The sequence below is a fragment of the Trichosurus vulpecula genome, chromosome 4, assembly GCF_011100635.1.
Source record: "Trichosurus vulpecula isolate mTriVul1 chromosome 4, mTriVul1.pri, whole genome shotgun sequence".
In the NCBI taxonomy this organism is placed as follows: Eukaryota; Metazoa; Chordata; class Mammalia; order Diprotodontia; family Phalangeridae; genus Trichosurus; species Trichosurus vulpecula.
Window position 1 is genome coordinate 188,854,030 of NC_050576.1, and position 72,089 is coordinate 188,926,118.

The 72,089-nt window shown below is 40.9% G+C and overlaps 1 pseudogene; it reads left to right on the top strand.

Moving 5' to 3' along the window:
- Nucleotides 1–10,306: 10,306 nt before the first annotated feature.
- LOC118846973 lies at nucleotides 10,307–47,195 on the top strand (annotated as a pseudogene).
- The last annotated feature ends 24,894 nt before the right edge of the window (nucleotides 47,196–72,089 follow it).

Below are 72,089 nucleotides of genomic sequence, written 5' to 3' on the forward strand. Positions count from 1 at the left end.
ATCAAAGGGGAGAATAAGAAAGTTGATTCATTGAAGATCCCTACTGTATTCCAATCAGTATTAATCAATTTGATATGCTAGGACCAGTGATGATAAGTTATGTATATTTGGCTCCAGAGCTGTGAGTTGCAGATGGTAAGATCACTTGGGTAATCATAGGAATTTAGCTAGTAGCCCTCCGCCCTTGTTATTCCTTGTCATGGTGACCAAGCCCAGTGTGATGGAGGTGACTCAATTACATGGAAAGTCCCCCAATTATTTTTGTTCCCCTGGACCATTCTCTCTTGTCCAGCATGAGCAGGTGACCATCTCATGACCACTTAGTCAGTGAAGAATGCCCCATGCTTCACCTAACCTGTGACCTCCTTGCTGTAAATTTGTTTTGCTTATCTTAGCCTATGCATCATATGTCAACTGATGGAATTATTCTGTATTTGATATAGCTGTTCTTGAATGTCTAGATATAAAATAGGGTGCTAGAAGGAGTGGGCATCTCAGATTGTGAGGAAGATCTGAAGTCCACTTCATTAGAGGGGACTATGGACCTTTTGATAAAGTGCCATTGGCTCAGGGCTTTGTCTCAGGCTCTCCTATTGCAGGTTGATAATTTTTATCTCCACAGATCTTAGCTTAAAGAGGTCAAGGTCTCCCACTGCATCCAGGACCATCTCCAGTCATCCTGATCTATGTCTTGCCACTGGACCCAGATGGCTCTGGAGGAGAGAGTGAGGCTGCTGACTTTGTACAGCCCTGCCTCACTTAAATCCAATTCATTTGCAAGTCATGACATCACCTTCCTGCTGTCATGGTCCTCTTTGAGGATGTAGGACAAATAGCAATACCAACACCAACAGCTGGCCTGCCCCAGAGGTGGGGCCTTGCTGCTGTGTTGCCATGGTAACAGGGACTCTCTGATGTCAGGCCCTGGGGGAGTGGCCTTGCTGTTAGTTGGACCTAGGGGCATGCTCTCTTTGCTGGGCTGCCCTAGGGTCCTGGTCTCATTGCTGGCTGGACACAGGGTTGGGGTCTCAATGTTGGCTAGCCCTGGGGGTGGAGCATCACCAGCAATTGGGGCCAGGTCTGTGCTGGGGGTGGAGTCACTGGGATGGGGCCTTGCTATGCTGCACAGACTGCTAGCTTGCTTGGAGAGGGGGGTAGCTTGCAGGATGGCTGGGCCTCACTGCTAGATCACACCAGACTTTCAACCCTTCTGCGGGCCCCCTGGTGTGAGGCTGACTGCTGATGCCCTTGGACTTTGTTCTCCTTCCACCCCAGGGGCACAGACCTTTCCTGCTGTGCTGGTAAGCTGCTTGCCCCTGCTCCTAAATCAGTTCTGAGGTGGTTTTCAAGTTGTTTGGAAGGGAATTTGGGAAGGCTCCAGGGGATTCCTTCCTCATTCCACCATTTTGTCCCAACCCATGTCTTTTCAAATAGACAAATCCTTCCTGTTTGAATGTAAGTTATTATCAGTTCATCGTCCCATTGAGTCTTGGTTAAATATTTTTACTATTCAAGGTACTCTGACACCTCAAGTGATACCTATATCTTGGTCTTTTAAAAAATTTAATTTGCTTTATTTTTTCAATGAACAAGCATTTGTTTTCTCTCTCTCCTGCTTCCCTCCATTGAAACAACAGAAAAACAAAACCCTGCTTATTTCATCGTTGGTGTTCTAGAATCATGGTTGGGAATTGTGTTGATCAAGTTTTTAAGTCTTTCAAAGTTGTTTGCTTTTATAATGCTGTTACTGTATAAAATGTCCTCCTGGTTCTGCTGTCTTCATTCTGTATCAGTTCAAATCTTTCTCAGCTTCTCTGAAACCATCCCTTTCATTATTTCTTAGAGTACAAGAGTATACCATCATACCACATACCACAAGTTGGTCTTTGTAAACTGCAAGAGGGTAGGGCCAGTATTCTTTTTGTTCCTTTTGTATAACCAATGTCCATCATGGTATCACACCAAGACTTTTTGGAGATGGTGATGGTGAAAAATCATTTTTCAACAATTCTTTTATGTTTCTTCCAACAGTTGAAAAACCCAATGACAAATGGGCTATTCCAAGAAGAAGATGCAACTGATACCTCTTCTGTTGGCTTTCTTCCTCTTGCTCCACTGGGATATCTTGGACTTCCAGACTAAGTTAATACCATTCTTGGATACCCAGGATTTTACTCTCTCTGCCCTGAAGCTTCAGTCTTAAAAAGAACTCAGAGACATCTTTACATATGAAGGAATCTGATGAGGGTCTGCCACCCCCAATCTTTCTGGACTTTCTGGTTCCTTCTCCTTCCGTTGCCAGGGCTGTGCCACTCTGCTAATGGAAGCAATTTTACAGATGGAAGCTTATTGAATTGTCTCATGGAGAATATCTCTGTTTTGGGAGATACAGACTCTCCCTTCTGTAGGAGATAATATGACCCCTTCAGGACTTTAAGGGGATGTTGGACTGAAGCTATAATAGCAGGGATAGAGGTTAGAGACCCATCATTAAGAACTTACTCACTAGGTGACACCGAACTCAGTGATTTTGTGTGTGTGTGTGTGTGTGTGTGTGTGTGTGTTGTGTGTGTGTGACGGGGGAGGGGCGTGGAGAGAGACACAGAGAGAGAGACAGAGAGACACAGACAGAGGAAGGCAGAGACAGAGAGGGACAGAGACAGAAAGAGAGACAGAGAAAGGCACAGACAGACAGAGACAGAGAGAGAGAGAAAGGCAGAGAGAGACAGAGAGAAAGGTGGGGGGGGATGGGTAGAGACAGAGACAAAGACAGACAAACAGAAAGAGGAAGCAGAGACAGAGAAAGAGACACAGAATCAAAGAGAAAAGCAGAGACAGAGAGAGAAAGAGACACACACACATACACACAGAGACAGAGAGAGAAAGAGACAGTGACAGACTGAGACAGAGGCAAAAACTGAGAGTCATTGTCTTCTCTGGGGAATGTTAAGCATGGTGAATGTTAAAATTCTTGAGATCAGGGTATATGGTTACTTTAACTTTGCCTCTTTCTTAATGCCTAGCACAGAATTGTATAATAAATGTTTGTTGAATGGATGGATGAATCCTTATCCTGGGATGGAACATGATGTATGTGTGTGTTTTGGGGGGGGCACTACTTAGAGGCAGAGGTACAGATGAAATAGCCTTGTTAGGGACCTGGTGCTAGGCTTAAAGATGATGCTGCAGGTCCTGGGGAGTGCTGATGTCAGTACCAAGCTCTGGAGGTACTGGAGAATTTCAGAATAGGAGAGTTGCTTCTGCATAATGTCTGTTCCTCGTTTAATGTTTAAAATGGAGCTAGAGGCAGCTGAAAGAATGAATAATAGGATTGGGTAGAAATCCTGGCATTTGTATGTTTCTAGTAACAATATCTTTAGATGTGGGGTGAAGGACAGAGAGACGATGACAATTATTCAAAGTTCCCTACTAGAGCTGTCAGAAAATGGAACCAGGGACCTGGCTTCTAGGCCCAGCTCTTTCTCTTCATCTGTAATGCACGATGCTGGGGGACAGAACATTTGGAAGGGAGACTTCTGTTAAAGTAGAGGAGATGGGAGGCCCTCGAAGGGAAATTAATTAATAAATCTGGTGCCCAGGTGTTAATGCCTGGGACTGACTTAATATACTGCTCTTGGAAGGCTAGGCGTATTTGGATTTTAAAAGAGATCCAGAAGGGAAAGTCATTTGACTGAATAACCCAAAAGAAGGACTTTGAAGTATAGGTGGTAGCAGTTTGAATAGGGAAGACCTTCCTCAATGCCTATTTTGCCCAATGACTGGCCTTGCTCTCAGGTCATCTATTTAGATTATAGATTCTTAGAGGCAGATCAACCAATCTAATTCCTTTATCTTATGGTTGAGGACAGTGGGGACCTGAAAGGGAAAATGATCTGGCCAAAGTTTGTAGCAAGTTAGTAGAAAAATGGGATAAGAACCTATACCTTCTGACTCCCATTCTAGGGCATCCCCAATACTCTTATACTACTCTGCACGTACTATTCCTGATGCCTATGGTACAGCAAATGCTTCCCATGGATGTTTCAAGTCCCAACTCTATCAATGAGTATTTGTGTGTCTTAAGGCAAGCCATTTCACATCACTGACATCTCAATCTTCTCATGTAATACAGACAATTCTGGCAAATGTGAACATAGGCTATGACCATGCATGACTTGTAATGTGTTGATGTAGCTTCTATTTGTGCTTAGTGAAAGTTAAACCAATCAAGTCATTTTGAGGTGACTGATGATCATGTTGGGGACAGGTGATGGGAAGGTCTGGAGAGAGAGAGAGAGAGAGCATGCAATGACGCCAGGGCTATGTTATCACCTCTTTCTCCTACTAGGGCAGGGTTGGGGAGGCCCCATGTGGCCTTCTAGGTCCTTGGGTATGGCCTTTTGACTGAGTCCAAGTTTTACAGAACAAATCCTTTTATTAAGGGGATTTGTTCTGTGAAGTTTGGATTTAGTCAAAGGGCTGCACTTGAGGATTTAGAGGGCCACATGTGGCCTTGAGGCCATAAGTTCCCTACCCCTGTTAGGGTATCCCTTTGTTCCTTGGGTAGGGTGGTGACTGTTGCAGCAATATTTAGGATGTTTAAGGTGGAAGTAGGTCCACTTCAAACATTTGAAGATCCCCGTTTAGGGGGGGTCTACAACAGTTAATACATCCTTGTCCTGGAGTGGTCCTACAGAATCAACAGGAATGTTCGTGATAGGTAGTCCAGCACATCCTAAACTTTCTTCCAGAGTTTTTTGATATCTGAATCAATTCCAGGCCACCAGATGTAGTTTCCAGCCAACGCTTTCATGTGAACAATTCCCAGATGTGGTGTTTGTAATGTGGCCAAGATAATGTGACAATTGCCTTCAGAAATCACGATGGAATTGCCTCATAAAAGTCATCCTCCATGGGCAAATAACTCATGTGGACAGCTTGCAAATGGCTTGAATTCCTCAGGCACTTTATCTGTTGTGTCTCTCTCCCCCTGCCCCCCTTTTCCATTCAGTTTGTCAGCACCCATGCTGCTGATACAGCTATACAGTTGGGATCACGCATGGCTCAATGGTGAGAATACCCCCATTCTCACAACTTTGCCAAACACCTAGCTGCTGTAGGAGAGTGGGCCACTCATGAAGCACAGATGTTGGTTCTAGGCACCACTGAGGCATGGCTGCTGATAGGGAGACTATAACCACCTATCATAAAAGTCTTACAAGCCCATGAAGACCTGCAAGTGTGTCCCACCCGTTGTTGGTTATTGCCCCCTGGAACATTATTTCTCCCAATGGAGTGCTGTGGAACCAATTGAGTTTGCTAGAGAGATATGCTTATATGTGAGAATGGAATAGAGGGCTTGGGCCAGTTTGGGATTCTGTGCGATGAATTGCTTTTTTTGATCAACCTGAAGGGATAGGTCAAGGGAGATCTTAAACACCAAGATTCTGAGCCAAGGTAACTCTGGGATTGGCAGGGGCAGAAGCTGAAGTGATCAAGATCTCATGTTGCTTTCTCTTGCTTGTGAAAACACAAAGCAAAAAACTCCAATGATACATAAGTGGGGGTGGGGATGGTACAATTAATAGGCATAGGTTCTTTCTTTGGACAGAGTTCCATGACAGGTTTGTGTTACTTCAGGGTGTTTGTGGCTTCCTATATATATGGGTGTAAACTTTTTTTGAGGCAGATGGGGATTTCTCTAGGTCCCTTCCTGCTAGATGACTCCTGGCCAAGTACGTACTTCCGAGGATTCTCCTTTGAGGTTGCATCCAACACACCAGAGGCCTTCCTCTCCCTCTTTTAGTAATGTCAATATATCAGTGTACTTCTGTCATCTCATTCTCTATTCATGATGGGTTCATTTCCTACCTATATACTAGGTGAAGTCATGGGATCCTAGGTCTAGAGCTGGAAGGGTCAGAAGCCATCTATTCCAATCTTTCATTTTACAGATAAGAAAAATGACATCCAGAGAGCAACTCCTTAGGATTTCTCTACTAAGTCAGATTTCCAAACTCCCCTTCCCTTTTCTACTGTTAATTTTGTTTTAATACATTATACAAAACTCCAACATATCCACAGTTGAATAAATTCCTCCACAATATGTAATCCCCTAAACAGTTAAGCAAAGCAGCATGAGAGAGGCCACAAAAAGATCATCCAAAAGGTAGTCCACACAATGTCATGCCTTGTTTTTTGTTTGTTACAAAAAAGCAACTGGTGTGTGTTTTATGTTATGTGCCAGTATATTGGCCAAATGTTCTCTTTAAAAAAAGTTTTAATGAAAAGAAGAGTGGTTCGGCTGATTCAGAACTGACGCTTGAGTTAGAAAGACCCAAGTTCAAATCCTGCTTTTGATATGAGCTGTTTATACGACCTCTGGTCAAGTCACTTAACTTTTCAATGCCGTAAGCAACTCTGTAAGAGTAAGTTTCAGAGAAGGTGCTGTTAACAGGCAAAAGGCTGCTGTACTTGGAATCAGGACACCTATGTTCCAGCACTGCTTCTGATATTTATTAGCAGCTTAAACTTGGCTCTTAAAGGTCACTTCATCTTTTTGCACCTCAGCTTTCCCGTCTGTAAAATGGCAGAGCAGACCAGATAGCTTCTTATGGTAACACCTAGTTCTAAATCCTATGATTCTATGATTTCTTGAAGGCTTTTTGCTAGTGTAACACCCCATTCTGGGGCACTTACATTCACAAGTTGTGACAGCTGCTACTTCAGGTTCTAGGGGTAACCCTGTGAGGCTGTTCTTCTAATATAATAGCTCACAAGCCCCCACTGGTGTTTTTTCCATTAGCAACCAGCCAGTAGACATAATTACTCGTAGCAAAGGCTAAGATGGCATAATAAGAAGCATATCACTAAAAAATTCTCCCCCAATATATGAAGTATAGTCATACAAATACAGACAAGAGCCATGGGAAGGAGGGGTTGAAAATTAAGAGAACAATGGTTAGGGAGTACATATGTTAAGGTATGTGTGTTGCAAAGGCCACTCACAAAACCTGGTAGTGCAGGACCTGGTGTTTTTTTTTTTTAGTAGTCTTTACACAGCTCCCTTAGAAATGATAGTTTTGCTGGATGGATTGCTCACCTGGGGTTCCAGTGACTTCTTTTCTTCCTTCCTTCCTTTCTTTCTTTTGTTGTTGTTATTGTTATTTTTGGAGGCAAATCAGAGTTAAGTGACTTGCCCAGGGTCACACAGCTAGTAAGTGTCTGAAGCCCAATTTGAACTCAGGTCCTCCTGACTCCAGGGCCAGTGCTCTACACACTGCATCACCTATGGCCCCACTCTCCCCCACTGACTTCTTTTCATAGCTGACTCTCTTCTCTGTATAAGAGAAGGACAATATGAATAAATGTGCTCAAACATAGCCTAGTTGACTTGCTGGGGATTGCAAATGTACAACTGAGCCTATCAGGATAGAAGTTGTGTTGTTGAAAGTCCTCTGCACCTCCTTTTAGATCCCAAAGATATAATCCTATATCTGCTTTCTCTCCTTGAACTCTTCTTTCCTGTGAACCTGAAATCTTTTCCTCCAGACATGGGAAAGTCTGTTTCCTTTTGTTTCAAATGTTTACTTTGTCTTTAAGGTGTTGTTCAGTTTTAGTTGTGTTTGACTGGACCTTTCCCCATCATGATCCCATTTGGGATTTTCTTGGCAAAGATACTGCAGTAGTTTGCCATTTCCTTCTCCAGGGGGTCCATTTTGTCAGAAGTTAAGTGACTTGCCCTGGGTCACACAGTCTGAGGCTGAATTTGAACTCAAGTCTTCTTGCCTCCAGGCTATATCCACTGAGCCACCGGCTACCTCTATAGCTTTTTTCCTTCCACTAAGATATTTTAAAGTTCCCTTCTCTTCTTTCTATAGCCTCAATAGTCTTTCCCCTTACATTAAGATATCTTAAAGCTCTTTCTGATAGTTTGCCTTACGTCAATTCCATTATCAGGACACCATTGGAATAGGGTACCACATTTAGCATCCTAGAAAGCAGAGTTCCTATGAAGCACCGGCAAATTCAAAGGACATTAGAAATTCTGAGCTTATGATGCTCAACTTGGAATGCTCCTCAGTGAATATTGATTACTTGGGTATATGGCAGCATCATCACCAGCATGATAACTTTTGGGTAACTTGGGCAAGGTCAAGGTTTGCAAAGACTTTGCAGCAAGAACCACAAGGAGGTAAATGACAACAGGCAGTGAGCATGACTTGTTCTTCAGTGCCTTATTCATGGAGCACTCTCATCTCTGTAATCTCCCCTAAACATGAAGTACCAGGACAGGGAATGGAGCCCCACTGGTAGAACCAAAACAAAGTAGGCATGTACCTAAGGTACAACACACAGTGGGGGACAAGGCCCCAGATTCTTAAATTAACTATGCCCTCCCTCCCTCACACTAGAATTACCAACTCCCATTGACTATTCTTTCCGAAGGTAATTCCCATATCTAGATAATCTGATTTTTCTCCTCCAGTGAGAGCTCCAGTTTCACATCACCAGTGACCCATTGGGACATTTCAAACAGGATGTCCTATAGTCATCTCAAACTCAACCTATTCAAAACAGAACTTGTTGTCTTTCTCTTCCAAACTCATTGCTCTTCTGAACTTCCTTATTTTGGTTGATGGTACCACCATCTTTCCAGTCACCTAGCTACAAAATTTTGGAGTCATCCTTCCTTACTCTCCTGCACCCCACATAACCAATTAATTGCCAAATCTTGTCTACCTTTGCACCACAACATCTGTCCAATTCTCTCCATTCACATGGCCACCACTCTAATTTAGACCTTCATAACCTCTTAACTAGCTTATTGAAATAGCCTCTCTATCTCAGATCTCTCCATTATTCAATCCACCCTCCACATAGCTGCCAAAGTGATATTCCTAAGCCACAGATTGTACCATATCACACTTCAGCTCCGTAAGCTCCATTGACTTCCTCTTGCCTCTTCGTTCAAATGTGTACCCCTCGGTATGATACTTAAAGCCATTTACATACTGGCTCCAACCTATCTTTCCATTATGTTTTCACGTACTCTGCATTCTAGTCAGTGACCCTTTTTTTTTGCTTTTTCTCATACATAGTGTTCCATCTTCCATATTTGTCTCCATGTCTTTGCATAGGTTGTCTCTCGTTTCCCAAATATATTTCGTTTCTACCTCCCCCTGTTAGAACTCCTGACTTCCTTCAAACATCACCTCCTACTTGAGGTCTTTCCTGGTTCTTCTAGAGGCTAGTGACAGCGCTGCTCATATGAATGCTTGAACGAAGAGTTATTTACTCAGTAATTATTATGTGCAAAGAACAGTGCTAAGCCTGGGGATACAAATAGAAGAGTAAGACAGTTACCCATCTCAAAGAGCTCACATTCTAACAGGGGGAGACAAAATATATGAGAGAGCTCAACTACAGGGTAGATGGAAAAGCCAGTAGATGGTAATGCATTTTCTTTGGGTCGTTTCCATTGATAGGACCATATTTGTCTCTGATATTGAGCCATTTGACAAGGCCAAGGACTTTGATGATGAAAAGTGTCTGATACCAGATTTGAACTCAGGAAGATGAGTCTTCCTGACTCCAGGTTTGGCACTCTATCCACTGTGCCACCTAGCTGCCCTAATTGACTTGAGGGGCCACTGCTATTCCAGAGTCTTTGGGCCCAAGGTCCTGGGCTCCCTTTCACTCTGGTTTGAGGAAAGGTGATCCTCAGGATATTGACAGTGGTTTGGCCTGCCCATTGTATGCCACCTAGAGTCTTCCTCAGAGGGCCTTGCCTCTTTGGCTAGGCTCTCTTGCCTGCCCACTGGTGACAATTGGTTGTGATTAGTAGTGGTGATGGTTTTATTTGCAGTTCCAAATTCTCTCCCTACCTCCACCTTCTCCATCCATTGAGAAGGCAGGATATTTCCAATATTCTTTATACATATTCATGCAAAACAGATTTCCACATTGCCATGTTGCAAAAAAAAAAAGGCAAGAAAAATAAAGTGAAAAAAATGTGTTAATCTGCACTCAGAGTTCATCAGTTCTCTCTCTGGGGGTGGACAGCATTTTTCTTCATGAGTCCTTTGGAATTGTCATGGATCATTGTATTGATCAGAGTAGCTGAGTCTTTACATCATTACATATTAAGCACTTAATAAATGTTTATTGATTGATTGATTTTTTTCCCTTTTTATTCTTGAGCCTCACAGAGATATTTAATGAATGTTCATTGGTTGATTGGTTGATCTTGGGGATAAAGGACTAGGTGTGTTGGATTTTTCTACTTCTTTACTCTATCGTACCTATGTTTACAATCCAGCTTTTTCCTTCTTCAGTCTATTTCCCCAAAAGCAGTGCAAGTGGAGTGGAGTGGGTAAACAGTTACAATTATCAGGATGCCTACAGTTGGAGTGACCTCAATGAAGCAAAAGCAAGAAGACAGGTGGAGTTTAAACACTTCCAGAGGAGGTAATGTGGTTGGGATTCTCTGAAACATCATTCTGCCTATGTTCTAGGGGGAGGGGCTTACAAAGAAAACAAAGGAACTGACTAAGAAGTCAGAAACTGTGCTTCAGGCAGGGTAGAACCATCTTTGCCTTAGGCAGCACACATATTGTCCTAGGACTTCTGGAAGGTTCTCAAGAGGAGGAATTAATAGCTCTTCTTCTTTCCCCTTTCTCAGATTCTATACATGGGTTCTATCTCTGCTCTAAAATACTTGGTGAGGGAGGATCAGATTAATGAGAGAGCCAGAGGAGAAGAAGCAAAAAAGGAGAAAAAGAAACTTTGGGAGAGAGGAAAAACCCATTTGGAACTTAAATCCTATGTAGGTATAGATGGCTCGGTTCTCTCTCTCTCTCTCTCTCTCTCTCTCTCTCTCTCTCTCTCTCTCTCTCTCTCTTTCTCTCTGTGACTATGTACGTATATATATGGGTGTATATGTGTATGTGTGTATATATAATATATGTATATATATATATATACGCATGTGTGTATGTATTGTGAGAAACAAAAGAAGGAATTCTGTTTCCACAGGATTAAACTACTCCCAGCTTTGAGTGATAACTGAATGTAAGTCAGAGGTGACTGGTTCTAATCAGAGCTGTGATCTAGCAGAACAGGCTTCTGATCTGGTAAAAGAGCAGAAGCTTGTACGCATGCTTAACAAGCTGTTTGAGGGGGAACACATCAAGTAAGAGAACATGGAGTTGGCGGTTCAGGAGGTTGCACCTAGCCAATAGTGAGCAAGGGGGGAAATTCGAATCAGGATGGTTATAAAAAGAGTTTGTAATTGTCTTGAGGTATGTTTGTGCCTAGGAAGTGATCCTTTTCCATAAAGGGTTAAAGGCCAAGTCACTCGTTAGAAATAACATGAAATAAAAACGTTTTTTTTCTAAATTCACTCACGGCCAGGTGCAATTCTTGGTAAGAGGATTATTTCTCACAGTATGAACATGTGTGTGTGCATGTGTATGTATACGTGTGTGTGCTCACATATATACACACATATAAAGTAGTTAATATTTACAGATATGTGTGTGAGTTATATGTAAAAAATTTGTAAGAGAGCTCCTCAGCCACCAACACTGATTAATGCCCTTGTGAGCAGAGCTCTGCGGGGCAGGGAAGAGAATCTCAGGACAAAAGAAGTGGGACCCCTGTTCTCCATGATCTCTCAGGCTGATGAGAAGATAGCTGAATTGTAGAAATCTCTTTGAATTAGGGTCTCCCCAAGTTTGAGGACTGTTTCTTTATCACAGAATAACGGTAATAATAGCTAGCATTTATATAGCATTTTAAGGTTTGCGAAGTGCTTTACAAATATTATCTCCTTTTATTTTCAGAACAACCCTGGGAGGTGGGTGGGTGCTATTACCATCTACATTTTATGAATAAGGAAGCTGAGGCAGACAGAGAGATATGAAGTGACTTGTTTAGGGTCACACAGCTAGTTAGTGTCTGAAGCTGTATTTGAACTCAGGTCCAGGTCCAACACTGTTCCACCAGCTACTCAGGTCACTAAACTATATGGATCATTTACTCCAAACTTCTCGTTTTAGAGATAAGGAAACTGAGGCCCAGAGAGAGGAAATGACTTAGCCAGGGTTGCGCACTGAGTTAGTAACAGAGCCAGTCTAGAGCTCAAGTCTCCTGACTCTCAGGAAGGAAACAAGCATCTATTAAGCACCTACTGTGTGCCAGGCACAGTGTTAAATGTTTTATAAATATGACCTCATTTGTTCCTAAAACAACCCTTGGAGGTAGATGCTATTATGAATCCCATTCACAGTAGAGGAAACTGAAATAGACAGAGGTTAAATGACTTGCCTAGAGTGATACAGCCTGGTAAGTATATGAGGCTGAATTTGAACTCAGGTCTTCCAGACTCCAGACCCAGTCCTCTAGGCATTGTGCCACCTAGCTGCCATCCCACTGTTGCTTCTGGACAATAGAAATCTACCCCCACCCCATCAAAGGGGGAGGGACTGTATCCAGATTGAAGTTCCCTATAGTTAAGAAAGAGGCAGCTAGATGATGGATGCAGTGGAGAGAGTGCAGAATCAGGAAGACCTGAGTTCAAATCTGATCTCAGACACTTATTGGCTGTGTGATCTTGGGCAAGTCACTTAACCTCTATTTGCCTTAATCCTCTGGAGGAGGAAGTAGTAAACTACTCCTTATCCTTGCCAAGAAAACGCCATGGAGAGTATGGTCCATGGAGTCATGAAAAGTAGGACATGACTGAATGAATGAGCAGCAACAAGGGTGGTCCCTTTTCTGGTCTCTATTCTCTCAGACTGGGCCAGGGCTTTGTCCACAGAATCATTTAATAAACGCTTATTGTCAGGCAGATCACAGTATACTCTGTTGAGGTTTCTTTCTCTCAAGCAGAGGAGGGCTACCCCACCCTCCACCTGTGCTGACTCAGCCCGTCTTCCTTTTTGGGTTCCCAGTCCATGGAGTGGAGGTGATGCCATGTCACACGGTGGTAATCCTAGGTGGGTGTTGGCCCATCCACTTGGCTCCTTCATCTGCTTCTCTCTAATGCCCATGACTGCTTTTTAGCTTGAACAAGGGGCAATTTTATGTAGGGCTCTCTCACAGGAAGAAGACCCTAGTACAGGGGCGGGGAATCTGTGGCCTTGAGGTCACATGTGGCCCTCTAGGTCCTCAAGTACAGCCCTTTGACTAAATCCAAACTTCACAGAACAAATCCCTTTAATAAAAGGATTTATTCTGTAAAACTCGGGACTTAGTCGAAAGGCTGTACCTGAGGACCTAGAAGGCCACATGCGCCCTCAAGGCCAAAGGTTCCCCACCCCTGCCCTAGGATCTCTCTTCCCTAAAGATTTTAGATCACCCTATCTCTAGTTCTGGGTTGGAGGCAGGAAAAGAGATAGGATGACCTCTGAGCTGTGGTGTGTCACAGTTTTGAGGCTTTGGTATACTCCGTTATTCATTTTGTAATTTAATCATGGGAATTTTTTTTAGGATTTCATGGAGCATCTATTGTTTTCAACTTCTTAGCTGGTATTATCACTTTTTTGTTTACTTAATTCCTTCATTGACATGACCTGCAATAACCATCACTTTGCTTCTATTCTCATTATAGCCTAGTTGAAACTGGAGCATAAAGTCTTTGAAATGTAGACCCTACATTCCTTCACTTAAATATCATGTAATATGTGTGCTGTATGATGAATTTAGAGAAAGAAAAGGCAGTTCTTTTCAGGCCAATGGGTAATATTTTTTGCCCTTTGCAGCAAAAACTAGAATTGGAATTGGGATGAGGAAGCTGCCAGATGCTCCTGAATTAGACTCCAAAGACACTTCCCACTGATAACCACATTGGATGTAACTTCCAAATTAAATATCATTTTTTTCAATGAACAGTTATGTATTTTTCCCTCCCTATGCCACACCCTCATTGGAAAAAGAGAAGAAAAATAAAACTCCTTTAACAAATTCCCATATTGGATATGTCCCAAAAAGTGTGTGGGGCAGCTAGGTGGCACAATGGATAGAGTACTGGCCCCCGAGTCAAGAGGATTCTGAGTTCAAATCCAGCCTCAGACACTCACTAGCTGTGTGACCCTACACAAGTCACTTAATCCTCTTTGCCTCAGTTTTCTCGTATGTAAAATGAGCTGGAACAGGAAATGGTAAACCAGTCCAGTATCTTTGCCAAGAAAACCTCAAATGGGGTTGTGAAGAGCTGGACCCAACTGACTGACTAAACAACAACAAAAGATGCGAATCTCATTCTGTGTGTTAGTCCATCACCTCTCTGTCAGGAGATGAGTAGCATGTTTCAGCATCAGTCCTTTGGAATCAGGGTGGGTCATTGTGTTGATCAGAGTTCTTAAGTTCTTCAAAATGGATCATTTTTATAATGGTGTTGCATAAATGGTTCTTGTTGTGCTCACTTTAATCTGCATCAGTTCATACAAGTTTTTCAAGGTTTCTCTATATCTTTTATTATTTCTTACAGCAATCAGTACACAATAGGTATATACTTTTTTTAAAAAATAGATAACTCCTTTTCAGGAAACTTCCTTCACCAACCCAGATCCTAATCCATCTGTGATTTAATAATAGCTAACATTTATATAATACCTATTATGTGTGAGGAACTGTGCTAGGCACTTTACAATTGTTATTTTATTCGATCCCACGATAATCTTGGGAGGTGAGTGCTATTACCATCCTCGTTTTATTGATGAGAAAATTGAGGCAAAAAGGGGTTAAGTGACTTGCCCAGGGACATACAACTTAAGTAGAGAAATCCTAGAAGGTTATCTAAGGCACATGGAGGTTGAGTGACTTGCCCAGGGTAACTTATATAGAAAATATCAGAGGTAAGATTTGAACTCAGGTTTTCCTGACTCCAAGGCCAAAACTATTCTGTGCTGCCTATTCTGTTACATTATGTACCATTATCTACTACTTAATATTGGTACGGCTTTTACCAACTAGCACTGATGTCTGGTAACTGACTGTATTCCCATTTTATATTGGCCACTTTGGGCCCTCTGTGTACAATCTACTAGAAGGAGGGGCAATTTTTAAGAAGTCCCCTTCACTTCTTGTAGAAGGACCTATTACATCTTAGAGAGAGGGTGGAATGAGCTATGGGTTTCTCCTCTTCTTTGGTTGCAGCATGTTTGCCAGAAAAGTAAATTATCCCATCCATGTCTTGATACAGAAGTGTTGGACCTAAGACTCAGAAATGAATCCAGAGGTCAATTATCTTTGGATAGGGCCAATGTAGGAATCCATTTTCCTGGACTATGTATTTTTATTACAAGGGTTTTGTTTTATCTTGTTTTTCTTTTTTCACTGGTGGGGGAAAGAGGTGAGGAAGAACAAAAATATTTGTTAATTGGAAAAAAAATTTCAAGAAGAGTAAAGAAACCCCTGGTAGCTGCTCTGATTTCTTTCTTTGTCCTTTCCTCTGTTTTTCTCAAGGCCTCCAGTTTGATGGACCAGTTTCATTAGACTACAAGGTAGTAGTCGCTGTTGTCATAGTAATAGTAACAACCCACTCAAATTGCATCAGATTGTCCATTCTATGGGGGTAGGAGGAGGGCAAAATAAGGAAACTCCAACCAAAGTGATGGATAGCAAGGAACCTCATGCCTTGAGATAATAATGGTAGCTGTGGAGATCTGGCAGGCACCCTGAAATACTGGCCAGTTGGGCCTTGGGCATACCTCTGCTTGGGTCATCATGGCAGCCAGTATGATGAAACTGCTTCTCTAAATCTAAGACACAGACAGAGTGGCCTAATTTGGGGCCATTACAATGATGAACTTGACAAAGGGAAGAATGGAGTGCTTCCAGTATCCCACCTAGAAGAGCTTTGATGCAAATGGTGCTGACCACTAAGATGGGAAAACCATGAGTACATGAGAAATAGACTGGAGATATGAAAGCTTTAATTATGTGCCAGGAATATATCGTAATAAATTGGAAACATCTTAGAGAAGGACTTGGTACTAATTTTTGTCAACAGTATCTTCAAGGAGGACAGAGCCAAGATGGCAGAGTAAAAGCAGGGACCTGCTTGAGCTCTCTCCCAAATCCCTCCAAACCCCTGTAAAAAAATGACTCTAAACAAATTCTAGAGCTACAGAACCCATGAAATGACAGAGTGAAACAAGTTTCCAGCCCAAGAGGCTCTGGATGGTTGCTGGGAAGGGTCTATTGCACTGTGCTGGGAGTGGAGTACAGCCCAGCATGGACCTCAGGGCACTGAAACACTGAGTTGTGGCAGTTTCCAGACTTCTCAACCCACAAATGCCAAAGACAACTTAGCAGGTCAGTGGGAAAACTCTGGTGAACCTGGGTGACAGAAGGGTGCAGTCCAGCCTCTGGGTGGCAGAGGTAGCTGCAGCAGCTGCTTCTGGAACTCCAGACCCACAGAAGGTGGGGGAAATCAAGCATCTGATCAGAGCAGGAGTGCAGGGATCTCTTTGCTGGCACTGAGGGAGGATTCTCTTCCTTTGCCCTACTTGGATCTGGGTTGCAGTCCCAGTGGGCAGTTCTGGGGTGAGGAGGGGTGCTAGTGTGGCAGAGCTTGTGGTGGCTGTGGAGAGGGAGTCTTCCTAGCAGTTCCAAGGCAGAAAAGAGTGCTTGATGTCACTCACAGATGATAGCATAGGCCAATAGAGGAATAAACAACTCTCCTTGGATCATACCACCTCAGAAGAACTGAAAATTTACAAGTGCCTAGAAGTAGCTCTGAAAACAAGAAGGCAAAACCCCTGAAGCTTGGGACAGAGCACTCCCACTCTAGAAGCAGAGTCATATTTTGACAAAGAACTCAAAAGTCAAGTAATTGGCTGGGAAAATGAGCAGACAGCATAAAAAAACCTCCTACTATAGAAACTTACTTTGGTGACAAAGAAGATCAAAACATCCAGCCAGAAGAAGACAACAAAGTCAAAGATCCTTCATTAAAAGCCTCCAAGAAAAATATGAATTGGTCACAGGCCATAAAAGAGCCCAAAAAGGATTTTGAAAGCCAAGTAAAAGAAGTAGAGGAAAAATTGGGAAGAGAAATGAGAGGGAGGCAAGAAAATCATGAAAAATGAGTCAACAGTTTGCTAAAGGAGACCCAGAAAAATACAGAAGAAAATAACACCTTAAAAATAGATTAACCCAAATGGCAAAAGAGGTCAAAAAAGCCAATGAGGAGAAGAATGCCTTAAAAAAACAGAAATTGGCCAAATGGAAAAGGAAGTCCAAAAGCTCACTAAAGAAAATAATTCCTTAAAAATTAGAATGGAGCAAGTGGAAGCTAATGACTTTATGAGAAATCAAGAAATTATAAAACAGAACCAAAAGAATGAAAAAATAGAAGACAATGTAAAATATCTCTTTGGAAAAACCATTGACCTAGACAATAAATCTAGGAGAGATCACTTAAAAATTGTTGGACTACCTGAAATCCATGATCAAAAAAAGAGCCTAGACATCATCTTTCAAGAAATTATGAAGGAAAACTACCCTGATATTGTAGAAGCAGAAGGTAAAATAGAAATTGAAAGAATTTACCAATTGCCTCTTGAAAAAGATCCCAAAAGGAAAATTCCTAGGAATATCATAGACAAATTCCAAAGTTCCCAGGTCAAGGGGAAAATATTGCAAGCAGCCAGGAAGAAACAATTCCAGTATTGTGGAAACACAATAAGGATAACACAAGATTTAGCAGCTTCTACATTAAGAGATTGAAGGGCTTGGAATATGATATTCCAGAGGTCAAAGGAGCTAGGATTAAAACCAAGAATCACCTACCCAGCAAAACTGAGTATAATACTGCAGGGGAAAAAATGAATTTTCAATGAAATAGAGGACTTTCAAGCATTCTTGATGAAAAGACCAGAGCTGAATAGAAAATTTGACTTTCAAATACAAGAATCAAGAGAAGCATGAAAAGGTAAACAGGAAAGAGAAATCTTAAGGGACTTATTAAAGTTGAAGTTTTTATATTCCTACATGGAAAGATAATATTTTTAACTCAAGAGACCTTTCTCAGTATTAGGGTAGTTGAAGGGAATATACATACACACATACATACATGCATACATACATACATACATACATACATATATATAGACAGTGGGCACGGAGTAAGTTGAATATGAAGTGATGATATCTAAAAAAATAAAATTAAGGGGTGAGAGAGGAATACATTAGGAGGAGAAAGGGAGAGATAGAATGGGGTAAATTATCTCACATAAAAGAGGCAAGAAAAACCTGTTATAATGGATGGGAAGGGGGGAGGTGAAAGGGAATGAATGAACCTTACCTTCATGGGATTTGGCTTAAGGAAGGAATAACATATGCACTCAGTTGGGTATCTTACCCTCCAGGAAAGTAGGGGTGTAAGACCCAACAAGACCAACAACAAATGCTGCCAGAACAGGTTCTTTGATCTGCTTTACTAAGGAAAGTAACTTTAAGGGGTTAGCAATCTCACTTTAATCAAACATACAAATATCACTCACTTAGTTCAGGAGGAAAAGCCAGAACCTTGAACTTCAGAGCAAATACAAACAAATTACAAACAGAGACAACATAAACAGATCAAATAACAATTCAATTACCAGAGAAGAACCAATGGGTATGGGTTAGCAAAGCTGGGGGGCAGTTACAACAGCTTGCCCAGAGTCACATGCCACTCTTCCAATGAGTGAGAGCCCCCAAAGGAAAACCACCAACCTCTAAGTTTATATATCCTGTTCAGGGTCAAAGGGCATCACAACATGCAACTCAAATCCACGTGACCTAAAAGTATCACAAACATGCGACTCAAACCCACATGGCCTAAAAGCTTCTGGAGTCACAAACATGTGACTCAAACTCATGTAAACTAGGCTTTACCTTGAGGTAAAGAAGTCATCAAAGAAACAAAGGCCAGACTCATCAAGGGCACTTGATTAAGTAAGTGCTTCAAAAAAGAAAACAGTAAGAAAAAGGTCCCATCTTAATTACTGATACAAGGGGGGAAGGGGATAAGAGCAGGGGATGATAGAAGGGAGAACATATTGGGGGAGGGGGTAGTCAGAAGCAAACACTTTTGACAAGGGACAGGGTCAAAGGAGAAAATAGAATAAATGGGGGGGGAAGGATAGGATGGAGGGAAATACAGTTAGTCTTTTACAACATGACTATTATGGAAGTGTTTTGCATAATGATACATGTAAAACCTATACTGAATTGTTTGCCTTCTCAAGGAGGGAAGAAGGGAGAGAATTTGGACCTCAAAGTTCTAAAAACAAATGTTAAAATGTTAAAAATTGTTTTTACATGTAACTGGGAAATAAGATATACAGGCAATAGAGTATAGAAATCTATCTTGCCCTACAAGAAAGTAAGGGGAAGGAGGATGGGGGGGAAATAGGGTGATAAAAGGGAGGGCAAACTGGGGAAAGGGACAATCAGAACACATGCCATCTTGGGTTGGGGGGGGAGGGGAGAAATAGGGAGAAAATTTATAACTCAAAATCTTGTAAAAATGAATGTTGAAAACTAAAAATAGGGGCAGCTAGGTGGCACAGTGAGTAGAGCACTGGCCCTGGAGTCAGGAGGACCTGAGTTCAAATCTGGCCTCAGACACTTGACACCTGTACTAGCTGTGTGACCTTGGGCAAGTCACTTAACCCCAATTGCCCTGCCAAAAACCAATCCCCCCCCAAAAAACAAACTAAAAATAAATAAATTAATCTTGAAAAAAACCCCAATATCCTCAACTCCATTTTATACAACAGCATATTGCAAATCAGCAAAACACAATTATAAGAATTAACTTCATTCCTAAAACCATATGAGATGAAATAAGATCAGAAATTAAGGGGTTACTTAAATCTGAAGAAGGAAAAGCTGAAGAACCTGAAGGTATTGAAAATCTATACTTAATACAACTCCAGAAGTTCTACCTAATAATGTAATGGTTGGCAAAAATAATGGTGAGGTCTTGAATGATTTTGAAATGGAGATGGGTATACTGAGAACGGAATTTTTAAAAGCATTTTTTTGAATAATGAACCCAGTTAATAGATCAACTATGTCAAAACAATTTTTAAAAGCTGGCATTTATTAAAACAATCATGAATGAAGGCATTCTCCTGCAATATCTGACAACATGAAAACATTTTAGGACTTGCACTCAATGGTATATGTGGTGGTCGTTTCCACAGTAAGGAAAATAGAAAAAAGATACAGCTATTTAAGAATACTTCTAAGGAAAGGCATCAAATGTGACCAGGGAGAAAGTAGCTTGAAACAATTATTGAAGACTTGTGGAAGAACATTAGAGGATTACATCAATATATAGGTCAGTGGTGAGGAACCTGTGGCCTTGAGGCCACATGTGGCCTTCTAGGTCCTTGCATGTGGCCTTTTGACTGAGTCCAAGTTTTACAGAACAAATCCTTTTATTAAGGGGATTTGTTCTGTGAAGATTGGATTCAGTCAGAGGGCTTCACTTTGAGGACCTAGAGGGTCACATGTGCCCTTAAAGTCACAGGTTCCCTACCCCTGACCTAGGCAAAACATTGAAGTATAAAACTTGAGCAACGCATTACTTAAATGAAGGTTACAAAAAAGAAATAAATGGAATGGAATCTTGAAAACAAAAGCACATCCAGAATTCTTGATATCTTTAAACAATAATTGACACTGAAGGCTAAAAGGTTAAGAGAGCAAAGAGTCAAAGCAGGGCAAAAACCCCCAAATAGTCAGTCAGTTCAACATAATTGTGTGTGTGTGTGTGTGTGTGTGTGTGTGTGTGTGTTCTTTGTGTGTGTGTGTTTTAAAGATAATGTGGAAACTTGAGAAGTAAAGAAATTAAAGGAGAGAGAGAAACCCTAAAGAAGGAGGATCTGGAAACTATCTGATTGGCTATATGGAAGCAACAAGGTCTAATACAAAAATGTGCAAGTTGGATCAAACACAAAACACCTTGTGTAATATTAATATAATGAACAAAAAAACAGTCTTGTCAAGGGAGGTTACTGAGACTAGCTTCCCTACAAAATTGGAAAATGGTAGGGCCAGATAAGATCTATATTTATCAGCTCAAGTGTTTCCCCATGGTACATGAATTACTAGCAAAGTACTTTACCATTTTCCTCTTGGATGCAAGCTGGAGACCATCTTTCTTAACAGAAGACATCACTTTTTTTTTACCCAAAAGATGAAAACAACAGTGACCCTTCCAAAGTACATGTTTTTTTCACTTTCTACAAAATATCCAGAGCTTTTATCTCAAAAAATGAAAGCCCCTATAGATAATTTGAAGGAAACAACATATTGGCAAAGGAGCAAAAGGTATGTGCCAAAAGTCTCAAGGGTGTAAATTATTAATTTGATAATGGCTGAACAAGCCTCCAGAAAGCATCACAACATTAACATTGCCTTTATTCATCATTGCAGAACCTTTTATTGAGTTCCACAGTAATGGCTTAGTCATGTACTGTGCATATAAAATGGATTGAGGCACTGTGAGAATTTTTGAGTATTTGATATCCCCATGGAAAACTATTCTCTATTTAAAATCTGCCATCAATGCTATGTCAAGAACAATTGATACAAAAATGTGGAATCTTCCAGGAATACAGTTTTAATTCACTATGGTTCTGCCCACTATTGAAGGACATCAAAATGTCATTCGGTTGGAGGTAAGTGTAAAATCCTTAATATATACCAAGACAGAATAGAGACTGAAGGCTTTAACCTTGAATCTAGAGGTCAAATTGAATTAATGGATGCAGGTAAGATGCACAAACAACTTTGTCTCCTCTAGACAAGACAAAATGAATCTATGGTTATGAAGAAGCTGGAGCTGAATATGTTAAGAAATTAACTGGTGCCTTGAAGTCAAAGCTTATTGAGAGCAATTAACCTCTGCGCAATATTAGTTGTAACAGTATGTTTGCTGTAGTAAGATGTATTACAATATATCTAGAAGCTGTTTGAACAAAAATGTGACATTTAAAAAGTTCGAGAGACATAGTTTCTGGGTAATTAATCATTTTGTTAATAATGCTAAGATATTAATAATAAAATAGGTCAGTGACACTCTCGAATGACAACGATGAATCATGGTGGTAGGCTCAAAGTTTATATGCCTTTAGAAGAGTGGGTGTTCCTGAGGGTGGCGATCCTCTTTGATTGGTTAACAATTAATGAAAGAGAATGAATATTACAAAGAGAGGTAGGCCTATTCTAATGAAGGGCTAGGTCAGGGGCAGGGGTGGGGCAGGGGGAGAGGAGATGTAGCTTTGATTATGTCATTGACTTATTAATTGCCCAGTCTTGGGAAATCTAGTCAAAGAACCTGAGAAGAGCAAAATGGGCTTCCCCCTACTGGGTGGGATCTGAACTAGATTGAAGAGGAAGTTAAATCAGTCTCATTATCAACAAAGTCCTTCAGAGACTGAGCCTTGAAATGAGGACTTTAGAAAAAAGAAGGAACTCTGGATCCCCCTAAATCATTGGTTGTTAATAATCATTTCTCCCAAAAACCCATACAATGTTAATGAAACACAGCACTCATCACCCCAAAGCAATTAGAGAAAGAGTTCCTTCGTTAAAGGGAAGAAGACTGATAGAGATCCAGGAGACTGAGGCCCAGAGGGGTACTTCTGGAAACTCTCTAGAAAAGACTGATAGACCTAGGTTAAGAACATTTGCCCTCACTGCAGTTGCTTACTGGGATATTTTTTTTAATCCACTGTGTGTATGTTGGATGGGGGGCAGGGAGGGTAATGATACACTGTCCTATGCAGAAATACAGCATTTCTTCTCTACAACCTCAACTCCTGGCTACCATGAAGGCCTCTCTGGGGAGCCTAAACAGTCTTGCTGACACCCCAGACCAGGAGGTGTTGGGGTAGAGGTGAGAAGCAGCTGATCATTCAGACCTCTTCCCTGAAATTGTTAAATTTCATCCTTTAGCATGTTGATGGGTTCAACCCAATTCAACCCATTCGACCTAAGAATGTTGGGTTACCACCAGAAATGAAGGAGTATAGACATGTGGGTCCTAGTGTCTTGAAGGAATTCACTTTCCCTTAAACAGTCTCCAAGTTAAAGAAAGGCATTTATTGGGGTGACACACCCAATCGGGCCTGCTCCCCATAAGGCAGAGCCCCAACCAGTTCTACTCCACGTTGGGGGCAGAGCATAGGTGGTGAGCCCTGCTTCCCAAGGGAGGCAGCACAGTCCTGCTTCCCCCCTAGGAGGCAGAGCAATTATCGGGGTCTATACACAGCTCTGTGGGATAGGGGGAAGGGGAAGAGGGGCAAGCATAGCTCTGGAATACTTGAGATATCGAGTAATCTGGAGGTGCCTTTGTTGTACGGATAAGCAAAGGGAACAGGAAAGGGGGAGAAGGAGAGTTATTGTGGAATGTCAGATGGAAGAGTGCTTTGTGAAAGCACACAGGTAAGTCCACAGTGGGTGGTTTCAATGCATAGTCTTCCTTGGTCACTTTTCTGGTTAGTCATATCCTGCATCATATCTCATGTCCTGCATCTTGTTTGCTCCATCTTCCTGGAGCATTCCTGTCTGTTTCACCTCATCAATGAGACCTATACCAGTACCACTCCAACACTGTGGACATTGGTGAGATACCACTTTTAGATCTCAAGAAACATTGTTAGTGAGAAAAATCTCCATTGGTACACTCAAAAAGTGTCTCTTCCAGAAAGCTTCCCGAATTTAAGTTGGGGTGAGTAGAAGAGAGTGTTTCTTCACTTGCTCCAATCTCCAAGTATCCCCTCTCCCCCACCTCAGGACAATCTACTATGTGCTGTCTGGAGGGCGTATTCTATGCCAAGTCAGTGACTTGAGGTCAAACACTAAGGAAAAAGGTGAGATGTCTTAAATTACACTGTAAGTGCTGGAATGCTCCAGATTCCATGACTTCTTTGCATCTAACTTTTCAAAGTACTTGAATTCTTTGGAGGGGTGGGTGGCATAAGCCTGTCCATCACCAACCTATTATTGTGCATATTACCTGAGGTTCAGCAACCCAAACCAGATCTAGTCTTGGGGCAAACCCTAGGAAATCATAAATTTTTTGGTTCATTATAGCCCCAACCAGAGTTTCCTTTGGCGAAATCTCTTAATGCAGCTTGTATCTAGGTGTGTGTCAAAGGATCAGTCAGTTTCCAATCAAGGTAAAGACTTGTATGTTGAGTACAATACAGCCACTAATCCCACCCTATAGAATATACAGAAAATACCAAGAGCTCACAAAATTCCATTAAAAATGCAGAAAAGCATCAAAAGACCATAAACAATCAATTTAATTCTCCTTCCACTAATGTGAGGCCTATTCACTTTCCACAGTGTCCTTAAGTTCTTCATATTCATAGCACCACCCTGTGGTTTGAGCTTCTCTCATTTTAGGGAAAACAACTTAGGGTTGCCATGTTGGCAACTCCCTTCCCCAACATTTTATTGAATTCTACTTTTCACAGGAATGTATACAGTCTCTTGGACTGAGAAAGATGCCTTATGGTTTGTATTTCCTTTGGAAAAGAAATGTAGTTGGGGTTGCTAAACATGCAAATGCCTTCCTATTGACCTCCAGAGCAGAGTAGAAGTCCAGATTCCTTGTTTCCCCATATTTTGCCAGTGGTCTCTTGCTGTTGCTCCTCCCAGTCTTCGTGGCCACACATACAATATTCTTCTCTCACCAAGAGGTGGGCTGCTCAGGAATTTTACTTTCTTTCAATAGAAGGGTGGGATAGATACCCACAACCCAAGATCTTGCTGCCTAGAAAATCTTCTCCATGGCTGTCAGTTGGTTGGGAACTTGTGTGTCTCTGCTACTAATTTTTTAGGACTTCTTGATATTCCCTTGCTGCTGCTGACTCTGGGGCTGGGAGAGGTCTATAGACTCCTTTTAATAGGCCAATGCAAAGTAGAGGCTCCTCCCATAACAGCCTTCCCCACAATAGTTTAAGTCAATCAATTTCTCTTGGGGCATCCTTTATCACTCAAGGACCTGTCCAAACGCTGCCTAGGAGGATTCAATCCAAGCCTCAAGCAAAGGTTCATCAAGCTGATCGCTGTCCCTCCCTACCACTTCTAGGAAAAGCTCAGCTGATCAGGTCATTGTGATAGGTCTCAGGGAAGAAGAAAGGGAGGTACCCTAGGAGAAAAGGCGTAGATTGTTGGAGGAGACATTAAAAAATATATACATCAAATGTCTACTTGTGATAGTGTACTAAACTAGGCTCTGGTGTGTACAGAGACAAATAATACACATTTCCCTCCCCTAGGGAACTCATAGTCTGATAGGAGATACACAGTTTCTGCTCTCAAGAAGCTTCCAGTAAGGAAGCTTGCAGCCACATGATGGAGATAGACAGACAGACAGACAGACAGACACACACACACACACACACACATACAGGTATGGACATAGAGACAAGGATGGACTGTACACAGTTGGGTCAAAGAAAGATTTTCCATCTGTAACAGGTAAGAAAACTAGCAGAGAAATTAAGGAACTTCTCCAACTTCTCCATAGGATGTCAGAAGGAACATCACAATGGGTACCCATATTTTCATGATATTCCCTCCACTTTCTCCAGCTTTTTGAAGTTGAATCCAGATATGGAAATGCTCAGACTCTGACCCCTTACTCCCTCTCTTTCCAGTGAGTCTTGAGTTCAGCCACTCAGTAGCTAAATTTTTTTGAACTTTATCATTTTTATTTAATATTTTAGTTTTCAACATTGATTTCCACAAGATTTTGAGTTACAAATTTTCTCCCCATTTCTACTCTCCTCCCCATTCCAAAATGGCATATATTCTGATTGCCTCATTCCCCAGTCAGCCCTCCCTTCTGTCACCCCACTCCCCACCCCATCCCCTTTCCCCTTACTTTCTTGTAGGGCAGGACAGATTTCTATGCCCCATTCCCTATATATCTTGTTTCCCAGCTGCATACAAAAACAACTTTTTTTTGAGCATCTGCTTTTAAAACTTTGAGTTCCAAATTCTCTCACCTCTTTCCTTCCCACCCACCCTCCCTAGGAAGGCAAGCAATTCAACACAGGTCACATATGTATCATTATGTAAAACACTTCCACAATACTCATGTTGTGAAAGGCTAACTATATTTCCTTACATCCTATCCCGTCCCCCTTTATTCATTTTTCTCCTTTGACCCTATCCCTTTTCAAAAGTGTTTGCTTTTGATTACTTCCTCCCCCTATCTGCCCTCCCTTCTACCATCCCCCCTTTTTATCCCCTTCCCCTTACTTTCCTGTGGGGTAAGATACCCAATTGAGTGTGTATAGTATTCCCTCCTCAGGTCAAATCCGATGAGAGCAAGATTCACTCATTCCCCCTCACCTTCCCCCTCTTCCCTCCCAACAGAACTGCTTTTTCTTGCTATTTTTATGTGAGATAATTTACCCCATTCTATCTCTCCCTTTCTCCCTCTCTCACCCCTTAAATTTATTTCATTTTTTTTAGTTATCATCCCTTCATATTCAAATCACCCTGTGCCCTCTGTGTGTGTGTATGTATATATATATGTATATGTATATTCCCTTCAACTACCCTAATACTGAGAAATGTCTCATGAATTACACACATCATCTTTCCATGTAGGAATGTAAACAAAACAGTTCAACTTTAGTAAGTCCCTTATGATTTCTCTTTCTTGTTTACCTTTTCATGCTTCTCTTGATTCTTGTATTTGAAAGTCAAATTTTCTATTCAGCTCTGGTCTTTTCTTTGAGAAAGCTTGAAAGTCCTCTGTTTTATCGAAAGTCCATATTTTGCCTTGGAGCACTATATTCAATTTCGCTGGGTAGGTGATTCTTGGTTTTAATCCTAGCTCCTTTGACCTCTGGAATATCAATTCCAAGCCCTTCGATCCCTTAATGTAGAAGCTGCTAGATTTTGTGTTATTCTGATTGTGTTTCCACAATATTCAAATTGTTTCTTTCTGGCTGCTTGAAATATTTTCTCCTTGACCTGGAAATTCTGGAATTTGGCGACAATATTCTAGAAGTTTTCTTTTTGGGATCTTTTTCAGGAGGTGACCGGTACATTCTTTCAATTTCTATTTTACCCTCTGGTTCTAGAATATCAGGGCAGTTTTCCTTGATAATTTCCATTGGATTTTTGGAGCTCTTTTGACATTTGGGTTAGTCTATTCTTTAAGGTATTATTTTCTTCAGTATTTTTTTGGGTCTCCTTTAGCAAGTCGTTGGCTTGTTTTTCATAGTTTTCTTGCATCTCTCTCATTTCTCTTCCCAATTTTTCCTCTACTTCTCTTACTTGCTTTTCCAGATCCTTTTTGAGCTCTTCCATGGCCTGAGACCAATCATATTTTTCTTGGAGGCTTTTGATGCAGGCTCTTTGACTTTGTTGTCTCATTCTGGCTGTATGTTTTGATCTTCTTTGTTGCCAAAAACAGAATCTAGAGTTTGAGTTTGAGTCTGAGTTCGTTTTCACTGCCTGTTCATGTTCCCAGCTGACTATTTGACCCTTGAGCTTTTTATCAGGGTATGACTGCTTGTAGAGTAGAGAGTACTTTGTCCCAAGCTTTAGGGTCCAAGCACTGCTGTTTTCAGAGCTACTTCTACTCCACCATTACCCCAGGCTCTGTCACAGCAGTGCTCCTCCTCCCCCAAGAACTGCCAACCAGGACTGCAATCCAGATCCAAGCAGGGCACAGCAAGAGAACTTGCCTTTGTGCCCACAAAGCCCTCCTTGCACTCCCACTCTGATCTGCTGCTAGATTCCTCCCACCGTGTGAGCCAGGGACTCATGAAGCAGCTGACGCTGTAGCTCTGGAAGCAGCCTCAGGTGTTTCCTGCTGCTGCTACAGTTTCCCACTAATCTGCTCTTTGGCATATGTAGGTTGAGAGGTCTGGTAACTGCCACAGCTCAATGATTCATGGCTCTAAGGCCTGTCATGGCCAGCTGACTCCTGGTCTTGTCTGTCCTGGTGTGGCCCACACTGGGCTATGCTCAGCTCCCAGCACCATGCGATAGACCCTTCCTGGTGACCATCCAGACTCTCCTGGGCTGGAGACCTGTTTCCCTCTGCTATTTTGTGGGTTCCGCAGCTCTAGAATTTGTTCAGAGCCATTTTTACAGGTGTTTGGAGGGATTTTGGGGAGAACTTAAACAAGTCCCTGCTTTCCAGCCACCATCTTGGCTCTGCCCCCTTGAGTAGCTAAATTTACTGTGATCACCCACCAGCCAATCATCCCTAAGTTGTTTGACCATGGTCCAGGTAAGTCCCTTGTAGGTTTGCCTGACTCTATTGAAATGGTTTCTGGGTCTTGAAGAATTAAAAAAAAAAAACTTTAAGGGCATCTGATTTGGAGGGTAAGTAACATACAGGTTTTCCTTGGGAATTTTGCCCTGAAATCACCTCACCCTTTTTTATAATTGTTTTTTCTTTGTTATTCTGAAATGACCTTTAAAGCATTCTGAAATGTAGGCTGATGTGTCTCAATTCCTTTTTATTTATTTTTTATTCATCTGCTTTTCTTTCCTTTGCCAAACCTAACCAGAAAAGTCAACATGTTTTGTTTTCTTCTCTCTCTTACACTGAGATTTCAAGAGTGTTTGCTAATAGATTTTACTGCCTTGTTCTATTTTTAATTCAACAAGCATTGATTAAGCCTCTACTATATGTCAGGCACTGTGCCGGGCACAGGAGTTAAAAAGACAAAAGTGAAACAAATCTTGCCTTTCTCAAGGAATTGACATTCTATTGGGGATGGAATACAATGATTTCACAAATAAGGAATTACAAAATTTATTACATATGTACATATATTTATTATATATTATGTATTATTTATTACATATAAACATACCCACATAGTAATTTTTTGAGGAGTGCATTGATAATGGGGAGATCAGAATAGCCTCATGTAGCACTTGAGTGGAGTCTTGAAGAAAGATGGAGATTCCAAGAGTTGGAGTGAGGGAGAGCATTTCAGACTCTAGGCACAGCTTGAACAATAGTGTGGAGGTGGAGAAATGGAATGTCATATGGGAGGAACAGAAGTAGACCAGTGTGACTGGTACACAGAGCAGAGGAGAGCAAGTAATGTGGGATCAGTTTAAAACAGGGGCTATTCTTTTTTTTAATTTTTTTATATTTTTTTTTCCAATTACATGCAAAAAACAATTTTAAACATTTATTTTTTAAAATTTTGAGTTCTAAATTCTCTCCTTCCCTCCCAACCCTGCTCCCTCGATGAGAAGGTGATATAGATTATACATGTGCAGTCATGCAAAACATATTTCTGTATTAGCCATGTTTCAAAGGAAAACACAGAACGAAAAAAAAAACAAGCAAAACCAAAACAAAACTAAAAAATCAAACCAAAACCAACAACCACCTCAAGAAAAATAAAGTAAAAAAAAGTACGCTTTGATTTGCATTCAGACTCCATCAGTTCTTTCTCTGGAGGCAGATAGTATATTTCATCATGATCCCTTGGAATTGTCTTGGATCATTGTGCTGAGAATAACTAGATCATTCACAGTTGGTTGTTGTACAACATTGCTATTACTCTGTATAGTGTTCTCCTGGTTCTGCTCACTTCACTTTGCATCAGTTCATATAAGTCTTACCAGGTTTTTCTGCTCATCATTTCTTATAGCACAATAGTAGTCCATCACAATCATATACCACAAACTGTCCAGCCCTTCTGCAATTAATGAGCATTTCCTCAACGTCCAATTCTTTGCCACCACAAAAAGAGCTAATGTAAACATTTTTGTACCTAATTTTTATACACTTTTCTTTTTCTTTGAGCCCCTTGGACTATAGACCTAGTAGTGGTGTTGCTGAGTCAAAGGATATACACAGTTTTGTACCCCTTTGGGCACAACAGAACAGGAATAATTAACCTTGGGTGTGTGGTTAGATGTCCATGAACTTGAATGGAAAAAAAAATTACCCCTTTATTTTCATTAATCTCATACTAAAAGCTAGCATTCCTTCAACTGTGAATGTTGGCAACAGACATATTCTGAGAAGGGGTGTGTAGGTAGGTTTCATCAGATTGCCAAAGGGGTCCATGACACAAAAAAAGCATAGAACCCCTGGGGTAGATAAAGATATTGAAGCTAGGTTGTGAATGGTCCTGAATACCAAATAGAAGGGTTTGTATTTTATCCTAGAATCTTAGGGACACCCTACAGCTTCTGGAGCATAGGAGTGACCTGGTTACATCCATGCCTTAGGAATATCATTTTGGCAGCCATATGGAAGATGGATTGGAGAGGGGAGAGATGAAGCAGGGAGACCTCTTAGGAGGCAAGAAGTGATGAATGGCTGAACAAGTTGTAGTACATGATTATGATAGAATACTGCTGTACTCTGAGAGATGATAGCTCAATGATCTTAGAAAAAACATGGAAAGACTTGCATGTAATAATGAAGAATGAAATGAGCAGAACTAGGAGAATATCGTATACAATAACTTCAATATTGTTTGAAGAACAACTTTGAGTGGATAAGTTATTTTGACTATTATAAATATCCAAATTAATGATAAAGGACATCTGAAGAAAGATGCTATCTGCCTATAGAGAAAGAACTGATAAATAGAAAGATGTATAGAATAGTTTTACATATGTGTGTATATGTTTGTGTGTGTGTGTGTGTGTGTGTATACACACATCTATTTGTGTCTAATGGTAGCCATCTCTAGGGGTGGGGTCAGGGTAGGGAAGAAAAAAAGAAATTTACATGACAATTTTGTTGGATATTTGAAAGGAATGGCAAGTTATGCATAGTAGATTTATTGTACTATGTTATGGAAATGCTTGTTTTATTCCATAAACTAAAAATTGAATACATTTTAAAAATTTTTTAAAAAGAATATTGTAAGGGCAAGCAAAGTGGGACTTTTGCTGTTTTTCTTTTGGAGTGCTTCTCAGCACTAAGGAATCTAGTGCCTTTGCTTGAGTCTTGCCTTTGTTTGAATCAAGAGTCTTTGAGTGAAGAGTCATTGATTGGAAATAGTATGTATACTCTGAGGTGAGGTTTTGCTTTGGGGGCTCATTGATTGGAAGAGTGTTCATGTAATGTAGCCAGATGAGACTCTGGGTCGCCATTAAGGAGCCCCTCTGGCTTTGAAAACCCAGATGCTGATGCTTCTCTCTCTGGTAACTATGTATGTATTGTCTTGGTCAGACATTTAGAAGCCCTGTCTGTTGAATTGTGTTTATTTTCTCTGTTTATAATTTCTCCTTACAGTTTCTGTTTGCATTTTGTCTGAAGTTCAGGGTGCTGACTTTTTCCCCTGAACTAAGTGAATGATATACATATGTTTAATTAAAGTAAGATTGTTAATCTCTTAAAGTTATTTTCCTTTAGAAAAGCAGATCAAAGAGATTGTGCTAGCAGCCCTCCTGTGTGCTGGTGTTATTGACATTACACCCCCACAGCAGCTGCTAGTAATATTGTTGTTACAAATATATACCAGGTCAAGTAACCTGAGACAAAAAAAGAAAGAAGTAATGAGGGTCTCAAGTAGGGTGGTAGCTGTATGAGTGGAGAGAAGGGAACACATTCAAGAGATGTTGGAGGTAAAATCACATCACTTCATAAACTGGATTTGAATATGGGAAATGAAAGTGAAGAGTCAAGGATGATTCTGAGGTTGGGATCCTGGGTGAACCAGAAGAATGGGGTAGAGTCATTGGGAAGTGGGGAGGTGAGTTTTGAGAAGAGGAAAGATAACTTTTGAGGGGGAATGACATGTTGGTTTTAAGGTGCTTATGAGACATCAGGTGGAGATGTCCCAGAGGCAGTTGGTGATATGGGACTGGGGTTCAGGAGAGAGATGAGAACTGGACATGTAGATTTGGTAGTAATTTACATAGAGATGATGGTTGAACCCATGGAAATCACCTCTGACAGTAACGAAAGAGAGTCGTTCCTATAACAGGCCCCTGAGGTCCACCCAAGTAAAGGGAGCAGGACATGAATGATGATCTAGGAAAGGAAATTGAGAGGGAATAATCAGGTATGTAGGAACCCCAATTCCAAACAGTGTGGAAAACCCTGGGTAGAAAGAGTTTCCAGAATGATTGATTGACAGAGGTCAAGAAAGTTGAGGAATGAGAAAAAGCTTTTGGGTTGAGTAATTAAGAGTTTAAATATGACTTACTTTGTAGAGCAGTTGGGTGGCACACTAGATAGAGTGGCAAAACTGGGGTCGGGAAGACTCATCTTCCTGAATTCAAATCTAGCCTCAGACACTTACTACCTGTGGGACCCTGGGCAAGTCACTTCACCCTGTTTGCCTCAGTTTCCTCATCTATAAAAAGAGCCGGAGAAGGAAATAGCAAACCACTGCAGCATCTCTGCCAAGTGAACCCCAAATTGGGTCACAAAGAGTCAGACAAGACTGAACAACTTGTCTCTTAAATGGAAAAGACTTTTTAAAAACACGGACTTAGTTCTATAAATTCTTGGAAGTCTTTTGAGTATTCAAGTGTCTCTTTTACTTCCATACAGGATACTTCGACTCTACGGGAAGCTGATTAAAAGCGATAAAAATTACTTTAAAGCTTTCGAAACACATTCTGCATGTTCTCTCATTTGAGCCCATGACAGCCTTGTGAGTGTTGGTGCTACAAGTGTGATTATGCCTATTTCACAGATGAGTAGATTGAGACTCAGAGGGGGTCACTGATTCACATGTGGTCACACAGCTAGGGTTGGAGCTTAGATTGGAACCCATCTATGTTCAATGTATGTTTGGAAAGCACTAAGACACAGTTCATAATGCTCAGATGGATCTGGGATCCCCTAGACGTGAGAGTTCCCTCTAGTGATGCAAATCACAACCTATTCATGCTGTTCTGTCCTGTGCCATTCAGTCCCATCCTCTGTTCATGACCATGCCTTCCCCATAAGGAGAGTCTATCCGCTATCCTTCTGTGATTCAATAAGGAAGGTTCTCTTTCACAGGGTGCTATAAAGAGTTAAAATGCTACTTTCTGCCTGTCTGTGTAACAAAAGAGAAGTAGCCCCTTGCCATCCATAGGATTATAGCCTGCCTGGTGGGGGTGGGGGCTTGAGTGGGGGAGGGGAGTAAGTCTCATTGCTTCCTGAATCTAAGTTGTTTGATCTTTGTTCCTTTCAATGCTTTGATTTAAAAAAAAAAGATGATGTTTGCATGGATGCGGTTTACCTTGTGGTTTCCTTTTGCTGGTTATATGAAGTATTTTTTATTTTATTGTGGTTTTGAAGTTTGATGAGATGCCTGCATGAATTGTACTTTGAATTCTTCCTTGGAATTCTATACATTTTCCTTCTTATTTACAGAGTACTGCTTCTGGTGAGTACTGGGATGTCTTCTAGAGTAATTTTTTTTAGTCACTCCCATCTTCCTAGTTACCCAGGTTCATGCCCATCATCTGTTACTCTTCACTCTCCTTCATTCTGGGGCAGCTAGGTGGTGAAGTCGATAGAATATTGAACCTTGAGTTAGGAAGACCTGAGTTCGAATGATTTCAGAAAAGGAAGGACCTACATGAACTGATGCAAAGTGAAATGAGCAGAACCAGGAGAACATTGTATACAGTAACAGTAATATTGTATGATGATCAGCTATGAATGACTTAGCTATTCTCAGTGATACAATAATCCAAGACAATTCCAAAGGACTCATGATGAAAAATGGTATCCACCTCCAGAGAAAGAAATGATGGAGTCTGACTACAGATCAAAGCATACTATTTTTCATTTTCTGTATGGTTTTTTTTTGTATTTTTTGGTCTGTCTTTTCTTTCACAACATGACTAATATGGGAAATATGTTTTGCATGATTACACATGTATAACCAATATAAAAATATTTATTGTCTTGGGGGGGTGGAGGGAAGGGAAGGAGGGAAAGAATTTAGATTTAAATATCAAATTTTAAAAAAGAATGTTAAAATTGTTTTTACATGCAATTGGGTAAAATAAAATATTATTTAAAAAAAAGGAAGAGCTGAGTTCAAATCCTGCCTTAGCCACTAGCTATGTGACCCTGGCCAAGTCACTTAGCCTGTCTGCCTCAGTTTCCTTAACCCTTAAAACAGTGATAATAATAGTACCTACCTCCCAGAGTTATTGTGAGGATAAAATGAGAAAATATTCATAAAATTCTTTGCAGACCTTAACATGCCATAGAATTGCTAACCGTTACTCACATATCTAAATAGTTACCAGTCAATTCTATCTCCACAACTTCTATCACATCTGTCTCCTCCTCTCCACACGGGTTCAGGCTTTTATCATCTCTTGCCCAGTTTATTGAATAGACCTCTAATTGGTCTTCCCGCTGTAAGTCTTTCCCCTTCTCCAATCTTCCTTCAGAGTGGTCAAAGTGATGTTCCTAAAGCACAGGGTTGGATCATGTCAGTTCTCCACCCCACCCCCACCTCTAGAAGGTTTAATGGCACCCCATTCCCTCTAGAATCAAAGACAGACTTCTCTGTTGGCATTTAAAATCCTTCACAACCTGGAGCCTGGCTTTTTTTTAAACTGTTATCACATACAGCATTCCATCTGTCTCTGTGCCCAGTCTAACCTCCATGCCTGAGATGCATTTCCTTTTCACCCCTGCCTCTTAGAATTCCTAGCTTCTTTGAAAGTTCAGCTCAAGCTTCATTTCCTACACTAGTGTGCCTTTCTTGATTCATCCTCCCCTCCCCCAGCTGCTAGTACATAGCCCTGAAATTACTTTGTTTTTTCTTTGTATATACATTTTTAATAATTTTATACGTACTTACTATGTGCATGAGGGAATGTAAGTTCCTGGAGGAGTTCCTAGAGGCAGCTAAGTAGTGCCTTGGATAAAACTCTGGGTATGGAATCAGGAAGACTCACATTCAAATCTAACCTCACCCACTTACAAGCTATGTGGCCCTGGGTAAGTCATTTAATCTCTGCCTTTCTCAGCTATTATATGCCAAGCACTGTGGATACGAAGACAAAATGAAATAGTACCTGTTCTCAAGGAAGGAAAATTTATTAAACACCTGCACTGTGCTAAGCACTTTACATATAATATGTGATATAATATTTGATCCTCACAACAATCTTGGGAGGGGATGCTATTATTATTCTCATTTTAAAGTTGGGGAAACTGAGGCAGTCAAAGGTTAAGTGACTTGTCTAGGGCCACAGAGCTTTTAAGTGTCTGCACCTGGATTTGAACTCTGGTTCTATTGACTTACTAGAACCTAGCACTCTATCCACTTTACTGACTAGCTCCTTTGGAGAGCTCCAAACATGATAGGAAAAATAGACACACAGTCTCCATACACAATTCAGTAAAGGAATAGTGTGCATGCTGAATCCTCCAACACTGAGTAGCTATGGAGCACAGATGCCAAGAAAGACAGACAAAGCCACTTGTGGAAGGCTTCCTGGAGAAGAGAGCTTTGATTTTTCATCTGTTTCCTTTCTGAGAGAGGAAACTCAGTGCCCTGGTGACCCTCACAACCAAGACTTTCCTCCGACCCCACAAGCTTCAGACATTGATCTGGGGCATCCAAAAATGTTACCCAGATGTGACTGTCATTGTGGCTGATGAGAGTAAGAAGCCAGAGAAAATTGACAACTGTTATGTGGAACATTACATCATATCCTTTGCAAAGGTATGTATTTGTGAGGTCCTGTGGAAGAGGGGGTGGAGATCCAGTTGCTTCTATGGTGACGTGTGTTTGGAAACATGTATATGTGTATGGACCATGGGTTGGAAGGGTGGCAATGCCTTTGCTTGGCCCAGCACCCTTTGTTCTTCTTAGGAAAGATGCCACATTGAAATATCTACATTGATGATACAGATGATCTGGGAGTGATGTCACTTGGAATTTGAAATTTAGCATGGTCCTGACATGTGCCAACAACATGATGTAGTGGCTACAGAGCCAGCCTTAGAACCAGGAAGATCTGGAGTCAAGTCCTGTCTCTGACACATACTGGCTTGTGACCCTTGGCAAGTCACCTAACAGCTGTCTGCCTCAGTTCTCCAACTGTAAAATGGGGATAATAATAGTTGGGAGGATCAATTAATCAATAAACATTTATTAAGTGTCTACTATGTTCCAGACATTGCACTAAGTACTGGATCAAATAAGATATTTGTAAAGCACTTAACACAGTGCTCAGCACACAGTAGGTGTTATATATTATTATCCATGATTTATTTCATTATTATGCAACTTCTCAGTGCTCCAGGAAACTTTACAAAATTCTAAGTTGTGGAGAAGGTGTTGTTGATCTGAATTGCTAGACGTTGTTTCCTCACTCAAGTGCCTCCCTTCTGTTGATTATTTCCAATTTATCTGGTGTATAGCTTGTTTGTACATAGTTGCTTGCACGTTGTCTCCCTTGTTTGACTCTGAGCTCTTTGAGAGAAAGGACTGTCTTTTGCCTCATTTTGCATCCCCAACACTTAGCATAATGCCCAGTGCATAGTAGGCATCTAAGTTGAGCAGTAGAGAGAACAATGGGCATGGAATCTGGAAGATAGAAGTTCAAGATGTGGACTCAAATACTTTCTGGCTGTGTGACCATGAACAAGTCTCTTAAACTCTTGTCTTAATTTTCACAACTATAAAATGAGGCTAATAATAGAACCTACCTACCAAGGTTGTAAAGATAGAATGAAATAAATTTGTAATGCACCTAGCATAGCGCCTGGCATATAGTAGGTGGTTAATAAACACTTGTTCCTTTCCCCTTAATAAATACTTTTTGATTGGCTGACACCACACCAATGAATTCACAGATCTAGTTCCTATCACTGTCCCTTTGGTATGTGACCACTAAGAATGTGTGATATTGTAAGAATTCACAACATGTCAGATCCATCCTTTGGAGAATACTTGCCTCAAGAGAGCTGAAAGTTTAATTGGGTTCACCATCTTTTCTCCACCTTCATCCGTTCCTGTTTTCACCATGCTGAAGATGGCTAGCATTACCTTTTAGATAAAGATACACCACTGCCTGAGCAGAAGTGTCCTCTCTCTAAGCTTGTACTATCTTGGGGTGGGGTGGGCAAGCAGGCATTAACTTCTATGAACCGAATGAAGAAATAGAGGATCTATGTGCTAAATAAAGGCTTTTTCTTTCTATCTCTTACTGGGCTAAAGTGCTGGGGAGATGGAGTTCTGAGAGTCACTAAGAAATTAATAGTATCAACAAGGATAGAGTAGGCAAGAAAGAAGGAAAAATGTCCTTAGGGCTTCATTTCTCTTTCATGATACTTGGGGCACAGCAAGCGTTGATCACCGGGAGAAATTCCTTGGACTCCATTGATTATTTTTGAGTCATTTTATTTTAGTTTGTTTTTACACCCTAGTGACTTTAACTTAACCCATCTCCATATTGAATTGTCCTTTGCATCAAAGACAGGCACTTAAGCAACACCTCCAAACAGACAGCATATACCTTCAAGAATGGCTGCACAAGTTGTGGTATATGATTGGAATGGAATATTATTGGGCTATAAGAAACAAAGAGCAGGGTGATTTCAGAAAAAAAAAAGACTTATATGAACTGATACAGAGTGAAGTGAGCAGAACCAGGAGAGCATTATACACAGTAACAGCAATATTGTATGATGAACAATGGTGAATGACTTAGCTTCCAATGCCAAGTCCAAACCCAGCATGGGTGGGATGCCTTCAGGCTTTGGAAAGTTCCCCAATTTACTTTTGTATCCCTGGACCACTCTCTTTTGTCCATCATGAGCAGGTGACCATCTTATGACTACTTAGTCAGTAGAGATGCCCTGCGCTTTACCCAACCCTGCTAATATGTCATTTTTTGGCCCTCAAGAGCAAGGTCTATCGACAATGAGATCCTATATTTTACCATGCCTCTTTTGCATGTTTGGGTATCAAACCATATAAAAAAGAAGGTCTTGGGAACCATGGGCATATCAGATTGTGAGGAAGATCCGAGGTCTGCTTCATTAGAGGGGACCATGGACCCTTTAATAAAGTGCCATTGACTCACAGCTCTGCCTTAGCGGTTTTTCTTGCAAATTGGACAATTATAATCCCCATATGGACTGACAATAATCCACAGACATAATATTTTTTCTTTTAAATACATTTTATTGCTGCGTTTTGTCATCACATCATAGTTGTCTTTTTCCCCCTAGTCCAGATTAAAATTTCCTTCTCTTATAACAAAGAAGAATAAGCAAAAATCTGATATAGTAATTGTATCTAACAACATATATGCTATTTTGCCCACTTAGTTCCCTACCTCTCTGCTGGGAAAGGGGAGGTGTGTTTCCTGATCTATTCTCTAGGATCACCACTGTTTTTTCCAATTACTTAATTGAAATTAATTAATTCAGCTTCCTTTTACATGGACTCATTCTAACAAACACAAAGTTTGATGTTTTTGGCAGAGATGGGTAGCAGGACCGCTGCCAGACTGTGAGCTCAGCATACATCACCAGCCAAGGAAGACAAATATGGACACAGATGCTTTAGCTATCCCATAGGCAGGCACATCAGAAATATTGGTTATACTCATTGAAGGAAGGAAGGAAATTTGAAATATACAGGGAGCAAGGCTGCTTGTGTAAGAAAGCAAACCTGAGAAACTGTGACTTCCACTAGAGAATGTGCCAATATAGGGATTAAACATATCACTGGCCTAATCCTCCTTGCAGCAACTGAGATGTACAATTGGTAGCAAGTGAATCTATAAGATAAAGGTCTAGTAGAAGTGATACAGGTCAAGAATCAGGGGTCTTAAGAACGTCTGGAAGACACTCTGCAGTTGAGGGAGCAGCTCAATGGAAAAAATGATGAAGTTTGAATCAGATGCCCTGACCTTAAGTCCAAACACTGCCGGTTATTACCCATGACCTTGGGATGACTTTGTACAGCCCTGCCTCACATGCAAATCAAGACACCATCCTTGTGATATCATTGGTCCTCTTTGAGAACAAAGGATGAACAAGGCAAAACAACAATCGGGGGAACTAACTGAACCACTGCAGACCCCAGTTTCTTTATCTGTGAAATGAGGAGATTGAAAGAAGGTTTCTATTGTCCCTTCCAGTTCTAAGCCTAATGATCCTAGGCTGGAAGACTGAAGCTGACTTCTATCTACATGGACTAATCTCTACATAGGATCCAAGAAAGCAAACTGGTCAAACTATTGAAAGATAGATGCTCCATTGCTACAGAAGATGCCCACAGTGGAAATATGGGCCAAGAGAAAACTTTGCAGATGGTGTGAAACAAATTCTATTAGCTGATGGTGGGGGACGCATGTACAGCAGATGTGACGAGTGCTTATTACGTGCAAGGAAGGTACTAGTGACCTGAGGTTATTTACCTGGTAGTGCATAAGCTTCAAAAAGTCTTTGGAGTTAATATCCGTAGACTTCTTCTCTCTGGAAGGGAATAGGGATAATATAAGCATTATCCTAGGGGTGATGGACCACTTCACCTGATGGACCACACCTACCCAATTAGTAACCAGGAGGTTTCTCTAATAGTCAAGGTATTGTGGGAGAAGTATTTTTCTGTGTATGGATTTTCTGCCAGGATTCCTTCTGATCAGGGTCAAGATTTTGAAGCAAGCTATTCAAGCAGGCATCGGACTTGGCAGGAATTGAGATGTATAGAACTATACCATTCCATGCTCAAGTAGAAGTGCAACCAGAGAGTTTTAATTACATGTTCCTCAACATCCTGGTGACCCTGAGGCTTGATGAGAGGACTCAGTGGAGTTATCATATGACCTTTCTCATGCATGCACGTAATGTGATCTGCAATGACACTACAGGTTTCACTCCATCCTTACTGAGGTTGGGTGACAGTCACATCTGCCTAGAGAGAGCACTACTTGGGAGTGTAGGGTTGGTTGCTTAGCAGCATTTTGTAGGTCTGCTGTGTAGGTATGATTCCAGTCTGGTTGAGAAAGAAATTACTTACTGCTTGTGCTACTGATGTGTGCTTTGAAATCCAAAAAGATAGAGAAAATGTGAAGACTCAAATTGGGCTCTGAAATAAGTAAAAAGAGGCCCTACCATCTAGTTATGGAATTAGCTCAGAAGGACACAGAGTAAGAAAGGATGATATGATGTTACAGTTTGCTATCAGGAACTCTAACCAGGGAGTTGAGGTCAACCAAGAAATCTTGGTGTCCATTGAAAGGAAGGTGACAAATTAGGGGAAAGCTGGCATAGACAGCTATTCCATATCAAGTAGTAAAAGGATTGGGTTATGAAACAGTCCCAGGCTATGAAACAGTCGCACAGAAAGGTGAGTGCAAAGATGGTGCATCATAACTTCCTATGAGTGAGTTAGTTGCACTCTCTGGTAAGCAGGAGGACAAGAGCAATGGAGAGGAGTGAAAGGGATCGCTAAGGAGAACTTATTCACCAGCCGGAGATGAACAGTTGGTGCCAGATGAAGGCTCAATGGGAAGGATTTGGATCAAGATGCAGGTGAAAAGGAAACTGCATGTTAGCACCTTCTTGAGTATTTGGAAAGTTTTCCAAGATTCACCCAGAATGAGAGGAGACCTCTGCTCAGATAAGGAAGGGCAGTTTTATAGACCCAAAGGGAAATGTGGCTATTTACAGAGCCTGACAACCTAGGGACTGGACATGGTGGCATTCAATCTGGCAATTCAATCTACTATTCCAACACTGGATGTGTAGGCCAGTGGGCCTTAGGATAATAAAGGTACAGGACTAACAGTGAGGTGTCACAGAAGTTCCAGAGTTATCTGACCAGGGACTAGGTCAGTGGTGGAGAACCTGCGGCCTTGAGGCCGCATATGGCACTCTAGGTCCTCAAGTGCGGCCCTTTGATTGAATCCAAACTTTACAGAACAGATTTGCGGCCTCAAGGCCACAGATTCCCCACCCCTGGACTAGGCTGATCAATATGATATTCCTACAATAACGGGAGAGACTCATGCAGTCAGTCGATTCTTATTGATATATATATATGAAATGTATACCTGGCACAAAATCTCAACATATAAGCTATGTGTTATATGTTTACATATTACCTAGTTATTTGATTTACTGTATGCAACTCTGAAATGTGATGGTATCTAATATGTATTTGTTTTTTTTAAATAGTATTTTTTTCTCCCAATTCTATGTAAAAACAATTTTTAGCATTCATTTTTATATGATTTTGAGCTCCAAATTTTTCTCTCCTCCTCCCTCCCTTCTCCTTTTCCTAAAATGGTAAGCAATTTGATATAGGTTATATATGTGCAATCATTTAAAGCGTATTTCCATGTTAGTCACATTTGTGAGAAGATGAAACAGATTGAAAGAGAAAAAAACACAAAAAAATTAAGTGAAAAAAGTATGTTTTGCTCTGCATTCACAGTCTATCAGTTCTTTATCTGGATGTGGATAGCATTTTCCATCATGAGTCCTTTGTAATTGTCTTGGATCATTGTGTTACTGAGAAGAGGTAAGTCATTCATAGTTGATTGTCACACAATGTTGCTATTACTCTGAACAGTATTTTTCTGGTTCTGCTCATTTCACTTTTCATCAGTTCATGCAAGTCTTTCCAGTTTATTCTGAGAGCATCCTGCTCATTATTTCTTATAGCACAATGGTATTCCATTACATTCATATACCACAACCTGTTCAGCCATTCCCCAGTTGATGGGCATCCCCTCAATTTCAATATATTGCCATGTGGTATGTATTTGAATGTGACTGATACACAATGCTTTACAACATGCAACTTTGCCATATGACATTTTGTACTGTGTTCTTGCATGTGAGCTTTATGTTTGCTATCCTGTAAGCAATTCTAATTTGTGTGTTAGGCTGTTGTTTAGTCATTTTCATTGTGTCTGACTCTTTGTGACCCCATTTGGAGTTTTCTTCACAAAGATACTGGGGTAGTTTGCCATTTCCTTCTCCAGATCATTTTACAGATGAGGAAACTGAGGCCAACAGGGTTAAGTGACTTACCCCAGGTCACACTCTTAGTAAGTGTCTGAGCTAGATTTAGACTCAGGTCTTCCTGACTCTGGGCCTGGTGCTCTATCCACTGTGCCATCTAGCTGGAACTGAGTACCTAAGGCATGAGCCATCTGGGATGTTTGCCTGCAACTAAGTGGTAAACACAGTAATGCATGCTTCATATTGTGTATTTCCAGCATTATCTGTACACTTGAGGTGATTTGCAAGGACAACAAATTTTTTACTGAGGGGCCAAGGAGAAAAATCACCATGATTTCATTGTTATGATTATTGGTACCCAGAGAGATCATTCTTTGGAAATATAGAATGGGTTGCTTAGGAGCATGTGTCTGCTGCCACCTAGGCATGATTCTGGATTCCAGATAATTACTTACTGTCTGTGTTAGGACAAAGGGTACACATGGTTCAAGACTCTCTTCAGGGAGAGAGAGGTGGGGGAGGGAGGGAGGGAGAAGACTTTGGGAAGCAGCAGGCAGGAGCATGTCTTAACATAACCCTGATTTTCAGCTTGCTTTCTTAAAGAATTTAGGGAATTTCCCCTTGGGAAAGGTAAGGGGTTCACCCTCTCAGTTAGGTCAAAATGTGTTGCTTCCAGTGAAGGAGTTCATTTACTCTGTGTGTTTTCTGGTGTATTTTTATCTGTATAACTTTTCTGATTTTGTTTATGTGCTTAGAAAAATTCACAGTTCACTATTTGTGATGATCTTTTCTGTAACTAGCACTTAGTGATAAGGAATCAAGCCTGAAGGTGTGAGCTTGGAGGAACTCCTTCCTTTTTAAGCGATAATGACCAGAAATGAAACTTGAACCCAAGAAAAAAGTCATTTCCCTAGACCAGCAATATTTTGGGGGTGCAGATAAATATAATTCTAGTCTGATATTTTCTCTCTGAGGAGCACAGAGTGGCTAGCCTTGTAGTCCCTTCTCTGGCTCCCTAAGAAGCAGCAGTAAAAGTCTCCTTTGAAGAGGGATGGACAAGATTCTTTAGATATCTATCAAAGCCCCTAATTTTAGAGCTGGAAGGGACTTAGAGATTATCTGCCCTGTCTAATTTTTACAGATGAGAAAACTGAGGTCCAAAGATGTTAAGTGACTTGCCTAAGGTCACACAGGTAGGAAGTGATGGGGCAGATTTCGAACCCAGGTCCTTTGGCTCCAAAGCCAATGATCTTTTTTTTTCTTTTGAATTTTTTTGATTAAAAAATATTTATTTTCTTTCCTTCTCATCCTCACCCCATTGAAAAAGCAAAACATTTGTAATAAATATGCACAATTAAGCAAAACAAATTCCTGTATTGGCTATCTCCGAAAAGATCTCTTTCTGTATCTTGAGTCCTTTGCCTTTCTGTTGGGAAGTGGGTAGCATGCTTCATCATTGAGCCTCTGTAATCCTGGCTCTACATTGAGCAGAGTCCTTAAGTCTTTGCCAGTGGTCTTTCCACTTTACCACACTGCCTCTCAAATTGCTTGGGTTCTATCTGGTTGCAGAGTGGTGGAATCACAAGGCAAGGACTCATATTGGTGGGTAGCTTTCTGAGATAGGAGGTTTCAAAAAAAAGAAGTAGTTGGAGTGCTGGGGTCAGAAAAGGAAAGACCCCACTGGGGTGAGTCAGCGATGGCATACCCAAGCCCAGCAGTCCTGGCAAAAGCCTGATGACTCTGGAGCCAGCAAAGTGAATGGCTGCCCCTGAGAAGCATTAGCAACTCTGTAGGTTAGAGACTGAGCTGAAAGGAGACAAAGAATAAATGATCCCTCCCCCCCAACTCCCGCACTTGACTTGGTGGCAGAAGTAGTTTCTTCTCATCTTTGTGGCAAGGGGGGCTAAGAATGATTTTGTTGCTTAGTTTTCTCTTATTATTTACTCTGCTCTTCCCTTTGCCAGGGCTGGTTTGCTGGAAGAAACCTGGCCCTATCTTAGGTTACTACCAAGTACTTGCTGTGGGTGGATGATGACTTTCTTTTCACTAAAGAGGCAAAGAATGAGGTTCTGGTGGATGTTCTGGAAAAAAAAAACAGAGGTGGATATAGTAAGAAAAACTTTCTTCCTCCTTTCTTCCTACCCTGGCCTCCCAAACTTTCCTTTCTTCTTCCCTCCCTCTCTCACTCCTTTCCTTTTTCTTTTCCTTCCTTCCTCTTTTCCTTCTTTCCTCCCTCCTTTCCTTCTTCCTTCCTTCCTTCTCTCCCTCCTTCCTTCCTTCCTTTCTTCCTTCCTTCCTGATTTTTAACAAATATTTAGTGAGCACTTATTTGGCACACACTCTCCATTCAGTCAGATGGTGGTGTGACACAACATGGCATACAGTGGCTATGATCCTGACCTGGAGTCAGGTGATGTGGGTTTGAATCCTACCTCTAACACTAGCTGTATGCCCATGGGAAGATTGTTTCAACCTGTCTAAGCCTGTGTACTCCTCTGAAAATTGGGCTAATGAGATTTGTTCTACCAACCTCACAGGGTTACTGTGAGGAAAGTGCTTTTGTAGAGCTAAAAACACCATGTCAACAATTCACCGTCTTGTTGGGGAAGGGGAGGATGGAAAGCCTTCGTGGTGGAATTTGAGCTGAGTATTGAAAGATGGATAGAATTTCAGTCAGTGGGGAAAGGAGCAGAGAAAGCATTTTAATTTTATTTTATTGTTTTTTGCAGGGGGGAAGGCAGAGCAATTGGGGTTAAGTGACTTGCCCAAGGTCACACAGCTAGTAAATGTGTCAAGTGTCTGAGGATGGATTTGAACTCAGGTATTCCTGACTCCAGGGCCAGTGCTCTACTCACTATGCCACCTAGCTGCCCCAGAGAAGACATTTTAGATACGAGCTAAGAGACACAAGTAAAAACATGGACAGGAAACAGTTTGAGGAGTTTAATTCTTTTATGACTTCCATCTGAATCCACTTGGGCCAAGCTGTTTAAGACATGCCCCCTGCCCAGAAGGAGCTTACAGACTGGTTGGGAGATGACTGATCGAGACAAAACATCTAAGAAATAATACAAAAGAGAATGCAGGAGTTAGTCACTAGAGGTTTCCTTGTGTCCTTAAATAAAGGAATACATGATTATATGAATGTTAGGATGTTAGCTCATTGAGAGCTGGGATAGTTTTATTCTTTGTATTTGTATTTCCAGTACCTGGCACATAGTAGGTGCTTAATAAATGTGCAGGGTTGATGAATACTGATTTGTCCCCATAATAAAGAGGGAGGGGGAGAAGATTTTTTTAAAGGGGAGCCAAGGAGAGAATGGTGCTATGAAAAGTAGGAGGTGGGATGATTTCCTTCCAGCTGCAGATGGCAGATAGCAGGGACACATTTCATCTTTGTTCTGCATAGGATCATGGAGATGGAAAGGACCTTAGAGGTCGCTTAGTCCAACCTCCTTCTCATTTTATAGATGAGGAAATAACTTAAAAAGGTGCCCAAGGTCACATTGCTTACTACGCTGTCAGAATGAGGCTGAGCTAGGATTTTGAACCTGGGTTCCTTTAGCTCCAAGTTCAGCAGTCTTTCCATGGCATAACTCTGCTCTCTCTTCCCAACTCTTCCTCTTGAGCAGTGAATGGGTGGAACACCACTGAGCTGACCCAGAAGGGACAAAATGGAGTAACCCAGACAGAGAAGGCAGGGAAAAAATTGGTAAAGACCAAGTGCTGGTATTTTAGCATTGGCTCCAACAACCAACAAGAAGAGGTAGGAAAGGCACTAGGACTATGATCAAGTCTTGCAAAACATATCCATAATAGTCATGTTGTGAAAGAAAACATAGACCAAAAAAAACCCTCAAGAAAAATAAAGTTTAAAAAGTATGTTTCAATCTGTATTCAGACACCATCAGTTCTTTCTCTGGGGATAAACAGCATTTTACACCATAAGTCCTTCAGAGTGGTCTTTGATCATTGTATTGCTGAGCCTTGTTGGATAGAGAAAGTAGAGCATGGAAGGGAGGGAGGTGGGGGCCAGCTACTGTGGGATTTAAGAATCTGAGAGTCCTTGAGCTGAGTAGATGGATAGGCCAACAGAATCATCATGATAATCATTATATGAAATATTTCTGAAAGGCTTCCCAGGAGAGGCAAGATGTGTGCTGAGCCCATTGAGTTCATTAATGTCCATTTTTCTATTCTTCCCCCTCATGGGTAGGTAGGTGGCAGTGTGGCTGGGATTCATTCCTGTTCAAGCAGCTGTTGGCCCAAGGTGAAGATAGCCACTGCATTCGCAAGCTAGTAGAATCCTTTCGGGACTTGGATGGCTTCCCCAATTGTGTGATAACAACTGGAATTGTCAGTTTCTTCCTGGTCCATACAGAGAAACTCTGTGGGGTTGGTTTTCATCCCAGGCTGCAGAGAGTAGTACATTCAGGTAAGAATGCTAGGCTAAGGTTAAAAATTAGTGAGTATTTCAGAGAACACACTCTTTTTTCTTTTTCTTTTTTGCTTATTGGCAGGGCAATTGGGGTTAAGTGACTTACCCAAAGTCACACAGCTTGTACATGTGTCAAGTGTCTGAGGTTGGATTTGAACTCCGGTCCTCCTGACTCCAGGGTTGGTGCTCTACTCACTGCACCACCTACACACTCTTTTTTAAACCATGTTTCCAAACTTTCTCCATCTGAAACTGAAGAGCTCATTTGTTTCCTTATTCTGTCCCACTTTGAGAGTCTCCAGAAACTGTTTCCATGCTCTCCAACAGACCCTTTCCCAACCTTTAGTCCTGAATTTCTCTTTCACTTCTTAGCACTGAGATCTAGAGCTTTTAACCTGGAGAGTCTGCATTTTTCTCTCTTTCTGTGTCTGTGCACTGTTACGCCCATCAGACCAGGAAGCCCCGAAGTCAGGATTGCCTTATTCTTCATCTGGACCTCCTAACATAGGACTCTTGCCTGAAGGGGGTGGCAGTACTGGCTATTTCGACCTTTATCTCAAAGCTTATCAACTCTATTCTCTCTTTTTTCTCTTCTTTGTGGAATTTTTCATTGATAGTTTACAGAGTCTTCAAGTAGGATGTTGTTCAGATATGATGGTTCATCAGCAGCCCCAACACCTGGCACTTGGCCTAGAGAATTCTCCCTTGAAGAAATCCTTCAGCTGGTTCTGGCTCAATTCTAAGGCAGAGATCCAGTTCAAGCTGGCCCTTCACTTCTTCAAGAACCATCTCCATTGCTATACTGAGGGCTGAGGGTGTAAAGAAGGAGGAATAGGCTATAGGAATAGTAGGAGGAAAATACAGAGTAAATAAGCCAATCAGAAAGAGAAACAATAAAGAATGGCATGCATAAAAATGAGCCAGTTGATAGGAGGGTAGGCTAGAATAAATAATTTGGTAAAAAGGGCTTTGCATAGGGATTGATTAATCAGTGGGCAGGGCAATCTGATATCAACCAATGCTCAGGAAAATTTGGAAGAGACCAGTTATTAGCCAGAGAAATTTGGAATGGACACTGAGAAATGAGTAAGAGGATAATGTGGAACCCACCAATTTGTGGCTTATAGCAGGGTTAAACAGATCCATTTTTTGGATTTAAAAACTATAGGAAAAAGAAATCCATAGTTAGGTCTATGAAAAATTGATTAATTAATTAGCAGAACAATAGAGAAAGTTCCCATCAATGAAGTATTAAAATACATTCTTGGTCAATAAAGAAGGCAGATGAACTGAGAGGATACTGTGGGAATGGACAATAAGGTAGGCTAGTTTGCCAGGAAAGGGACCAAAAGTCAGGGGTTGTATGTAGAACCAAACGCTAAATTTCCTGTAATATGTGGGTACTGCCCATGTATATCTGCATGAATTGCCTAAATGAGGTTGGAAGGCATTGATAGATATCTCTGGAATCTTGCCTACTTCTCTCATAGTCTCTAGACTGTGATTCTTGTCTAGAGAAAAGGAGGGAAAGGTCACAAGACTGGCTGCTGGGCTCTCCAGTTTCTGAAAAGTTACTGAACTAGAATTATATCTCTCCCCCCCCCCCAACCCCCACCATATTGCTGACCTTATGGCATAATTCTGAGAACAAATATCACTTCCCTAGTTGCAAGCATTTCTTTAGCTTTTGCTTATCAGTTTGACTCCATCCTACCAAACTGTGTTAACTGTCTTTTACAAAAGACCATTGCATAGAGATTCACAAATAGCAAATAGTGACTAAACTCATTTATCCAATAAGATAACAAACTAGAAAAGTTACACAGATTAGAGAATATCAGAAAATGTAGAGTAAAGAAACTTTTGGTAGAAGCAAGATATTTCAGTTTAAAGAGGTCCTGATCTTACCCAAGAGACAATTCTTTGAAGTCTCTAAGGGAAGCAGGCTGGAAATCAGACACGTTGAGGAGTTAGCTTCTTCTGTATGTCTGCAGCTTCCAAAGTGTAGTGTAGTGTGTGTATCTCTCTCTCTCTCTTTCTCTGTCTCCCTCCTTCTCTCTCTCTCTCTCTCTCTCTCTCTCTCACACACACACACACACACACACACACACACACACACACACCTACCCCCTGCCAATGTGTGGAATTGGTCCTAGAGAGAGTCAGGTACCAGAGGTGTCACCTAGAAGACTGCCCGTCTTCTCCGAAATTTCTTGTATCAACACTAACCTTCAGGCAAGGACACAGCCTTGCATCAGCAATCCAACTTCATGCCTAAGCAACAGCACACAAAATGTTCCAGGCTTAAGGAAATCTGGCTTATATTCCTTTGGTTTCAAATGAGTTCCTGAGGAAAGGCAGCTTGGGACCGAGACAGAAGACATCTGACTTTTCTGGTTCTAGATCATGAAGATGACTGATTAAAATCTACCTTGGCAGGAGAGGGAGCAGGTGGCGACTTGTCATGAAAGACATTGGAAGCAACAAACAGGTTGGAGGGTTTGATAAGAGAGGCAGGAAAGGGAAGATATTGCTGCTCTCCATTGTCCACTTCTGTGTATTATCCATGGTCAAGAATGGTTACTCTATTTCCCTTTCCCTACCCTCTTTCTCCACTCTAGCACCCATGTAGGTTTTTTACCCCACCAGGTCTCTTTTTCTGAATGCAAACTCATTTTAGTAATTGCCAGAGCTTACCCATTGTGCCATATTGGTATGCCACTTCCTGAATAAACTGTAATTGATCCTAAGGATCCAGGCTGAACCTGAGCCCAATCAGACCTCATTGTCTCCCCTTGCATCTCTTGGCTTTATTCTTGTGATTGTTTCTCTAAGAACCATGGAATGATGCAATGGAAGGGATCCCGCCCTGCCCTACCGCTCCCTCCCCCCAAAAAAGAACCAACTCACAAAAAATCTTGGCAGGCATCTTGGGGAGGAAGTTGGTTCAAATGGATGAAATTAAGTTTGATTGTGGTTTTGAATTATCAACCATTATCCCAAGCCCTCCCCCTAGAGAATACAAAGCATACAAGGTATATCTTTATTCCAAGCAGGACAAGGAGATAGAAAGACTGAAATTAGGGTTGCTGAGGTGGAAAGAGTAGAGTAGGGAGACCATGGAGGGGCCAGTGACCTGGAATTTTGATTGACTGTTTCTTGGTTCATCCCCATTCCATGGAAAGGCAACAGAGTAAAACTTTACCAATAAGAGAATAAAAGGGGAGGGAAGGGAATAAGCATTTGCTTGTTTTTTTAAAGAATGTTTTTATCAATGTCTTCTTTTTTTAATATCATCATAGTTATCCCCAGTATCCTTCCCCCACTCCCTCCCAGAGAGTCATACCATAAAGTACTTTTTTTTAAGAAAAAAAATGAGCACAATTGATAAATACATTGAAAAAAATCTGAAAACATGCATGTTGAAGATCTGTGGACCTCCTACCTCCATGAAGCAGTATATTGGAGGTATCCTTTCATGTCTCTTTAATTCATGTTTGATCTTTGTAATTTTGTTACATTCATTTTTTATTTGTGTGTGTATGTGTATGGTTGTTCTTTCCATTTGCATTGTTGTATTCATTATGTATATTGATTTCTTGGTTCTGCTTACTTCACTCTGCATCAGTTCATGAAAATCTTTCAATGATTCTCTATAGTCATTACATACATCATTTCATACAGCAGCACAATATTCTATTACATTCATGTGACACAATTTGTTTAGCCATTCCCCAATCTATGAGCATCTATTTTGTTTCCAATTCTATGTTATCACAAAAAGTGTTGCTATAAATATTTTGGTATATGGGAACTTTCTTTTTATTGATGGTATGTTTTGGGTATTAGCCCAGTAATGGATTAATTGATTCAAAGGGAGTAGACATTTTAGTTACTTTATTTATATAATTTAAAATTGCTTTCCAAAATTGTTGCACCATTTCATGGCTTCACCAACAATGTGTTAATGTGCCAATTATACCATAACCTCTCCAACAGTGCTATTGCTATTTTTATCATCTTTGTCAATTTGCAATATGTGAAATAAAACCTCAGGGTCTTTTAATTTGCATTTCTCTTATTATTAGTAATTTGGAACATTCTTTCATGTGTTTGTGAATACTTTGTGATTTTTTTGAGACCTGTTGGCTTATGTTCTTTGACCACTTACCTTTTGAAGAATAGCTATTAGTTTTATACACACATATATGTATATGTATGTATTTCATATATGTGCATTATATACATAATTTATACATACATATATGTGTGGGTATATATATATATAATATATATATGTATTGATATATATGTGTTACCCTTAAAGACTGGAGTGGGTCAGAGAACAAATCATAGAAACAGTAAAGTTATTAAAGAAAATGAATAATGAGACAACAGACCAAAACTTATAGGAAGCAGCAAAAGCAGTAATCAGAGGAAAATTTATATCCCTACATGCTTATATCAATAAAATAGAGAAGGAGCAGACCAATGAAGTGGGTATGCAATTTTTAAAAACTAGAAAAAAACAAATTTAAAATCCCCAATTAAACACTAAATTAGAAATCTTGAAAATTAACAGTGAGATTAATAAAATTGAATATAGGAAAACCTTTGAATTAACAAATAAAACTAGGAGCTGAGTTTATGAGGGGAAAACCTCAATAAAATAGACAAACCATTGTTTATTAGCCATATTATGGTTAAAAGAGAAGAAAACTAAATTACTAGTATCAAAAATTATAAGGGTGAATACATCACTAATGAAGATGAAACTAAAGCAATCATTAGGTGTTATTTTACCCAATTATATGCCAATAAATTTGATAATTTAAGTGAAATGGAAGAATACTTACAAAAATATAAAATGCCCAGATTAGCAGAAGGGGAAAAAGAATATCTAAATAGACCTATTTTAGAAAAAGAAATTGAATAGTCCATAAGTGAACTTACTAAGAAAAAAAGTGTCAGGACCAAATGGGTTTACAAGTGAATTCTGCCAAACATTTAAAGATCAACTAATTCTAGCATTAAATAAATTATTTGGAGTAACAGGTAAAGAAGGAATCTTACCAAATTTCTTTTATGAAACAAATATGATACTGACACCTAAACCAGGAAGAACAAAAACAGAAAAAGAAAATTGTGGGCCAATTTCCTCTAATGAATATTGATGCAAAAATACTAAATAAAATACTAGCAATATAAGACAAAGATTATACATTATGACCAAGTGAGATTTATACCAGGAATGCATGGCTGGTTCAATATAAGGGAAACTATTAACATAATTGATTGAATCAATAACAAACCCAACAAAAATCATATGACTATATCAATAGATGCAGAAAAGGTTTTTTTTTTGACAAAATACAACACTTATTCCTATTTAAAAAAAAAACACTTAAAAGCATAGGTATAAGTAGATTTTTCCTTAAAATAATAAGAAGCATCTACCTAAAACCATTAGCAACCATTATCTATAATGTGGAATAAGCTAGAAAAGTCTTTCCAATAAGGTCAAGAGTGAAACAAGAATACCCATTACCACCAATATTATTCAATATTATACTAGAAATGCTAGCAATAACAATGAGGCAAAAAAAAAGAAATTGAAGGAATCAGAATGGGCAATGAGGAAATAAAACTTTTTGCTGACAATATGATGGCATACTTGGAAAATTCTAGAGATTCAACTAAAAAGTTACTTGAAACAATAATTTTAGCAAAGCAGCAGGATATAAAGTAAGCCCATATAAGTCAACAGCATTTCCATATATCACCAAAAAAGCCCTACAAGAAAAGAGAGTAAGAGATATTTCATTAAAAATAACCATAGACAGAGAGGATTCTGGGAAGATGGTGGAGTAGGTTAGAAAACTTTCAGTTCTCTAAATTTCCTCCAAAGAACAGCAACAACAACAAAAAGCAAACAAACAAACAAAAACCACAACAGAACATCACCTCAGAGGGAAGGTAGAGCAGCGGAAACAAACAAAAGTTAGGGTAAAGCAGTTGTTCTCCTAATACAATTTGAGAAGATCCCAGTAAAGACCTGACCTCCAGGGGTGAAGGTTTGACCTGCGTGAAGTGCGACACCTCCAGACTGACTCTACAGAATCAACAAACAACAAGCCCTGGGGGCAGCTGGGGTTTGAAGGCAGCCTCAGCCTTAGAAACTTTCATCTCCCAGACAGTATAGGAGTCTGACCACTGAGTAGGAGAAAATTGAAGGACCTTCCACTGTTGAAGGACACTAAGCACAGCTGTGTTGACCAGATGCATCCTGGGCTGCTGCTGTGGGGGAGAAGGAGCCAGCACATACCTGTGAGTACAGTAGCAGAGGAGCAAAGACCGAGCTGGCTGTGGGCATTTGCAGAAAAACAGAGTCCCTGGCTTCAGTTCCAGGGCATAGAGGACAGCTGTAGTTTACAGCCACTAGAGGGACCATAGGGAGCAACATCATTTGCTAGACAACGTGGTTAAGGGAGCTAGTTGTGGATTCAGAGTGGAGAGGAGAACCCAAGGTTGAGCTCCCAGAAAGACCTCAGAAAACAACAGTAAGAAGGACTTGAGGCTTGGGACATCATCCCAATATCTTGGGACTAGAACTTGATTATACTGACAGTTGCTAAAAATAAAAATAAAGACAAAAATAAATAAAAATGAATAAGCAAAGGAGAAAGAACCCAATCATAGATAACTACTATAGGATAGAGATGATCTGGGTTCATATTCAGAGGAAGATAATGGAGCTAAAAAAGTCACTCCTTTTTTATTTTTTTTTAAATTTATTTAATATATTTAGTTTTCAGCATTGATTTTCACAAAAGTTTGAATTACAAATTTTTTCCCCATTTCTACCCTCCCCCCACTCCAAGATGGCATATATTCTGGTTGCCCCGTTCCCCAGTCAGCCCTCCCATCTGTCACCCCACTCCCCTCCCATCCTCCTTTCCCTTCTTCTCTTGTAGGGAAAGATAAATTTCTATGCCCCATTGCCTGTGTATCTTATTTCCTAGTTGCATGCAAAGCCTTTTTGTTGTTGTTGTTTTTGAATGTCTGTTTTTAAAATGTTGAGTTCCAAATTCTCTCCCCTCTTCCCTGCCCACCTACCCTCCCTAAGAAGGCAAGCAATTCAACATAGGCCACATGTGTATCATTATGTAAAACCCTTCCACAATACTCATGTTGTGAAAGACTAACTATGTTTTGCTCCGTCCTAACCTATCCCCCTTTATTGAATTTTCTCCCTTGACCTTGTCCCTTTTCGAAAGTGTTTGTTTTTGATTACCTCCTCCCCCTGTCTGCCCTCCCTTCTATCGTCCCCCCTTTTTATCTTCTTCCTCCTTCTTTCCTGTGGGGTAAGATACCCAATTGAGTGTGTATGGTATTCCCTCCTCAGGTCAAATCCGATGAGAGCAAGATTTACTCATTCCCCCTCACCTGCCCCCTCTTCCCTTCCTACAGAAGCACTTTTTCTTGCCACTTTTATGTGAGATAATTCATCCCATTCTATCTCTCCCTTTCTCCCTCTCTCAATATATTCCTCTCTTATCCCTTAAATCGATTTTTTTTAGATATCATCCCTTCATATTCAACTCACCCTGTGCCCTTTGTGTGTGTGTGTATATATATATACACAGACATATATATATATATACACATACCTACGTATATACATATATAGACATACATATGTATATATATGTACACACACACACACACACACATATATATATATATAATATACATATGCATATTCCTTTCAGCTACTATGATATTGAGGTCTCATGAATCATACACATCATCTTTCTATGTAGGAATGTAAATAAAACAGTTCAACTTTAGTAAGTCCCTTATGATTTCTCTTTCTTGTTTACATTTTCATGCTTCTCTTGGTTCTTGTGTTTGAAAGTTAAATTTTCTGTTCGGCTCTGCTCTTTCCACTGAGAAAGCTTGAAAGTCCTCTATTTTATTGAAAATCCATACTTTGCCTTGGAGCATGATACTCAGTTTTGCTGGGTAGGTGATTCTTGGTTTTAATCCTAGCTCCACTGACCTCCAGAATACTGTATTCCAAGCCTTTTGGTCCCTTAATGTGGAAACTGCCAGATCCTGTGTTATCCTGATTGTTTTTCCACAATATTCAAATTGTTTCTTTTTGGCTGCTTGCCGTATTTTCTCCTTGACCTGGGAGCTCTGGAATTTGGTGACAGTGTTCCTAGGAGTTTTCTTTTTGGGATATATTTGAGGAGGTGATCTGTGGATTCTTTCAATTTCTATTTTACCCTCTGGCTCTAGAATATCAGGGCAATTCTCCTTTATAATTTCTTGAAAGATACTATCTAGGCTCTTTTTTTGATCATGGCTTTCAGGTAGTTCAATAATTTTTAAATTATCTCTCCTGGATCTATTTTCCAGGTCAGTGGTTTTTCCAATGAGATATTTGACATTGTCTTCCATTTTTTCATTCCTTTGGTTCTGTTTTATAATATCTTGATTTCTCATCAAGTCACTAGCTTCCACTTGCTCCAATCTCATTTTTAAGGTAGTATTTTCTTCAGTGGTCTTTTGGACCTCCTTTTCCATTTGGCTAATTCTACCTTTCAAGGCATTCTTCTCCTCATTGGGTTTTTGGAGCTCTTTTGCTATTTGAGTTAGTCTATTTTTTAAAGTGTTGTTTTCTTCAATATTTTTTTCAGTATTTTTTTGGGTCTCCTTTAGCAAGTCATTGACTTGTTTTTCATGGTTTTCTCACATCCTTCTCATTTGTCTTCCCAATTTTTCCTCTACTTCTCTAACTTGCTTTTCCAACTCCTTTTTGAGCTCTTCCATGGCCTTAGACTAGTTCATGTTTTTCTTGGAGGCTTTTGGTGTAGGCTCTTGGACTTTGTTGACTTCTTCAGGCTATATGTTTTGGTCTTCTTTGTCACCAAAGAAAGATTCCAAAGTCTGAGACTGAATCTGGGTGCATTTTCACTGCCTGGCCATGTTACCAGCCAACTTACTTGACCCTTGAGTTTTTTGTCGGGGTATGACTGCTTGTAGAGCAAAGAGTACTTTGTTCCAAGCTTGAGGGGATGCGCTGTTGATTTCAGAGGTATTTCTATACAGCCAGCTCTGCCACCCCAGCACTCCTCCCTCCTCAAGAACCACCAACCCGGACCTGACGCAAATCTTCAGCAGGCTCTGCACTCCTGCTCTGATCCACCACTTATTTCCTCCCACCACGTAGTTCTGTAGCTGCACCTCCCCCACTGCCCCTAGGGCAGTGGCTGAACTGCGAACTCTGTCCCCCTGCAGCCTTTCCCACTAATCTTCTCTGTTGTCTTTGGCGTTTGTGGGTTGAGAAGTCTGGTAACTGCCACAGCTCACTGATTCAGGGTGCTAGGGCCTGTTCTGCCCGGCTCCTAGTCTGGCTGGTCCTGCTGCCTCCCACACTGAGCTCCACTCCACTCCACTCTGTGTGCGATAGACCTCATCCAGTGACCATCCAGGCTGTCCTGGACTGGATCCTTGCTTCCCTCTGCTATTTTGTGGGTTCTGCAGTTCTAGAATTTGTTCAGAGCCATTTTTTATAGGTTTTTGGAGGGATGTGGTGAGGAGCTCACGCAAGTCCCTGCTTTCCAGCTGCCATCTTGGCTCCACCCCCAGAAGTCCCCACTCCTTTTTTTAATGAGAAATGCCAAATGGTCTCTAGCACAAAAAAAGTTCTTGGAAGAACTTATAAAGGAAGTTAAAAATCAAATGAGAGCTCGAGGAAAAATTAGGGAAAAAATAAGAGTAATCCAAGAAAATCAAGAAAATTATGAAAAATTCAACCAACTTGGAAAAAGAGAATCAAAAACTAAAGGAAGAATATAATTTCTTGAAAACTAGAATTGGGCAAAGGGAAGCCAATGATGTTCTAAGACACCAAGAAATAACAAAACAAAATCAAAAGAATGAAAAAATAGAAGAGAAATGTGTAATATCTCATCAGAAAAAAACTAATCTAGACAACAGATTGAGAAGAAATAATGTAAGACTAGTTGGACAACCTGAAAATTACAATAAAAAAGAGTTTTGATGCAATATTACAAGGAATTATCAAGGAAAATGGCCCTGAAGTTCTAGAACAAGAAAGCAAAGCAGGAATAGAAAAAAAAATCCACTTGATCATCACCTGAAACAAGTCCCAGGAGGAAAACTTACAGGAATATCATAGCCAAGTTTCAAAACTCTCAGGTTAAGGAGAAAATATTGAAAGCAACAAGAAAAAAAACAATTTAAATATTATGGATCTACAATAAGGATTACACAATACTTAGCAGCTACTATGTTGAAGGACCATAGATCTTGGAATACTGTATTTTGTAGAGAAAAAGAGCTGTGGTTATGGACCAAAAGTAACTTACCCCAAATGAAAAAAAAATGGACACTTAACCAACTGAAAGACTTTCAGTATTTGTGATAAAAACAGCTGAACTTAACATCAAGGAGAAGTACAAGGTAAACATTTAAGACCAACTATAAGGGACTCAAAAGGTCAAATTGTTTACTTTTTATATGTGAAATATTATCAGTATCCTTATGATGATCATTATTACTTGAATAGTTTGAAAGAAAAGCTTGGTCTGAGCTGAGTATGATGTGGCAATTCTTTATAAAAATACTGTGTAGGGAGAGAGAAAAAGGAGCAATCATCTCACACAAATGAGGCATAAAAGGAAAAATTGATATAGAAGAAGCTAGTAGGTGGGAGGGCAGGTAGTGTGGGAACCTTACTCTAATTGGGAATAGGTTAAAGAGGAAACAGCGTATATATCTAGAAGGGTATAAAAGTCTTCTAAATTCAGAAAGAAATAAGAGGGCAAGGGGATAGGGTGGGGAATAGGAGAATAGACAGCCTCTTGAGATCTGTTATGTTATATACAAAAAGAGCAGTTGCTATTATGGTAAAGTGTGTCAAAAGACCTAGTACTGTGCCTGGCACATAGTTGGTATTATATAAATGAATAATCATCCCCTTCCATCAACTGGGGAATGGTTGAACAAATCATGACATATGAATGGAATATTACCATGCCACAAGAAATTCTGACTACAAAGGATTCAGAGAAACTTGGGAAAATTTGTGCAAAATGATAGGGAATAAAATGAGTAGAAACAGGAGAATTTACAGTTTGATTACAACAACAGTAAAACAATTTTGAAAGACTTTAGAGCTCTGATTGAAGCAATGACCAGTCATGACTTTAGAAGACTGATAATGAAGCATGCTTTTTGACAAGGGTTGGAGGGTGGTGTATGATGGACTACAGACATATATTTTCAAACAGACCCAATGTGTTGATTCATTTTGATTTACTACACTTGTGTTGCAAGGGGGATTTCTGGGGCAGCTAGGTGGTGTAGTGAGTAGAGCACCGGCTCTGGAGGACCTGAGTTCAAATCCGACCTCAGACACTTGATACACTTACTAGCTGTGTGACCTTGGGCAAGTCACTTAACCCCAATTGCCCTGCCTTCCCCCATCAAAAAAAAACCAAACAAACAAGGGGGACTTGTTTTGGGGGTGGGTGAGTTAGTGAATAGTAATGGAGATGACAAAAAAAAGGAAGAGCATTGTAAAACATTTAAAATATTGTGTTAAGTGCTGGAAGAAGTAATTAACAATGCCAAAGACCACAAGGAGTTCAACAAGGATAAAGATTGAGAAAGGGTCATTAGAGATGAATGATGACTTTGAAGAGAACACTTTCAGTTAAATAATAAAGTGAGAAGCCAGACTGTAGAAGGTTTAAAATTGAATGAGAAAATGGGAAGTAAAGACCATGAGTGTAGAGGACTTTCTCAAGGAACTTAGAGGGTGAAAGGAAGGTGAGAAGTGAAAGGGAGGTGAGATAGGATGATAGCTAAGCCGTGATGATATCGTCAAGTGACAATGTTTTAAGGATACGTGACAAGTTAACAGCCAGGGAATAGCCAGTAGATAGGGAGAGATTGTAGATCAGATACAGCGGAGATGATGGAGGTAGCAATTTGCTGGAGAAGTTAAGAAAGGACAGGATCAAGCATGCATTTAGAGGAGTTTGATTTGGTAAGAAGGGTCACTTGGTGAGAGGTAGGGATTAAAGAGGAGTTAATGGAGGAAGATATCTGAATCTCCAGATTTTTCTGTAAAATCTGTTATGGCTCAGCAACCAATTAAAAGCCTTTATCACCACACAATAAGCTAACAGGGAACAGAGAATCCTTGCTCTTGTTCTGAAGTGGGAAGGTAAAGGATCATTCCAATATGCACCTGGAAGCAAGCTAACCAAGACTCCATATGGGTTGGTACCAGGCAAAACAGAATGCACATTGTCTCAAAACTGGCTGCTTTTTGGTCAATCTCCTGTTATAAAGGCAACAGCAACTCTCTGAAGTTTTTTGAGGAAGTGAATGATTTGATTGGTTCTCAAACGGGACTGTTACTATGACAGCAGTGTGAAGGATAGACTGCAGAGAGGAAAAGACTGGAGTCAGGGATTTTTGAAGGCTATTCTGAAGGCTACTAAAAAGCAGTCCAGGTGAAAGTGGAGAGGTAAGAGCAGATGCAAGGAATGCTGTGGAGGTAGAATTGACTGTACTTGGCAAATAATTGAATGGAGGGGTAAGGCTTGAGGAAATGGGAAGAATCAAAGACAGCTCCAAAATTTTAAGTCTTGGTGACTGGTAGGATGCCATCAACAACAATAGAGAGGAGGGGCAGGTTTGGGGGAAGTTCACATTTGGACACATTAAGATAGAAATGTTAATGGGACATCCCATTAGAGGTGCCCAGTCAGCAATTAGATTTGGAATACTCTTCTTAGAGACGATAATTAAACACATGAGATTAGCAAAAGACAAAATGAAACCTCAGTGGGATGTGGGACAACCAGCTGGAGATGTCTAGAAGGCAACTGAAGATAAGATTATTTTAATAATAATAGTTAACATTTATATAATGCTTAAAGTTTAGCAAAACATTTTACATATTTTATCTCACTTGATCATCACAAAAACCCTGTGAGGTAGGTGTTAGTGTTGTTTTTGTTATTATTTTGATTTTACAGATGGAGAAACTGAGGTTAGGGCAGACTAAATGACTTACCCAGGCTAGTAAGTACGTAAGGTAGGATTTAAACTCAGGCATTACTGATTCAGAAATCCAGAACTCTACCCACTTTGCCACCTAGCTGCCTCATTAATGCCAAATAACTCAATTCTCCACAATCCAAAACTATTTGCTTTGTGATATCAAATTGTATGTGTTAAAGTGCCAACTAACTCAAAATGCCTGGTAAACAGAAACACATTTCCTTGAGGGTAACTTGTACCCAGAACCCCAGCTCTGGACAGGGCTCAGTCCCAGGGGTCTATTCACATATCGTATTCTTTTTGGCTTGTGCCCCCACGGAGTAGTTCCCCCTGAGATCATCAGGATGTAGCTAATATCTAAGTCTCTACAAAAACTACAACAATAAACAACAAACAAAAAAATTAAAGGGCCCTTAGGTCCCATATAAGTACTCAGGCTACCAATGTGAAATACAAAATAAGAAAGCTTTTGTTTTACCCAACAGAATATGAGAAAGAGAAAGAGTTCTTACCCAAATTCGGTAGTCAACAACTCTCCATGCCTTTCCAGTGAACTCCACCTCCTTCAAGGACCTATATAAGTCCTATAGACTTACAGTAATGCTCTGTAGTTGAGAATAATTTGTTAGCTAGGTGGTGCAGTGGATAGAGCCCTGGACCTGGAGTCGGAAAGACTTGAGTTCGAATCTAGCCTCAGATGCTAAGCAGTGTGACTTTGGGCAAGTCACTTAACCTCTGCCTCAGTTTTCTCAACTGTAAAATGGGGATAATAAGAGACCCTACTTTCCAGGGTTGTCATCAGGATCAAATGACATAATATTTATAAAGTGCTTAGCCCACAGTAGGTGCTATATAAATGTTACCTATTGCTATTCTTCTTCCTCCTGAAGAGGGAAAGAACTGGGATTTGCTGGAGTCATATCACCTCTAAACTCAACACAAACAAAAGGGGAGGTTTAGTTTGCTTCTCCACAATGTTGCTTTTGTCATTCCCTACTCCTTGCCTTCTCCTCTGGCATCTACTCAGTCACATTAATCAGTGTTGTCCAGGAACTCCTTCCCTTGGGTGCAGAATGCTTGGTCTGGGGATTTCTTCCCTTTTCTTCCAGGAACCCCACAGTCATTTTACTTCTGCCGTTCAGGGCTGCCAGGTGTCATTTCTGAAGCTAATGGACTGACCTGGCCATTCTCCCAGCTCTTCCATAGCCTCTGGTTGGCCATTTCTGGGGTCACATGATTGCCTTCTCTCCTAGGCACATATTATTCTCTGGAGGGACATTGGGAATGTATAGGCTTCCCCTCCAGGAATATAAGAGATTCTCTCAATAACTTTTCCTCCTATCTATGGAGCTACTTTTCTTTCTATCTTTCTAAATCTGTATTTGCTTTCCTCTCTAAAGGCTGAGTCCATGATTGGGCTCAGATATGTAAACAATCATTTCCAAATGCCAAGACTCAAGCAGTTATGGGTGTGAATGGGCCAACAGAACCCAAGGCAAATCGTTTGTTTTCTCATAAAAGAGATATCAGAGAAGTCCCACATAGGGCATCGATGCGGAAGTTTATTTGGGGGTGGAGGGAAAGTAGAAATGACTTCATTATTTTTATAAGCATTTCTTTTTTCCTTCCTACTTTCCCTCCACCCCCAAATAAACAATAAAAAAGGAAAGAACTGTCTTAACAAATATGCACAGTCTATTGGTCATACCCAAGTAACTGAACATTTAAAAAAGGAGGTTTACTTTGCAGTAACACTGTAAAGATATACAAGGATATAATGGCACTTGTTTTCCCTGGACCCAATCCCTCTTATTTCCATCTGGAAAGTGTGTCTGGTTAGTAAGTCATCAGAGTATGATACTTGTGGGGTCTCACCTCTTATGCCCCCAGATCAAGCCAATCGGGTATGGGGTGGGCAGGAAGGAAGTGGTATCTGGGAAGTCAGAGAATCAGGAAAATGCTAGTCTTTTCGCACCCCCAAAAGACATTTAGTCTACCTCCCTTCTGGGTCAACATGACTAAAGGCTACACATAAGCTTAAACTCACTAATACCTTGCAGCCTGATCATCCCTTTAGGTCAGCAGGCTTGAGCAAATAAATAACAAAGAAATTCTACCTCGGGTTCTCAGTCCTGTTGTAGCCACACCAAGATCCAGATCCTGTTTTATGCCTAACACTGATAAATTAGACCCTTTTTCTAAGTATTAGCAAATGGAAACACCCACGGGGGAAAGTAATTACTGTTAGTAATTACTAAGAGGGAATAAGTGCACTCCCCAAAAAGGAAAAAAAAAATCATAGAATCCATTACAACCTCCCAAAGTCAGAATGACTATAGTGCCATCAAACTAGAAACTGGTCAGAACATCACAATGCAGTAGCAGATCAAATGAATATACCATCAGGCTGACAGTAACCAGGAACAGAAAACTAGCTAGTAAAATCAGAGAGACTTGAAAGGCTTCTGTGCTGTAAAACAGCGCCCAAAAATAATACTTAGAAGTAGGAGCTAAGGGTTAAAAAAAAATCTCCTTGATTGCCGCTAGTCCTTGGATCTGTAATATTGAAATAGTATTAGTGAATCCATTTTGCCTTTGTCCACCATTTCCTGAAGTTAAGCTTCAAAGTCACCTGAGTTTGGAGACGTCACAAGATTACTATCTTTCCCCCACCAAAAGTTACCCGACTTGAAGAACGTGACAAAGCTACTACCTTTCCTTTTCTCCTCAGTATCTCCTAATTGTCTCCCCTTCCCCTCCAGTCAACTTTCACCCTCATTTCATTGTCTCCAGATCTCCAATAAAAAACCAGGAGTCTTAACCCTTTCATCCTGTTTTTCATTCCCTCCAAACTCTTTATTAACTGGGTACAAAACAAAGTTCAGGGTTCTTGGTTACAGAGAGCCCTGAACCTGGTTTGTTTTATAACCATATGCACTGCTAATAAATCAGTTATCTTATGATATGCAGGCTTATTATTTAACTCTAATGGGTTTGGTGAGTTTTGCAGCCAGGAGGGAGACGATATGAACAGCCACAGGATGACAGAACCATTGCTGCAGAAACCCCCTAAAGAGCACTCTGGTAACATGTTCTACCAAGGACTTGAGAGGTGAAAGAACACTTGTCCTCTGACCTCCATGCTCCCCAACTAAATCTAGAGAAGGTGAGGAGTAGAGCCTGATGAGGGTACCATGGGGGCCAGCTCTAGTAAGCTAATGGATACCCCTTGGGGAACTTCTTATTAGTCTGGGAAGAGGGAAAATTTCCCATTCACAGTTGTCGTCCTTAAGTGATTTTTCAGTTGTGTCTGACTCTGTGACACCATTTAGGGTTTTCTTGGCTGAGATACCAGAATGGTTTAACATTTCCTTCTCCAGCTCATTTTACAGATGAGGAAACTGAGGCAAACAGGGTTTAGTGACTTGCCCAGATAGTATCTGAGACCAGATTTGAACTTGGGAAGATGAGTCTTCCTGACTCCAGATTTGGCACTCTATCAATTCTACCACTTTGCTCCCCCATTCACAAGGGGATGGCTGAAAATAGAGCTCTCAAATTATGCAAAGATTGGTCTAAAATATATAAAGATCCAAATGGGTTCCTGATCTGGCCCAAAGAAAGGGCTTTTATCATTGCCAGTTAAAAGAATTAAAAGTTCTTGAGATCTATGCGCTTAAGCAATTAAAATACTGGGTTGCCATACTGTTCTTTCAGATAGGTTCTGTCTCCCTCTTTCTTGCCTGCCTCTTCCTCCTCTGCCTCCTCCATCTCAAGCTGCTCTTTATGATGGGTCTGTCTCCCTCACCCTTCTCCCTTTCTCTCTCTCCCTCGCTTCCCCACTCTCTCTCCTGCATTACCTCCTCCCACTTATACCCTACCCATTACTAACATACCTCCCAATTCTAACTTCACTCCAGTGTCTCTTCTTCCTCTTCAAGAACAAATTATTCCAAACCCTCAGAGTAGGGGAATGGTCCGAATCAGAATCCACTAGCCCTTCAGGCCTTCTGATCTAGCCACCTGACAGGCTAAGATACCCCAGTTAAGTAAGGATCCAGGGTTGTAATTAGGCAGTGTCAGGAAATAATATGAGTTCATTAGCCAATTTGGGAGGATATGACTGACTTATTGGGCATCTTTTTCTCAGGGGAAAGAATAGCTATCACTAGGGCTGCTAACCATTTACCTCCTCCTGGAGCCCAACAAGGAATCAATGAAATTCCCTTCCTCCCTCCCCCAGGATCCTCAAGGGAATCCAAATGATCCTGTCAACTATACTAAGTTGAAAGCAGACTAGAGAATGTTTAATTAAAGGAATGGAAGAGTGTGCTAAGAGGCCTGAAAATTGGAGTAAGTTCCAAGATACCACCCAAAATAAAGTTATTGTTGTTCAGTTGTCTCAGTAGTATCTGACTCTTTGCAACACCCATTTAGCATTTTCTTGGCAAAGATACTGGAGTGGTTTGCCATTCCCTTCTCCGGCTCACTTTACAGATGAGGAAACAAGGTTAAGTGACTTGCCCACGGTCACACAGCTAGTAAGTGGTCAAATTTGAACTCAGGTCTTCCTGACTCTAGGCCCCATGCTTTATCCACTGTACCACCTAGTTGCCTGCCTAAAATAAGGGTGCATCTCCAAATCAGCTTTTTGAAAGGCTATATGAGAATACTAGATGCTTTGTGGATCTAAATCCTTTAAATCCAAGAGATGCTTACATAATCCATTATGGATTATGCCTTTCTAAACCAGTCTTCCCAGATATTAGGGACTACTTCTTAAAGCAATGCCTCAGGTGGAACAGGAAGGATATCTGTGAATTACAGAGAATTGCCACTTATCTTTTTAAAAGGCAAGCAAAAGCTAATGAATCAAACCCCATTGTAGTGGTTTCTGCTATTGCCCATGGCACTTAGAAACCAAGAAGAGAAGGAAATGTTTTTACTGTGGAAAGAGAAGGCACTTTGCCCAAAATTGTAGAAAAGAAGAAGCAGGATTTGAAGCAGGGGGCTGCACGGTCTCAATCAGCATGAGGGTGTGGAGGGGAGAAGGATGAGTGGCAGTGGGGGCAGTGGGTGGGTGGGGGTAGACAAGAGTTCTTTGGGCCCAGCCACCCACTGATCCTTATGTTCCTGCATACTCAGTGCCACTGACCCACTCTCACCACACATATGAGCCTCACATCACTATTGTGGTAGGAGAATATTATGGCTGCTTAATAGATATTGGCTCCTCCACCTCTGTCCTGATCCACCCTCTACACAAACTTAAGAGTTAAAACTCAGGGCACCTTGGGTGTGATTGGGGTTGGTGAGAAACCCTCAAAGATCCCCAAGTTACACTATCAGTGTATAATTGTGGGATCTCTTTCCTTGGAACATTCTTTTCTCCTGATCTCATCTCCCATGAACCTTGTGGATAGAGATTTGCTATGCAAACTTGAGGCAGCTATTAAATGCTCCCTAAATGGAGCCCTTGGTTTGGAATCTCTGACCACTCTATGCCTCTCCTTCCCTTCCTCTTGGGATAATCCTTAGAACCAATCTAGGATGAGGACTCACATCCCACAATCCTTCCTGTGATCCCCAAAACTCTGTGGGGGGAATAGTTCCTCTGAGGTGGGTCTCTTGAGGAATACATCCCCTGTAGAAATCATCACCAGGAAGGGGAAATCTCTTCAGTCCCTCAGTAGTTGTTAAGTTGAGAAATAGAGGGTGTATCTCACCTATTAGTGACTCCCTCATTCTGCAGAGGATGATAACTCCTTGCAAGTCTCCTTGTAACATACCTATTTCGCCTATTACAAACCCTAAACCTGGCCCACATGGACAGTCTATTTATCATTTTGTACAGGACCTTCACACCATTAACACTTGTGTAGTCTCATGTCACCCTGTATTCCCCAACTCCACCACTAAGCTATCTTTAACACCCCCTACCACCATCACCCACCACCTGCCTTTGGCTACCTGTTTTATGGTTGTAGATTTATGCTCAGCTTTTTTTTTTCATCCCAGGCCACTCTGATGGTTGTAGATTTATGCTCAGCAACGGACCTGGATTAGATTGCCGCAAGGGTACGTAGAGAGGCTGACTCTTTTCTCAAGCTCTGAGGCCAACTTGCATTCTGTTACTTTGCCTGCTGGATTTGCCCTTGTCCAGTATGTGGATGATTCATTGCTTGCCTCTTCTGGTAAAGGCTGCCTGGGAGTCCAATAATCTCCACCTCTTAAAGCAACTTGCAGGAAAAGGCCATAAAATCTCTAAAGACAAATTGCAATGGTGCAAGCATGAGGTTGAGTACTTAGGCTTTCTATTATGTCACAACTCTTGGTGGATTTCTCAAAAAAGGATCTCAGCCCTGCAAAAACCAAATGCCAGGTGCATTCCATTCTGGGAGCTGCAGGCTATTGTAGGTAGTGGGTGCCCTCTTAAAGGGAGATCACTAACCTCTTGGTTGAGATGACAAGGAAGGATATTTCTGAACTCTTGAGCCTCACCAATGAGCACATGGATGGCAGCCTTTCTCTGTGCCCCCGTACTTGACATCCTTCACTATGATGAGCCATTCTTGCTGTTTGTGCATGGACAAAGTGGGGTGGCCTCTGGGGTCCTCACTCATTGGGCACTTTTCCATCTTACTGGACCCAGTGACTAGAAGGGCTCTACCTTGCCTCCATACTGTGGCTGCTACAGTCACTTTAGTGGACTAGTCCATGACCTAGTAGTCGGCAACCCTTTGACTGTTCACTGCTCCCATGAGGTTGCAACCTGTGCAACCAGACCCAAATTTTCTCTAATCAGAGGCTAGCACAATAGGAAGTAGCCCTGCTTGCAATGGACAATGTGCCTTTAAAAGATGCAGCCTTCTAAACCTAGTGTCCTTTCTTCCTGATCTGCCTGTGAAGGATGCCTGCAAAGCTCTTTTTACTGACAGCCACCATTAAAGAGGGACTGAGAAAAAGTGTTATGCTAATTCATTGACAAGCAAGTCCCTTAAACTAGAGAACTGTTAAGCTCCTTAGATCTGCAAATAATAGAGGACTCCAATTTGTCCAATAAGCTTCAATCTTCTTCTCATGGCAAAACACAACTCATGACAAAATAGATGTAAAATCTGTCTTTCCACTGTTTTTCCTTCCTAAGCCAGGATGGGCCAGTAAAAGGAAACATAGGAATTCCTGAGTACTTTCTCCTCTTTCAGTCTATAGATGGCCCTAGAGACAATGGTGGTCAGAAGATGCCATACAAGGACACTCTCAAGAACTTTGGAATTGATTGTGTGACATGGCAGACATTGGCACAGGACCACTCAGCGTGGTGTGCCCACATCAGAGAAGGTACTGCGCTCTATGAGCAAAGCAGAATCGAAACAGCTCAAAGGAAATGCAGAATGCGCAAGTTAGGAGTATCAACCCCAAATGTTCACACAGACTATTTGTGCCCAACCTGTGGGAGATCATTCCAAGCTCATATTGGCCTGATCAGTCACAGTTGGACACAGTGAATCTTGAATCAAATATACATGTCATTTTGGTCCTCTTCAAGAACAAAGGACAACAACCAACCAACAACCCAAGAAATCTATCTTTCTGTCAGGTGGGAGTTCAGCAGTCCCTAATCTTCCCATAATCACCAAATAGTAATATAATTTATAATTTTTATTGGTCATGAATGTGAGAGATGGGTAAAAGCTAGGGAAAGTTAGGTTTCCACAGGAGAGTTGAGTTCCACAGGATAATTAATTGTCAGCTTGAACAAAGAAGGAGTAAAAATTAATCAGGATGAAAGTCCTCAGCTAATGGGAATAAAGTTTGTGGTTTTGCAGAAACCACAGTTTCAGGATATAGGCAAAACTACTGGTCTAAACTGGCCAGGTAATGGTTAGGGTTGAAGAGAAAACTGGGTCAAATGGCTACCATGCATGCTTAATTGGCTAATTAAATAATAACCTCACACACCCACAGGGAGGAGTTTTCTGCCATTTTGTACATGGGACGTATTTTGAGGAGGGGGGAACATACCAAGGAGTTGCATGTTGGGGGCATATAGGGAAGATTGTAACCCAGAAGGGAGTGGACCAATCCATTCTCTGAAGGGAGGTACTGAGCTAATGGTGCATCAATCTATGTCAGTCTAACAGAATAAAATTGGTCTCACTCCTGTACACTCCACTCCCTCTTCCTAAAGAAGGGTGGAGTCGGCTCCTGGCCAGGAACATTTACCAATTCCTTTGAATTCCTCAATAATAATAAATTGTCCTTGATATCTGAATTTCAGTGTCTAACATAAACTTCAAACTTCTAAAAAGCGTGATATTCAAATGAGCTGGACCACAAAGCCTGACAGCCATTTTTCCCTTGGTCGTTGCTCTGCCTTGGGGTATTTCTCCAGCTGATTCTCAAAACAGTCTGTTTCTTCACAATCTTATCTTTCTTTACAATCTTCACTATGTTTCTTCACAAGTTAATTTTTTCTTTCCATAAACACTCCCTTTCAGCAACTGAATTCTTCAGGTACAAAACAAGCAAGACTGGTATTTCCTAGACAGAATGCTGCAAGGTTAGTTATCAGTCTTCCTCTTGTCAACCTCCTGTTTTAATAAGCACACCCAGAAATCCTACCTAGACAAAGCCCTTTGTCACTTCATCCTTTTAAAACTGGCTACTGGAAAGCCACATACCACTCAAGTCAGTCTTCATTTAGACCTCGAAAGGGTATCCACACAATCCTCAGTAGTGATAAGTAGGGGAAAAGCCCATAGAAAGACCTTGCTTCTAGTCTCCAAGAGCACCCTCCAAGAGCTTAGCTTTCATGGCCTTTAAGGCAAGCTTTTTCATACAGCCTATTCAGTATCATATAGACAATTAAGAGCTTCCAACTGTTTCAGATGAAAAGTGATTTATTTTCCCTGGCCTGCCACCAGTTCAGAATCAGGAGGAACAGAGAATTTATCCTGAGAAAGGGTCAGGTCTGCCTGATTCCTACCTGAGCCCACCAGAAGAAGGAAAATTAGTCTTAATCTACATAGGGCATCAAAATGACTTTGCTACAAGGGGTCCTTGGTTTATTCCCACAATATGTTATTCTGTCTCAGTAAACAAATTAATGTCTACTCCTATTTCGCATAAATGAACCAATCAAGTTTCTAAAGCCTCCTTATGCTTTTGGCAATATTTGGCCTCCAAGGGGCTTATCTCCTTCTCTGAATACTCTTTAATGTCTAACTCCTCATCCCCAAAATAACATTCCTTGGCGGTGCTGAATGGATGTGCCCTCTGAGTCACTTTTACATAAAGCCTGGGCTGCAGGCAGAGTTGGACTAGAAGAACTGGCAGAATGTGACTGCCTCATTCCAGTCCCCACCCAGTCCCTAAAAGCTTGCTTTTCCTGAAGCTGAACAAGGTAATTTAAACAGTGGAGCTTTTAGAAAGAGGAAGGTTTACCTCAAGAGATAATCTGAAGTATACATACTTCCTACAACACATGGAAGGCATAATCCTCCTTTCCCCCATACCACCTCAGTCTCTGCAGAGGAAAATTTGATTCATTAGGATTAGATTCATAACTTAGCTCAGTTCCCATAGAGCATAGTCCTAAGTCTGCAGGAAGGGAAGGAATGAAAGGAGGGAGGAAGGAAGGAATAAAGGAAAGAAAGAGGAGAGGGAGGAAGTGAGTGGGATGGTAAAGCCCTCTCATGAAATCTGGATCTTGGTCTTTCTGTGAGTTAAGTGGGATGAATGGGGGTGGGGACCTTTCGGCATGACTCAGGGCTTCTGATTGACAGCTAGGCCTAAGTTTTGAGTTATAAAAATCACCTGAACAGTGTCCTCACCAAATAAGGATAAAAATGTTCTTAAGAATTGTTATTGGCTCAATTAGCGTTTCCTTGTCCCTTGTACCTGGGTTATATTTCTGTCGAGATAGTGAGCCTGAACTCCACCAAGGAGGGTGAAAGTCAGTGGTGGGAGGAGGATGGAACCGCTAAGGTATATAGTTGCACTTCACTTCCTGTACCCCTGCCTCTCCCTACCGATTGTCTCTGTTCAGACTGCCCTTTCCCGCGGGATCGTAATAAAGCTTTTCTGTTTCTAAATTTGAGAGACCTCTGACTTTTTTTTAATTAATTGCTGGTGGGTGGTCTCACCTCACACAGAAGGAAGGGAGGAAGAAAGGAAAAGAGAAAGGGAGGGAGGGAGAAAGAAGAAGGAAGGGGAGAGAAAAGCAAATAGAAAGGAAAGAAGGAAAAAAGAAGGGGAAGAAGGAAGGAAGGGAGGGAGGAAGGAAGGAAAAAAGGAAGGCAGTCCAAAGCCCTCCTTGGGCTTGAGTCCCAGGCACCCTGGCTTGTCCAGGCTTCCATGCTGACCTGGCCAGCTACCAGTCAAAGAGATGGTAGAAAGAGAGTGACCAGTTCCACCTTAGCAGTTTTAAAAATGTAGGCAGACAATCAAAGGGATCATCTTCATCCATGTGGATGGGGGCACAGTGGGAGTGGGCTCATCTGTTTGGCAAACTAGCTATGCTCAAAAGCCGAGTTACACAGTTCCCTGTTTGAAATTTATTGTCCCTGGCAAATAGAGAGGGGGATGTTCTTGTCTTTTTTCCCCCTACACTCTGTCCCAAATTCACAAGAGTTCTCTATGGTTTCCGAGGGAAGACCTGAGTTCAAATCTGGCCTCAGACACTTACTAGCTGTGTGACCTTGGGCAAATCACCTTATCTCCATCTTAGTTTTCTCTTCCATTAAATGGAGATAAATAAGCCCTACCTCCCAGGACTGTTGTAAGGATCAAATGAGATACTAACTGTAAAGCACTTAGTACCTGGCACATACTATTTCTGGCACATAAATGTTAATTATTATTATTATTAAGAGCCTTGCACTTGCTTCCCCAAGTGTCATAGAGTAATCTCAAATATCATATGGAATTACAGATGTACAGGTGAAAATCAAAAATTTCCAAATACAATGTTTTGCACATTCACAGAACAAGAAACATTTCACAAAGTTACCCAAATAAGCCAACAAAATTAGAAATATTTCACAAAATTTACCATATGTCTCCGCATGCTTAGCCTTATTATAGGGCCTTTCTCAACCCACAGGTAAAAGAAAGAACAAAGACAAAATAAATTAGCTTCCTTTTTGAGCAGAAACCTTGTTCATGCTAAACTTTCTAAGCTACGCAGAGCTCTTCCAACAAGACTTTGGGACCTGGGGTCAACTTGGCATTGCTCCTTTCTCAAATGAGAAAACTTTCCTGGAAGGAAACTCTTTTAATGATTTCCTCAGTGCATAAAGCTATCCAACTGGGGTCTGTGCAAAAAGTGGCCCTTTCTCCATAAGACCTACTAAAATTCTCCGTTGGTCCCTCTAGTATCTCTATAGAAGTCCAGGGAGGGACTCCCCACATCTCTTATCCCAAAGGGTATCCAAAATTTACCCATGAATCTTTGCAACTGTCAGGTTGAAGCAAATGCAATTATAAACCCACCTGCCAAGACAAGAAGACAAGTAGGCTCAGTTAGAGAAGTCACAAAGAAAATCAGCTACTTGTGGTTTTTAGACACATTCTCACCCACCCTAACGATGAGGTTAGGAAACCACGTGTTTTTAGGTGCTCAAGACCCCAAAATATCAGCACATCAGGTCCTGCTCTGAATTCTGAGGGAAAAAATAGAAGAAAAAATTAACTGTATATTTACAGCGCCACCCCCGCCCCAAAACCCTCTAAATTTCTCTAGCACCCTGAAGTTGAAGATTTCTAAGAATCTAGAATCTAAGAATTCTAGAATCAAAAGTTTGGGGTAGAGAGACTCTTCTAGGGGGTCCCTGCAAAAGCAAGTAGCCTGATTTTATCCCAGATAATGCCCCACATGTAAAGATTTCCCCCCAACATGGCTAATGGGGAAATATGTTTTACGTGATTTCATGTATACAATAGATATTTTATTTCTTGACTTCTCAGTGGGTAGAAGAGAGGCTGGAGGGAGGTTGAGAATTTGGAACTGAAAATAGAAATTAAATTTAAAAAAAATAGGATATGGGGCAGCTAGGTGACTCAGTGGATAGAGCCCTGACCCTGGAGTCAGGGGGACCTGAGTTCAAATACAGCCTCAGATACTTACTAGCTGTGTGACCCTTGGCAAGTCACTTAACCCTGATTTCCTCCAAGAAAAAAAAAACAGAGGATACCCCAAATTTTCTCCGTGGATCCCTGCCACTGCAAGGACAAACCAAGTGGCATCCCAAACTCATGCACCAATAGAATAAACAGATTCAGTTTGAGGAGAACAGAATGAGGCTACAAACAAGTATGAGACTCCCAACATAACCTTCTCTGCCTCCCATTAAAAATACAAAAACGTCCCATCAAAAAAGACATCAATTCTGAAGTATACTTGAGATGTTCTTTTATTCCCAGAGATTCTAGGGCAATTAACTAGATGAGGGTGGTCAGTACAGAATTGGAAGGGTTCCTTCTTTTTTGCTTAGTAGGGTAAAGAAGTCAATTATTAGTAGAAACTAAGATGCTGCAAAAAAGTGATTCATTTGGGCTGAAATTAGTATTATTACAGTTTTGGAAACAGAAAGA